The sequence below is a fragment of the Castanea sativa genome, chromosome 3 (genome assembly GCF_040712315.1).
Source record: "Castanea sativa cultivar Marrone di Chiusa Pesio chromosome 3, ASM4071231v1".
In the NCBI taxonomy this organism is placed as follows: domain Eukaryota; kingdom Viridiplantae; phylum Streptophyta; class Magnoliopsida; order Fagales; family Fagaceae; genus Castanea; species Castanea sativa.
Window position 1 is genome coordinate 49,545,917 of NC_134015.1, and position 72,089 is coordinate 49,618,005.

At 35.2% G+C, this 72,089-nt stretch overlaps 3 protein-coding genes and 2 long non-coding RNA genes across 6 annotated transcripts; 2 read left to right on the forward strand and 3 right to left on the reverse strand.

The window, feature by feature from the left end:
- Positions 1-2,850: 2,850 nt before the first annotated feature.
- LOC142627039 (uncharacterized) lies at positions 2,851-4,576 on the forward strand. Its single transcript, XM_075800819.1, has 3 exons — positions 2,851-3,320; positions 3,447-3,592; positions 4,128-4,576. Exons 1-3 carry the CDS (start codon positions 3,050-3,052, stop codon positions 4,236-4,238), a joined length of 528 nt encoding a protein of 175 aa, XP_075656934.1. The 5' UTR covers positions 2,851-3,049; the 3' UTR covers positions 4,239-4,576.
- Positions 4,447-11,488, reverse strand: LOC142627038 (protein PLASTID REDOX INSENSITIVE 2, chloroplastic-like). Its single transcript, XM_075800818.1, has 3 exons — positions 11,176-11,488; positions 10,751-10,849; positions 4,447-4,791 (listed from the first exon to the last, which is right to left on the reverse strand). Exons 1-3 carry the CDS (start codon positions 11,431-11,433, stop codon positions 4,585-4,587), a joined length of 564 nt encoding a protein of 187 aa, XP_075656933.1. The 5' UTR covers positions 11,434-11,488; the 3' UTR covers positions 4,447-4,584.
- A 3,657-nt stretch (positions 11,489-15,145) lies between these two features.
- LOC142627588 (uncharacterized) lies at positions 15,146-17,644 on the forward strand. 2 transcript variants are annotated; one of them, XR_012842886.1, is made up of 2 exons: positions 15,146-15,425; positions 17,156-17,644. It is a non-coding gene; the product is annotated as an uncharacterized LOC142627588 (long non-coding RNA). The 2 variants fall into 2 exon arrangements; XR_012842887.1 differs by lacking the exon at positions 15,146-15,425 and adding an exon at positions 15,437-16,799.
- Positions 17,645-18,146: 502 nt separating this feature from the next.
- On the reverse strand, positions 18,147-21,555 carry LOC142627355 (uncharacterized). Its single transcript, XR_012842814.1, has 2 exons — positions 21,301-21,555; positions 18,147-18,895 (listed from the first exon to the last, which is right to left on the reverse strand). It is a non-coding gene; the product is annotated as an uncharacterized LOC142627355 (long non-coding RNA).
- Positions 21,556-42,370: 20,815 nt separating this feature from the next.
- Positions 42,371-46,572, reverse strand: LOC142629764 (cyclin-D1-1). The gene is made up of 6 exons (XM_075803799.1): positions 45,987-46,572; positions 45,075-45,161; positions 44,243-44,341; positions 43,962-44,163; positions 43,665-43,795; positions 42,371-43,573 (listed from the first exon to the last, which is right to left on the reverse strand). Exons 1-6 carry the CDS (start codon positions 46,245-46,247, stop codon positions 43,355-43,357), a joined length of 999 nt encoding a protein of 332 aa, XP_075659914.1. The 5' UTR covers positions 46,248-46,572; the 3' UTR covers positions 42,371-43,354.
- Between the last annotated feature and the right edge of the window lie 25,517 nt (positions 46,573-72,089).

The following is a 72,089-nucleotide window of genomic DNA, read 5'->3' on the forward strand; positions in this document are numbered from 1 at the left end:
TCCTCTATTTCCTCTTGGATGTTTGACACTTTTTAAGTTTTAACATAATTAATCTATTAGTAGACAATAAGAACAGTTTGTATTCTGTATCATGGGGGAAGAATGTGGAGAAAGCAACTTTAAACTCATGTCCTTTACATCAAGAACAATAGCCCCACTAACAAGAGCACCTCAGACACCATTGTTTGCTAGGAAAGGTTTAATTAGAAATTAGAATGTTTAGCAGCCAAGGTACAGACATACAAGACCAAAATCTGTTGCCCCCATAAGCAGAACATAATAGACTTTGAATTCCATCGACTTCTATATTTAAAGCTGTCAGACTAATACAACAAGTGAGACCCTTATACCTCCCAATTATTTGTTTAAAATTAATCAAAGGTGGCCACACACCCATATTGCCATAAGAGGTTAAGCCGTTAAAGTACTTTTCCATATAATATCGAAGTGTGTAGTCCCCTACATGAGTCATGTTTGACCCATTATTAGTCCATTTTTTCATTAAATAAGTATCACTAGGATCCCCAACACATCACATGGCTTACATAGACTGACATTAAATCAGATATGTTAACCACAATTTAAATCTTAGGAAGAAAATTTTCAAACTTTGGGATTCTAATAAGTTTGGTAATTAAACCAGATTTTCAGGAGTAAAAAAATCTTCAGAAGCTTGTCATCTGTCTCTGAATTCTATCAGATCCTTCCTCATAACCCCAACAATGGTTTATTAAATAAATTTATCGTACATCTAATTTCTTGAACTTCACAAGCTTTGTGTTTCATGATCTGGGGCTCAAACCGACACTGTGACTGTGGAAGGTGAGTTTTTCAGTCAGAGTTTGCCACTTTGCCTTCAAAAATGCACCTAGAAGAATCAAAATTGGGCTGCTGGCTTTGATGATTTATTTGTGTTAGTGCTTAATAGTACTTATTTTTAATTACAAAGATGTTCCAATGATATTAGTCTATACATCACTTTCCGCAAACAAACACAAAGAAGAAGACTATGGGCCTGGCATTCAAAACAAAGTTCAGATCGTTATTGTTGCTTATACAATTGAAAAAGCTTTGCCATAGAAAAATCTTTAAATATTTGCTAAAGATGTCACTTTGAGTTTACTTAAATCACATATTGGACTTTGAACCTTTCCAAAAAAGTTGTGCATAATAGAGTTTAATATTCCGCACGTGGATAGTGGGTACTTTATTTGCCTAGCCACTAAGTACAGTAAGTAAAATATTTCAAATATAGAAAATGAATGATGAATGGGGTGAATACACAAACAAAAAAAAAAAAACAAAAAAAAAACATTGGCACATTCTCAAGGTTGAATCCTAAATCATTGGAGTTAAAGAGTTACATCAAGATACTTTACCCTGATATTTATCTCCTGTTAAAGAAGCAAAACAGTTTTTTCTTCTTTTTCTTAATTCTTGTAACCAAATGGAGTTTTTTTCTTTTAGTAAAAAAAAAAAACTACTAAAAATTTGTGATAAGTTCGATTTGATCCCTTAATTATGGTGTTGATTCAATTTTAGTCCTTTAAATATGAGATTATTTATTTTGGTTCCTTAAATATGACCTGTTCTCTTTGACCTTAAAAAATGGGGAGCCTTAGTGTCCTGCTAGTCATGTAAATAGCAAAGTAGATAGAGGGGACCAAATTATTCCCGTTTTGAAATTTTGGAAGCTAAAATTAAAATTGAATGTTTTAAATATGATTTCTCAAAGAAAAAAAAAAACGTTTTAAATATGAGAGAGCAAATCAAACAAACCAATGTTTGAAGAAGCAAAGAGGCAATTTAACCTCTTCCTTTTTTTTCTTCCTTGTACAAGTGTGGTGATAGGACATTCACCCAATTTTCTCTCATGGACAAAATATTGACAATGCCACCAAGGCTGCAAGGCTCTTAGAAATTTTCAATGGAGCATTTAAGACCATTGACCTGACCCTCGAGCCAATTCGGTTGCAGTCCAAATAATACTACTGCCCTTTACACACGAGATAGAAGTATTGTACTTTTGTGGGTTTTGAATCTTTTGATGGGTCATGTGTGTGTGAAAAGTTAAATTACCAAGAGAGAAAAAAAAGGGCCAACAATTTCGAGAGAATCCAAGTGCCAAAACTATGTGTTAAATGCGGATAAGGTGGAGCTGTGTGTCCTTGTCCACCCCAAAAAGAATCTCATTCACACGTACGCTTTGGTTTTGGTTTTAGCATTTTGTTTGGTTAGGCAATGCAAAAAAAATTATTTTAGTAACATTGTTAATGTTTAAGATTTTTTTTAAAGGAAAAAGTTGATGGGATACTCTAAGAGCATTGGTTTAAGAGTTATTTTAAAATTTTTTTTTTTTGTAAAAAAAGAAAAAATAATTTTTTTTTTTACAGTTTTTTTTTTCATTCAAGTGTGAAACTAGTATCAAGACTTTTCCAATATGGGCAATTAGCAAATGCTCCAAAGGCATCCTTTAACCGACCATTTTTTTTTAAAAGCCATCTTTTTTTTTTCATAGTCCAAACCCTGACCCCGTGGACACCGACGAGCAAGTACATCCAATTTATCACCTTCTTACATTTCTCCACGTGGCACTCACACCTGCATTGAAAGTGCCGGTGCCTAAAGATTGTCATTGTGAAGATATAGTACTCCAATGCATAGTTTGATACTTAATTACAATTATATTATTGAACAAAATGTTACTATATCATATATATTTGATTAGATACACATCTTACTAAACTCACTATTTGTTTAATGTGAGTGAACATGTTAATGTTATTATATCATGCCGTTTAATGTCAATTTGATATATATATATATATAAATTGACATGTGTAGTAGTATTAGTTAGTTGGGGACGGCCTGGTGAGTAAGACCTGTTTCTACATATCTGTTTAGAGGGGTGTGAGAGCTGTATAGATAGAGACTACTGCTTACTCCACCTCCTTCCTTCTCTTCTTCCTTATCTTTCTTCAATCAATCTTCATCTTTTTTTTGTTCTCTGTCTATAGTGAGGGAAAGAGAAAGAAAAAGTGAGTGAGAGATGGGGAATTGCCAAGCTATAGATGCTGCAGCTTTAGTTATACAACACCCAAATGGGAGGATAGATAGGCTGTATTGGCCAGTAAGTGCAAGTGAGGTGATGAAAATGAACCCTGGTCACTATGTTTCTTTGATCATCCCTTTGCCTGTTTCTGAGGAAGGGAATCAGGAGGAGGAGCAGAAGGCCGCCGTGAGGTTCACCCGGGTTAAGCTTCTAAGGTCTAATGATACTCTTACTCTTGGCCATGCTTATCGGCTTGTCACTACACAAGGTATGGTTTGTGTTTAGCTTGGTCAACTTAAATAGTTGGGGCTGTTTTGGTTAAGTGTGAGACTTGGTTTTGGAGAATCTGTATTTGTTTTGATTAAAAGTTGTTGATGTTTATTGCTGGTTGCAGAGGTTCTGAATGTGTTGCGGGCAAAGAAGTCTGCTAAAATGAAGAAGCAGCAGCCGGAAACAGCTGAGAAGTCACAGACAAGGCCAGAGAGACCAAATTTGGGTTGTGAGGAAGAAGGGAAGCCTGACAAGGAGAAGACATACCAGGTATCAATCATTAATCCATTATCATCCAAGTTTTATTGGCTGTGCCTCATTTTCAGGTAGTCTTAAATGATAGGGTTTTTAATACTGTGTCAATCTCTAATGGTGAATTTGCCGTATCCACTACTATTCAGCCTGAATTATTTGTGTTTATATGAGCCGTCAAAAAGCATGGAACATCTATGTTTCTTGTCAAAGCATACACACAATGACACAATCCAGTAATTGAAAGGATGAAGTACATCAAACATATTGTTATGTCATTCAATTATCAAAGAAATGATTTTAATAAAATAACAAATCAGTGACTAGGTTTCAATAATCTCCATTCTATATCTATTTCATGCTTAAAAATCTAATAAAAAGAAACATTATAGCAAAGAGAAAAGCAGAGATTGTGCTCATGTTTTTATCCACAATAGAGCAGCAACTGGATAAGAAGAGACATCACCTACAAAAAGTTTTCATCTTTCATTTGAAAAGTACATATCTTTCATTCATTGAGTACTTATCCTATAACCATGCCAAAAATTTTCAGGCGATGAGACATGAAAGACATAGAACAAGGACAACACCAATGAATCCTGCTGCAATAAGGTCAAAATCTTGGCGCCCCTCGTTACAGAGTATCTCTGAGGCTACGATATGATTTGTGCTTTCAACATTCAGCTGTAACATGCAGTTTGTTAATCCACTGCCACTTTCATTCCCAGATGTTCTAGATGGATGCACCTCTGAAGCGAGCAAAAAGATTCACTAAATTTATGGAGGTAGCAAAATTTCAAATACATCATCAACCATAGCCCCAAATTCAAACCATTTTTAAGTAATAAGACATCTGTATAGGCTACAAAAGGTGCAACAAATTTGACTTTGTATTGCAAGTAATATTTTGTGATGGATACAGATCTTGCCCCAACTTTCCTATGAGTTCGTGACAATTGATCAGGAATTTAATATAACGAGAAAATTTTAATTTTTTAGAAATATACAAATTATGAAGAGGAATCAATTAGTAGTTTTGAGTTCCAAACTTCCCAGTCCTGATCAACATAGTTTTGAGCCCATAACAAGGATGTTCTTGCAGCCAAAGGTGCTCCAGGTAATCTTTTCTCGTTGAGAGCAACCAACATATTTGTGAAAGGCTCCACCAATAATGTTCCGGGTCCTCCATATTCCTTGTGCAAAAATTCACCAAATATCTGGTTTGCAATTATCCAATAATTACATCAGCTAATGCACAAAAATAAAATCAAACTGAAATTGAATATTTCACTCTCAGCTTAAAGCATCACGCATACAGGTAGCATGTCAAAACATAGCCATAATAGGGCCAAACATTCACAAAAAGTTAGAACAATTTGATGGAATCTGTCTGGTAAATCAGTGCTATTTTGTGGTTAAGTCAGATATTTCTTTTGGGGGTCAATTATTGAACGATTTTCAAGTCCACTCAAAAGCCAGGCCTCCTAAAAGAAAAGAAAGGGAAGAAATTCTTACTTATTGAATCAGTACCATGAAAACTTTCCCAACTGAGATTTGGAGCATTTTGATTTAAGCAAGCTACAATGACTAGAAAATTTAGATTATGACTCAGATGCAGATGATTACCAGCATTCACCACTAGCCATAAGAGATAACATATAACATAAAATAGAATTCTGTGACTGGAACGAGACCCCGACGAAAGGAAGATACAAAATCTACTTTTTTCTCAATAGTGCATTTAACCAAATTGAAAGTAGAATAATATAAAATCTTAATCCACTATTTTTTTTGTCACTAACAAGATGCTAATTGAAAAATGCTTTCTCCCCATAAAGCAAGACAAAGTTGCAAACTATAAGCAATTAACGCATAAAACCTAATTTGCAAGTCTTGGTGCCCTTTCATAGGCCTTGCAAAGCATTCTTACCAGCATGTCCCAAATGCATTTACCAAATTCTAGAAGTGCCTGAAGCAAACTCCGCAATTTTATCAGCAACTGTGGCTGCTCCACCTATAAATGTCCTCCCTTTGAGGAAATACAAGTTATTTTGACATGCGAGCCCCATCACTGCCAATGCACCCGATATTACCTTCAGATTCTCCGTAATAATCTTGAAGCCATTGAATTCCGAAAAAACCCACTTAGATGAGACACTTCTTCAAGTCCAGTACATACTGAATTTTAGTCAAAGAACAAACTGTTTTCCATCATGCGATTTCAACTTGATTTCACCTATTCCCAAAAGCTCACAGGTTTGATCATTACCCATGTACATTAAACCACCCTCCAATTCATCAAGGTTGTAAAACCATTTCCTATTGGGACACATATGATATATACAAATCCATAACCTACTCGTTTGAATGTCAAACAAATGATAAAGCAATCAGTGCTTAATCAGAACCATCATCACTACCCTGTGATACATTTGCCTTGGAATCCTTTTGGTCCTTATTTTTCAATACAATACAATCTTTCTTCCTATTTCCCTTTGCCATGACAATAGGCACACTCATCCTTTCCAACTTTATCAGTGGCTCTTTTTTTTTTGAATTGAGATTTACCTCTTCTAACAGACTATGTCTCTATTGGCACGCTTATCTTTTTTACAATACTCATTATTAGTCAAAGCATCAAACACATCATCAAACTCAATCAAATCCTTTCCACACAACAGTGTAGTAATTAAATGATCATTGGTATCAAGTATTGAGTTTAATAAAAACAGAGCTTTATTATCAATATCATTGATCTCAACATCTAAAATTTTCAAACCTGCTAGTATTTAGTTATAATCATTCAAATGTTCATAAACTTCATACATTTTTTTTAAATTAAATATTTGATTAAATGCAAAAGGTATAACTCATGTACACTAGATGTACACAAAAGGGACACCAACATTAAGTACCGAAAGTATAGCTATCAGGCATCTTAGGCATATTGGCAAAAGATAATAGACTAGAAGCATTCATCCACTCAAATAATGATATGAGGAATAAAAGGTTCACAACAATAACAGATTTTGTCATTTTGAACAAACTTTCTAGCAATTCTGTCTCTCCTAATGTACCACATGTGACAATACAGGACCACTTTCCAAATTGCTATATTGCTGCATCTACCAAACCTGCCTTATCAACTTGTTAAAAGCTCCGCAACTCAAATAATGATATGAGGAATAAAAGGTTCACAACAATAACGTATTTTTTCATTTTGAACAAACTTTCTAGCATTTCTGTCTCTCCTAATGCACCACATGTGACAATACAGACCACTTTCCAAATTGCTATATTGCTGCATCTACCAAACCTGCCTTATCAACTTGTTAAAAGCTCCGCAACTCCTTTCAGCATAACCCAGTGAACTACAAAAAAAGAAAACCAGATTCCAAAGGTCCCAAGCTGCTGAATAACAAGGAAATGAAGGAGTAGGTGGCACGTAGTTTTTTCTGCCAACTTATACGTACAACACTAGTCTATAAAAATTAGTCACCACTTCTTGAGACTATTAACAGTTAGGATTTTTCCCAAAGTTGTTGTCCATAGAAAGAAGGCTACCTTGGTTGGGACTTTAGGCTTCCCTAGACTTTTCCAAGTAAAAGACTATCGGATTGAAGGATGTAGCATTTTGTAATAGGGTTTGACTTTGAAGAAATTCCTGGAAGATGGAGTCGAACACAGAGTATCTGCCCCATATGGCAGATTTCATCTCCCAATCCTGGATTGATCCAGCAAAAAATTAATGTTTTAATGACAAGCACTCCAAGAAAAAAATCAAATGATTGGTGACTGATGCTTTCTTATCATGTGCAATATGAAATAGTTATGGCAACCTCTCCTTCAACGGTTAGTCATACTAGAAATTTATGCAAGAACCATCACCCAACTTGTCCTTATGTACTTCCATAGGTTCACCCTATTTGAGCACCGACCACCCTATATCCATTAAGCCTCTCTCTCAATTGCGTACTTTTGAAGCCATTTCCCCCAATAATGCTTGATTGAACAAGACTAAATTCATGATAGCCAATCCTCCACTTTGAATAAGTACCCAAATTCCAATTAACCAAAGGAAACTTGAACTCATCTTCAATTCCACCCTTGTTGGAGTTGGCTCATATTTGTTTTTGGGCCCTAGCCCAAAGGCTGTATGGGTGCAGGAAAGCGGAGCAGATGGAAGCACATAAGACCATGAACTTTTCATTAGACTTGGTTTGCAGGTTGAGTATATGGTACAGTACAGTACAGTAAAATCAAGGGAATTTTAGGGATTTGCACCAGGTAGGGCTATGCTATATATAACAAGGTTGTAACCCTAATTTCTTAAATAGTAGATTGATAGCCATTTGCTCATGTGGATGTAGCCACACTACCAAACCACATAAAATCTTTGTGTTGATTTCTCTCTTCTTTAATCTTGCTTAAACCAATTTTTCACAACAACCCAATAAGAAACCCATTAGTAACTTCTTAATACAGAGAGCAACTCCCATGAGAATCGAAAATAGAGATAGGTAAAAGGTTGGTGGTGGATAAAGTGCTCTTAATTAGTGTAACTCTACCACTCTTGGAAAGATGCATTGTTTCCAATCAACCAGGCATTTCTCCATTTTCTTTTTTCCAAAAGGATTCTATAAAGACTTATCATTGAAAGAACAACCTAAGGGAAGGCCCAAGTATGCCAGCATTAGTGACGACACTTTACATGGAAAGATGTCAACTAGTGCCACTAGATTTGGCACATGACCTACCGAAACCAATTCTTATTTACCCAGGTTTATGTTTAATCCAGAAATAAGCCTGAAATCACACAAAAATGCCTTTCAAGTGCTATATCTTGTCTAGGTCAGCCCCACAGACAGTTAATGTATCAATTGCAAAAAGTATATGTGAAATCATGAGCATAGTATCAATTAAATTCCAATTATAAAGCCCGAAATATAATCCCCACCAACTTCCTTCTCCATCAACCTACTCAATGCCACCATAACAATTATAAATAACAACAGAGATAGCAAACCACCCAGTCTTAGGCCCCGAAAGCTGTGGAAGAACCCACTCAGGATACCAATTACTAAAATTGAGAAACAGATAATGGAAACGCATGAGAAAATCCACTTCCTCCACATAGTGCTAAAACCACATTGTTGATGATGAAATTCTAGTTAACATGTTCATACATAGAAATAAATTCATGATACTAGAAACAGAAGAATCTTTTCTTTATATATAACCAATTCTCTACACTCTTGGTCATGCATGTGTCCTCCAATTTTCTCCGTAGCTTCTTGGCCCTTGTCTCCCTCATAACAAAATGCTTTTGATCCTTGGTCACACACAATTGGATGGTGCCGCAAACCTGTCTGTTGATCTTCTCCTGATCTTTCTCTAGCATCTCTGTAGTTTTGTCTTTCAAAGCAATATCCAACTCTTTTTGGATAGCATCCATAACTTTGCATTGCCACATCTTGAAATTGTTCATTCCATCAAATTTCTCTACCTTAAAATTTTGGCAATAGAGACAGTAATCCTTATTGCCGAAGGTTTTGTATAGGACTCACCTAACATTTTTCTTCCCAATACTCAGATCCACAAACCAATCAGCAAAATCTTCAAAGAGAGCAAATCCAAACACCTAGACAGCGAAACTTAGCTTTGATACTAATTTTTTTTGCAAAAGAGCCTCTAGAAAGCACTCCCACACTAGATTGATGGGCTTATGAAAGATATCAAACACAAATAATAGAAACAAAGAAAAGAAGACACAACCACACACACGAGAAGAACAACAAGAATTTATGTGGTTCAGCCTTACATCTGCATCCATGGGCGGCAATAAGGAGGAAATTTCACTAACAAATATAGAGATTACAAAGGTAGTGTTGAAGCACTCTCACAAAATGCAAACCCCAAAGACACCCAAAGAGCTCTCTCTTACATATACAAAAATTATGGCTTTTCTATGAACATATAACTAAAAGCCGCTACACACTCCACCACTGGTTTTCTATCCGGATGCATCAATAAATAGAAGTGTAAAGTCCCTTAGGGTAAAGAAGAAGTGCCACACACATAATAGAATTGGAATACAAAACCTAAACAAAGTCAACTAGGCATTCTACGGAATTTAATCCGATATTGTGCAGGTACCGTGCTTATGGATCTGCTAATTTAAGCCATCAACTGACAGTCTTTCCCACTTCCTAGTTGTCAACATTATTGCTGTTCCAAAGTACACCAATGGCTTCTCCTATTTTCAAATAAATTTAGCTAGTTAACAGCACCTCTTTGCACATGCTTAGAATAGGAGTTTAAATGTGGCAAATGAATTTTTTTGAAAGCAAAAAAAGAAAAAGTTATAATAGAGGAGAAGCAAAATAAGAAACTTAGAGGCAATATGCCACCAGTAGCACTGTTTGGTAACTTGATATTCCCCAGCTCAGCTGAATAGATGATTTCACTAACAAGTGGTTTCATTCAAATTAATCAAGGTATATTTAAATTAGGTTCAGTGAGAATCATCCAAACTATTCCAAGTTACAAATATTGTCAATTCTAGAACCACATATCATGTTACAAATATTCTTTTTAGATTGGTTAGTTACACATACTTGTAGTTCTTAAATTCATGACCTCACCCTCCATCTTATGCTCACAAAGGGAAAAAATGTCATTTGAGCCAGAACTCATTGGCCGATTGAGGGTATTATCTTAACACTAGTGCATGATTCAATTTATGTTAGGATATCAGCTATAGGTGATGGTCAAGAGTCTTGCTTTTTAAGTACAATCATGAGTAAGGGATTTATGAATTATTATGTAAGTACACAAGTACATGTTCCCATCTTGGTCAACACCAGTAGACAAGCTTCTAAGAGAAATTCCTATAAGTTAATCAGTCAAGACAAAATCTTTTATTTACAACATCCTTGACTCAGACATTTTCTCGAGTAGTTAGTGCTCACGTAATACTTGATTCATGAGTGGCTAAATCAGCTGGCTAAAAACATGGTCCTACATAATATCAATGCAGCTGATTAATTTGGCACCAATTAATGACATTTATTTCTCCCAAAAAGAAAATTCCACAAAATGCTTAAAATAACCGACACCTACTAACAACATTCACCCGAACAAACATTTGGTGTACGTACGAAGTAAAAAAAATACCTCTGCACAAACATCTACAACCGCATCAAGTTCATCCCCGAATATGTCTTTATCCTTCAAAAGCTTCCTCAGAACCTCAGCCCTGAACTTTCGTATCTCCTACATAAGTAAATAAATATACAACACAATATAGAAATTACAAAAACATGCATATATATACACTCACAAGTCACAGACACAGACCCTGAATATATACTATAATACTACTACATATGCCCATTTTCACACTGAATTTCATAACTTACTTATGATCCACGAAAAGTGGCAGGTCTATGTAATTAGTAATGGATAGAAAGTGTCTATCAGTTACAGTCGCACAAATAAGCAAGTTGTGAAATTGGTAAGCCAAGAAAACTCACGTGCATATAGATAAACTCAATGTCACCGACATTGACACAGACCCTTAAAGATATATAAGTACTTACAGCTTCTGCAAATTCAGGAATGGGGTCAGGGTACACGTACTTCTGGGGAGATGAGGCTCTTAGAGAGGTTGTGAGGGAGATTCGGGAGATGGGCTTTGCTGAGAATGTGGAGGAAGAAGGGGTTGGGGAATGAAGGCGTAGGATAAGGCAGGGGGTGCGCGGGAAAAGAGGTTTTGAGGTTGAAGACAGTGGTTTTGGTTTGGCGGGAGAGAATAGATTGGTTTGTGTGAGAATGGAGGGATACAGTGCCATTGTCATTTGGTGCTGTTGAGAGGGAGTTAACGGATTTTAATAGTTATTATACCGCATAAATGGGCTTTTACTACTTACATTTTGATGTTTTTTTATTTTGTTCACTATATTTTTATTTCACCACTTTAAACTCTTAAATCAATTGATGCATGTTATTTTCGTCTTTTTCATCAGTCAACAAATAGAAATCTCTAAGTTGGCTAACGGAAGAATTAAAATAATATTAAAAATTCACTGTGACACTTGTCACCCTTGCCACATGGGTTTCCCGCCCCTTTATTTCACATGTGACCATCACTACCACCACCTATGGCGCACGTGAACCCCCAAAATCATCAATCCACCTTCTCTTTCTATGAACCCCCAAAATCATTCCACCTCTCTCTCGATCTATGATAGCCATCAAACCACCATAGCAAACTAACAAACCACCATCGCAAACAAACAAACCCAGAAATGCAAATACCTAAACCCATGTGCAAATAAACAACTAATTTGAGATCTTCTTGTGGTGAATCCATCACAGTTTCTAAAGCCAAAGCCAACCCCCATTTTCTTGGAATAGTAGAGAAAAGAAAAGCAGCGAGAATAACAGATAAAAGAAAAGCAGTGAGATCTCTATCTCTGTGAACTAAAACCAAACATACAGGTATTAGCTCTCTCTCTGTCTATGTCCTTATATATAGCTAGCTTTATATAATGCGTAGGGGGCCACAATTTTGCTTTGTATATTCATTGCTTGGTTTTTGACTTTATTTTGTTTGTTTAGTGACTTTTGACTGTTTGTTGGTCCCTATATAAGTATGTGTTTCTTTGTGGCTTCCAATATGATCCTTGTTTTCCTCTGTTGAAGATAATGGTTGATTCTGTGTGTGATGTATATTGTCAATATGTGTGGGAAAAGCATATTGGTGATACTGAATTAGTAGGCCAAAATGCTGAGTCATTATGAAAGTAAGTTTATGACACAACTAATGCCCCAACAAGCAGCACAGCAGCACATAACTTCCTGCAATTTCAAACTTCCAATCCACACATCCACACATTTAATGAAAGGTATTCATTTATTTCACAACAAAAAGAGTACAAAATAAGCAACAAGTGTGTCATTGCTAATAACTAATTCTACCAAAATTGAGCACACTGCCAACCTCCTATACATTAACACTACAACCCTACATAGACTACCAACCACAGCAACCCACACAAGTTATTTCCACCCCTACCTAACCAAACATAGAACTACAAATATCACCACTAACATTGCCACAACCACAACTAAAAACTTCTCTCTCTTCTTGCAGCCTGCAAGCTCGTCCTTAAGTGTGATAATTCTTTGTCTTTGCTGTGGGATAAGCACCTTACCACGATCACATATCTCATCATCACGCCATTAGAAGAACCCACACTTTCGCCCCACCTAAAACACAGATAATGCTCTAAAAAATGAAAAATGAAAATCCATAGACTATTGTAGCAACAAATCGAAACAACATACTAAAATTAACTAATACTCACTCAACAAATTTACTGAAATTGAAATACCCAGTAGTTTGGACAACCATAGAACCTTCTGCCAGGATTTTCTGCTGTCCATGACACAACTACAACAGGTTTTTGATTACAATAGCACCTCATTGGTGCTCTCCTCCTCACGCTGGAACTTGTTGAAGAGCTTGCTTCCATTGGGCTTTGAAGATTGTTTGTTTTGATCGTGGTTTGGAGAGATGAGGCTTAGTGCGGGTGGAGGTCCAAGCACAAATTTTGGGAGTTTAGGGTTTCTAGTACTGATTTGGGGGATTTAGGTGATAGTGATGGTCACGTGTGAAATAAAGGGGTGGGAAACCCATGTGGCAAGGGTGACAAGTGCCACAGTGGATTTTTAATATTATTTAAATTCCTCTGTTAGCCACCTCAGAGATTTCCATCTGTTGACTGATGCGGAAATGACAAAAACAACACGTGTTAATTGGTTTATGGACTAAAAGTGGTGAAATGAAAATGTAGGGACCAAAATGAAAAAATGTCGAAATGTAGAGACTAAAAGTGCATTTACTCTTTACTATTTTATAAACCATTTTTTATGAACAAAGTGTCTTTCCAAACTAGTTTGGAGATTAACTCTTCAAACTTCTTATATATCTCTTTTTTAGATGTGAATTTTGAAAATTAAACCATTGAATTTCATGTTCCTTATGTTTTTAACATGCATATCAAATTTTATTCAATTGGATGTTATTTACTATTCAATTGGATGTTATTTACTATTCAATTAGTAAACTTATTTTTTATACACTATATTAGATCACAAAAACTTAAAAATTTAACATTTGTTTGTTGATATAACAATTGATCTTTGATCTTCTTGAAATTTTGCAAGCATAAAGGATATAATAAGAACATGCAATCCAGCGGTTAAATTTTTAAAATTCACGTTCAATATAAAAATATATAAGAAGTTTGTAGGATTTCTCTTCAAACTAATTTGGAAAGAAATTTTGTTCTTTTTTTAAAGATAGTTTTAGTATATGTTGTAGGCTACTATCAGATCAAGACACTGTAAACAATTATCAAAGACTTTAATAATCGGTATCTCAAATCTTTTATTTAATTATAAGAATTTTTGCTAATTGAGCTAACTGCAATCCACTATAAACAAACCATAAAGACAATAATAGTGGTGTATAATATATGTTTACAAATTTGAAAATTGCATGATATTATGATTGGTATAGATGCCTATTAAAAAAAAAAGCAAATATCATTTGATAAATAAAAATACAAATATTCTTCCATAATTGTTTTTAGATGTTAATGTGGACCACACCACATCAACACTTTGTGTCTCTACTTCTCTCTCTCTCTCTCTCTCTCTCTCTCTCTCTCTCTCTCTCTCTCTCTCTCTCTCTCTCTCTCTCTCTATATATATATATATATATTTAAATGATAGTTTATAGAAATATAATAAAAATTATGATGTTGTACTTAAATAAGCTATTAGATACTTATATTATATAAAAAAAAATTTAGGACACTATTAAATAGTGTAAATAAAATTTTAATTGTGAAAATGAGAGAATTCTCTATTTGAAAAGGTATATGTTTTATAATTAAATTTCTTTTATAATACTGTTTTATAATGAAATGACAAGTATTATTAGAGAAATGATACATAGGTGAAAGTCATACATAACTAAAAATGTTTGAAAGGTAGCATGATTAATGCATTACTACTAATGTAACAATCCTCTATTAAAAGTGATAGTAGTGGGAAGCCATACTTACAATAATTTCAAAATTAAAAATAAAAAAAAACCAAAAAAAAGTTAAATTTTTTTTTTTAGAGATAATTACAACATACTGTTAACCCCGCAACTCGAACATTTTTCCCCATGAATTCCCAAGCACTTTGTACATGAGAATGTGTCAATTCAGCTACAAGGCCTTTGGCAGTTAAATGTTGGAAATAGAGAAGATGGTAACACGGTGAAAGTCATAAATAACTAATAAAGATGATGCACTACATGGCACAAGTAACTGTAATTAATTGTCTAAGTCTCAAGTATAAGCAGTGGGTCACATCTAGAAACAAAGGACACTAAGAGCCCGTTTGGTTTAGAGATAGCTCAGTTTTGATAACTCAGTTTTCAAAAATTATAACTCAAACCCAAAACTCATAACTCCCTACTCAAACCTCACCTTCACTCAAAAACTGCAAAACACCTGTTTGGACTCATAACTTAGTTAAATATCTCTACAACTTTTTGCCAAAACCATGGACTCCACACACTAACACTACCTAGTGTTGCCTACTGTTGCTACCCACGTCTCATTAACAAAAAAATCTTCTTCTGATTTACTTCTCCCACCGAGTCACCATGGGAGCCCATCTTCTTCTTTACTTCTCCCACTGAGTCACCGTGTTCTACCTCTCGCCTCTCGCCTCTCGCCTCCCACATCCATGCAGCCCACATCGACGCACGCCCACAACAAAGCAGGTATTTTTATCTGACGTTCTTTGCTCCATCTCTCTGTCTCCCCTGCTCTGTTTCGATCTAATTTGAGATAGCTCAGGACTTTGATTCAGTTCGTGTAAAATTTTACCCCCAACGAAAAAGGAAAAAGAAAGGATAGTTATATATTTTTTTTTTTGACATACCTAATTGGTTACTGAAGCTAAATTTTGAGCTTTTGTTTGTTGGCTTTTGCTTTTATCAAAAATATTTGCTTAGATTAGTTATGGGATTTTGTGTTTCTATATAACCTATTAAATCCAATTCTGGGTCTTTAAATTGAATTGAATTGAATTTCTGAAATTGACATTAACAAGTAGCAAAACCATGTATATGAGTGGATGTGTGGATTGCTGAATCTGGTAATTGTGTTTTGGAAATTCTTCTAGGGTCAGGGTGTACTGGTAGATCAAATGTGATTGGGTTGGACAATGGCATGGTTATGGCTATTGGGAGGTTTGGATTGCAATTTGGGTTTTCAAGGATTACATTTATTTTGTTCTTCTAGATTGTATAGACTTTAACATCTCTATTGTAAGTTGTGGCATCTTTTACAATGGATGGTTACATCCCTTTTCAAGTGGCTATGGGACATAGACTAACATAACTCTGAATAGAAGCAAGTAAGGATATGGCATAAAGTTTCGAACTCCAATTTCCAAGGACATTCTATCAAAAAACCATATAACAAATCAAGAAAAAAAAAATCAGGAAAACAAACTAATAATTTTTTACCTAATTCTATTTGGTTGCTGAAATTCCTATCAAACATAATATATTAAACTTGCATGGTTTTGTAAAATTCAGTTTTGAAGTTCTAAGTTTCCATTTTCTCTATATGCCTCACCCCATGTGAATTTTCCTCCTTACAACAAGTGGGGTAGGAATTTGGAACCTCCTTATAGCAATACCATTGAATTTGGAATCTCCTGACATTGTTTTGTTGTGTCATATTATTGCAATCTAGTATAAAGGTGTATTAGAATTTGATTTTTGGACAGAAAAGCTAGTAGAGGAAGACAACAGCTATTTCTATTTATGAAAAAGTTTTTAGCTAGAGAAAACATTATAATAATCGTATGGCTCTCTATTTATGTAAGTCCAATTTGATTGGAGAACCTATTACTGCGGATTTAGATTGCTTTATTCATGCTTGTATAGAATGTTTGTATAGAATCTTTCAAGTATTCTTGTATTGGTGATTGATATAGAGGCAGGTTCTTACCAATGTCAGAAACAAGTAATTATTACTCCAGTACCAGTGGACATCTGTGTGACCTAGACCATTGCACCCTTAGGACGTTCCTGAAACTTCATACTTTTGGTAGGAGGTTTTATGGCTATCGCTATTGGTCACTAGTAAGTACCACATCCAGAATTAGTAAACCATTGATTATGTGCATTAAGGGTCTGTTTGGATAGAACTTATTGTTGAAAACTGAAAACTGAAAATACTGTAGCAAAATAATTTTAAAATGTGTGAATAGTACCGCGGGACTCATTTTTAATGAAAAAGTGGCTGAAAAGTGAAATTTGTGGGTCCGTGAACAGTGCACGGATGCACTGTTCACGGAAGACAAGTCAACATCTGCGGCTGGAAAAAAAAAAAAAAGGCTTGAAACGCAAAACGCAGCCCCTTTTCAGTTGAATCCAAACACATTCTAAGTCACCAATTTGTTGAAATGCTATTTAAGTGCTTTATTTGATTGTACAAGGTGATGACCATGCATGTAAGTTCTTCAAATAATTGGATACCAACACTTGCACGCGTGGTGCAGCAATAACACCTATTGTGTTAGCAAAATTCCAATGATTGGAGCACGAGGTGGAAGTTGCTAATGAAGAGTTGAAGCAAGCACGTGCCATGGGAGAAGCTACAAAATGAAGGGCTGAAAGAGCCAAGGTTGTGCGCAAGATTTCTAAAGAGAAAGCAGAGAAGTTCAAGATAGCGTTAGTAATATCATGGGTGATGTTTGGAGTACTGCTTATTTTGTCTACTAGGTTTGGGGATGTTAGAAGTAGGCAAATGTGTTTGCCTGGATGAGTTGGTTGTGTGTAATAAGCCAGGCTTGTATTATTACATTGGAGATCATTTGTATTATAATGGTACAACTTCTTCTTTTTTTGTATTGTAAGTATAAAAATTTATGGTATGTATGACATTGTACTTCTATAATATGTTGAGAGTGTTCAACTTTATTCAAGATAGTCTTGAAAACTACGGGCATTTTAATTGTAATTATATTATTTGTGATACGCCAAAGTGGGTCCCTAAAAGTAAGTATTGAGGGGAATGTATTTTGATTTCCTTGGATGAATGACTAGTGGGAAATGAGTAATAGTATTCACTCTAAAACTGTGGCATATCAAATCCATAGTAGTCCATAATACTCATATTCTATATTCGTATTAACTCCAATCTTCTTAAGCAAAAATGGTGGAATATAAAATCCATAATATCAGCATATCACATACACAATATCACAACAATATATGACTGTCCACCTGTAAGCATGTCCACTTGTAATATCACAAGAATATATAATTGTCCACTTGTAACCATATCACACACACAATTATATGGCCGTTGATAAAAGGATTAATTGCAAAAAGGAAGTACACAATTGCATATAAGCATGTCCACCTGTACTTACTTACATTACCAATAGGTATTAGATATACCTATTTTTACATTGCCAAAAGGAATTGCATCAGAAATGTCAATGGGTTATTGATATTCAACCATAAAATGTAATCATGTTCACAGTTAATGTAAATTTACAAAAAAAATGCATCATAATATCCAAAAGAATGCATCATGTATCTAAGGGACTTCTAGTCACGGTACCTAACTTTATACAAAAGTCCCCGCAAAAAGTCATAGGCGGAGGTAATAACTCTATACAACAAGTCCAACAAAAAACGGTGAATCCGTATACATGCCCACCATCAACCTCGTCATTGCGTGTACTCCTCCCACATTCGGGCAATCACATCATCCCTAAAGTCACCCATTGCCCTCTTTTCCGCATCAGACATCTCCCTCACATGCCTCCTTTCAGCATTTGCACTCGACTCAGGAGAATTCCCATTGTTCCCAGCTTGTACATCATCTCTATTAACGTCAAGATTCTCCCATGAGTTAAACATTTCATCTCTACGATTATTGATGCATATAAAACTGTGTAACACACAACATGCAGAAACAACCAAACATTGACGAGATTGCTTATAATTCGCCATGCAACTCAAGATGGGAAAGCGAGCCTTAAGGACTCCAAAGCACCTTTCAATTACCATGCACAATGAAGAGTGTCTATAGTTAAACAACTCATTCCCCGATGCCGGTTGCCTATTGCTCCTCCTGAATTCCTGAGCATGATATCAAGTGGCCTTATGTGGTGGAAGAAATGGTGCACCAATGGGGTACCCCGAATCAACCACGTAATAGGACCCTACAAGAATAGCATATCTCAATTAGTAATAGGAACCTACATAAAGGAACATAAGACAAAAGAAGACAAAAGGAATAAAAAGCTACCACATAAAGTGTTCAGCTAAAATATTCCCAAAAGCTGCTACAAGTGCAAGGTATAGTGAATGCATGTTATATATATATACAAGAATTACTAAATGGCATTAACATTACATAGGTGCAGACCACATTAAAAAATTGGTGTAATCAGTACATACCCATCAAATTTAAATAATAAAAAAAAAAAACACTTTCTTTTTTTAATTTCAATCTTGACTAAAAACTATGAACTCAACACTATTATCCTCAGTCATGAGGAAGATGGTCCAACCACTAAAGCAACACTGTTATTCACGACAAATATTCCCATTGGAAACTAAAATTTAAGGATTTTGATCATTATCTGTGGGCCCCCTAAGTTTAGATTATATTTATGAACATTGCCTTTGAAGCAGAATTGTGTTTTTGAAACAGATTTCTGTGTGTTAAAAAAATAGAGATGAAGGGAAAAAAAAATAGAGAGAGAGTGTTAGACAAACAAGAAAAATAGTAGTTATAGGAAAATCTGATGCATATTTTGTATTTTAAATTGGCTTTATATTAGTTTTTCAGGTTCTAGGCAATTTTTATCTTAGGCTTACAAAAAGTCTTACCTCAATTACTTAGCTAAAAAATATGATATCTCTGGTTGAAGGGAGACACTATCCACTTATGATATGGTAAATGGGATTGTCTCATCCCACCCCAACCTGGTATGGCTCAAAAGCTGGCTCCACTTTCTTTGTCTTTGCCTAAGCCTATTATGCTTCTAAATCACTTGCTTAGAGCTCAAACTCTTCCCCGTTTGCTCATTTAGGGCATTCGTAATTGATAGCCAAGTTGGAGGCTTGGAGCCTTAAAAATACCATGTTCCATATTCCCCTTTTGTTGTTCATCCACCATAATGTCAATGAAGATTTTTTCAATGTGGGGAGGCCACATTTTGTCGTCAGCATTTTAAGATTCATGTGCCATCTAATACAAACATCCCAACACCATTGCGGAGATGTTAATATATATATATATAGTCCTATGAATTGGCCACTTCATTTCTATTGGAAGAGGAACCCAGACAGTATTTTACGGAAGTTTTCATTTCTTAATGTTTTTTTGATAAATGATTTTTCATTTCTACCTAATCAAACACGGGATATGCAAGGACAGATATATAAGTTGGACTGATTTGAATTTATTTTCCTGCCGATTTTCACATAGAGCAAGTAACTACATTGATGATATTACCTTTCTTTTGCAGTATCAAAATGTATTTGCTCCACTAATTAAGCTTGAGGCTGTCCGAGTAGAGTGCAAAAGAAGATAATATTTAGCTTAATGATGCCTTTATGATATTTAGCTATAGATTCGGAACTTTTATCCAATTGGGAATAAAGTCATTTGGATATGTGAATTCATTTTGCACATGCATTACGAGTAATACTAGCTTTAAGCTTAGCAAAGAGCTTGTTCAATTAAGTTTTGAATTGCAAAATATGAATTCAAGCGCTAAAGCATATCTGAATCCAACAACGAGCCAACAACTTAGTGAAAAAAGTTCAAAGATCAGCCATTTTGAAGGTTAGTGAATTTCGTTTCTTATTCCAATATTTATATGGTTAGTAAAGAAAGAAGTTAACATTACAAATCATAGTTTCTCAACATAGGTAATAGAACTCAGTATCATCAAATCATGTTCAACAAAAGCATATATGCCTTATACTTAAAATGTTTTGCTCTAAGTCTTGTGTTGAGTTATATCTATTCAACATACTCCTCCCTATGGAATCTATTCATATATACATAGAAATGTTGGTCAAGTGGAACTATGAAAAACCAAAAGCAATGGAGTAGCAATGAAATCTATGGAGTCTAACTGGAAGGCAGGGCTATAAGCCTTGTGTACATAATTAAGTCCTTCTGTTTCCACTGAACTATAGCCATGATATCTTATTTGTTGTAGATGATGAAAGAATCTCAAAAGACAGGAAAATAAATTAAACAAATGGTAGTTTGATATAAACAAATGGCAATTTCAATTCATTAATTAAACGCATGGGTCACATAAATTCAAGACTCAAAAGGTTTGTATTCTACTAATTTCTTACATGCAATTTCATACCACAAGAAAGAAAGTATGACCCACTTCAATAAAACACAAATAATGAAAAGAAAGACCCAGGTGCAGATCAATAAAACAGAAATTATAAAAAGAAAGAAAGATCAAAGATGAGTCCATGGAGTAAAACCCACTTCAACACACTCACCAATACCTGTGGGAAAAGATCAATAAAACAGAAATTATACCACAATGCCCAAATCATATAATGGAGATAGAGATATACACCGCACCTGGGAGAAGATCACAAAAATGACTTCAAATGGTTTTTGCAATGGACAGAGCTCTCACTCGCTATTCCAGTTCCGATTCAAATGTAGAGAAATTAGCTGGGTTTCATACTTCAGTTTAGATCGCTGAAGGCCGAGATTTGAGGGAGTAGATGACATGTGAGAGAAAACGGAGAGAGGGAAGTGAAAAAGAGAGAAAATTTTGGCTGAAATATTTTGAGGGAAATGAGAAATGGTCTTCGCCCAAATTTGCAACGATAATATCACATGGTTTCTGAACTGACATGACAACACACAATTTATAGGCCCCACAAAGTCCTTATATTTACGTTGGTGTCACTAAGTTTCCTATCTCAGTTTTTGAAAACACCATTTTGTTGTTTCCTGTTTCCGTCACTTTAACTCAAATTTTTGAGTTTTGAGTGATGAAAACAAGAGTTGAAAACCAAGCCATGCAAAAAAAAAAAAATTGTGGAACCCATATATTTTGAGAACTCAATTATGAAAATTGAGCAATATGATCTAAAAACCAACTCATCCAAACAGGCTCTAACTAATCACTCTTACTTTCTTTACTTCTATTATCTCTAGTTTAGGGTATTTTGTAATCCTTTTAGGTGTTGATGTAAGTAAGTAGTTTTGTTTCTATTTCAATTAATGTAGTTTTTTTTTTTTTTTTTAGAAGGTTCAATTTACGTAGTTGATTTATTATGTTTGAATGCGTTGATGATAATGATTCTATTTAGTTACTCCTTTGATACACATCGGGGAATTGGTTGTTATGTCGATTAAAAATTTGAAACTAAATGATAAAAGTTTTGTGAGTAGCTGGTAAAATATTTCTTTTATAGTGAATTGTGTTCTTAAGATACATCTATATCTATATCTATATATTACTAAAAGCTGAAACGTGATATTTATTGCTACTAACTCTTGTTATGACACCTCATCGCCACGTCATTTGCCACATAATTATTATTTATTCCTAATTTTTTTTACAAATATATATATATATATATATATATATATATATATAGATTATTGACTTTACATATTTATTGATGATGCCAAAAATATCACCAGTGAGTTGCAAGCACTTCTCAAACTAAAGCAACACCTGCAAAAAGAAAACAAAGGACCCAAAAGAGAGCACCGGAGTGGTGCCGGCCAAAAACCCTCCGAAGGTCAAGTTAGAATTTTGTTTCTTTAACCCTAGAATGCCAGAGTTAAGAATATTATGCCTACCTTCATATATAGGGTTTCTGGGGTATTTATATTGGGTAAAATTGCATTTCTTTTAGGATACAACTTCCTCCTCAAGATCCTTTCCATATAGGAGTCTTCTCAAACGTGTGTCGCAAGAAGTCCAAATATGTACGCTTGTGTGGGGATAAAGTAGAGGTTGATTTAAAACATATCAAATGATACTCGATCTAGAATCTTCGATTAATCCGTACATGACGGATGCTCAGTTAAACTTAACCGTCATAGTGGTGTTACCTACGGTGTCGATCCGTCTACCTTATATCCGTCCCTTCGAATTCTATGGGAATGCCCGTCTCCTATTTTTACCCCTTCAGTTGCCCCCTTCAGTCCTTGTATCCGTCTTTGAAACTTGACGGATTCATGGAATGATTAAAATCAACGTATTGAGAGGGGATGGTCTTAGTATACCATAACGGATGACACGTGGCCTGCATTTCTGACGAAGAACACGTGGTCCTTGTGGATTGGCTATTTCTCCAAAACGAGGCGTCGCTTCGTATCCCGCGCCCTTTGTTCTATAAAAAGCCAGACATTTCTCCCTTCATTTTTTCTTCTTATCAAAAATTTGTGAGCAGAGCGCAACCGTCACAGCTATCGTGCCTTCCAGTCGTTCAACAGATCCGTCCATCGTTCATCGTCAAAGACCATCTCGATCCGGTATGTATTCCAAATCTTTCTTCGTCTATCTTTTTAATTTCAATGTTTCACATATATGCGCTTTCTTTAGACCCGTCGGTGTCTTAGGTTGTACCGTCATAAATGTAGGTAATGTCTAGTGCGTCAAGTAATCAGTCGTTTGTCCGTGAGGGGGCGGGCTACGATGAAAAGTTTCCGTCAGGTCCAAGAGATCCTGACACTTCAAGTGAAGAGAGGAATCCGTCCAATACCTCTTCTTCCCTTGATGGTGGTTTGGAGACAGAGAGTTCAGAGTCGTCTAGTAGTAGCTTGGAGGGTGTGGATCCCCCCGTCCAGTCAGTAATAGGCTCAAATGGCCTTAGAGAGTTCGTCATGCTGCCTCTTTGGACGGTAAATGATTTTAGGTCGTCTATGACTGAATCTCAACTCAACACACTTAGGACCAAGTACCAAATACCAGAAAACATCCGTCTACGTCTTCCCGAAAAATCCGAAAAATGTTACTATAGGGGGGTAGACGGTGTTGGGATCTACGAGCAAGCTTTAAAGGCGGGGCTCAGATTTCCATTAAGTTCTCTTCACCATCATCTTCTCCAGTACCTCGGCCTATCCGTCACCCAAATCTCCCCAAACGCCTGGAGGGTGTTCATTGGGGTTGAAGTTTTGTATGGGGCAATGTCTAACGGTTCCCGAAGGTTGACGGTGGAAGAATTCTTCCATTGCTATCGTCCAACGGAGATTGTCAAGTCCAAAGGGATGTATAGTTTTGCGGCTAGAAGCCCATTATTGAGGCTTGTCAGTGATACTCCAGACTCAAACAGAGACTGGAAGAGTCGTTATTTCTTTTTGGAAGGGGACGAATGGATGTGTCGTCCAGGAGATAAAACTTACATGCCCATCGACACAACATGGGGCATAATGCCTCCGTCGGGTATGTATCCCTTTTGTTTTCATCCAGTCAATCTTCGAAGTTGGTTTATTTTTTAAGATCTAACCGTCTTTGATTGCAGCTCGGGACCGTCCACAAGTTAACTTGGAGCAGTGGAGTTTTCTGGAAAAATTTTTTAACAAGACAAAACTGCAAGAGAGGACTGGGGCTCAACTTGTCACACTTGATACTCTACACTGGTATTGTGACGGTCCTGATCCTTCACCTTCCGCCCGTCGTTACGATACAAGAGTTAGAAAACGTAAGTTCGTCGAAACTCTATCCGTCTTTATTATTATTTTGCCTGGCCTTTCTCATCCGTCTTTGATTTGCAGAGATGGATGCCGCCAAGAGGAGAGCCTTCATTAAACAACAGGCAGCGAAGAAGAAACAGGAGGGAGGTCAAACAAAGGGGACGGTCCCACCTGTACCATAAAAAAGAACTCAACATGAAAAAACGGACCGTCCTCCAAAGAAGCAAAAGACCACACCAGAGCCCGTCGTGGCATTGGGAGCCGAGAAGATACCCGTCAAGCATGGAAAGGGCAAAGGCTTGATGAAGGGTCCTGTCCTTACTGAGGAGAAACCACTCGTTCTCTTTCGGGAAGACTCCAGCTATGCCCTTGAAAAGGTATCGTCCATGTGGACAGCTGACGATTACGCGGACCTCGGCAACCACACAACGGAGGCAATGGGTGAAACGGGTCTTTTCACCCTTGCACAGGTAACTTTGAATCCTTCCACTAGTTTTGCTAAGTTCTTTTCCACCCGTCATTACCATAACACTGTATTTTACTTCCAGGCCATGTTGATGATGAAAGGCTTATTTGGCCGTTGTCTCAATCATGAGACAACCATGGACCGTCTGAGAAAGAAGAACCAGACGGTGGAGGATGAGCTACATGAGCTGAAGACCTACAAGATCAATGTGGACAGAAAGCTCAAATACTCGGAGCAAGTCAGAGGGGAGGTGGAAAAGGAGAATGAACATCTGCGCGAGATTTTGAAGGACAAAGAGAAGGAGTTGACGGAGACAAAGTCTAAATTCAATGACGCGAAAGAGATAGCCGTCCAGGAGTATCGTGACTCCGACCTCCTCCTGTCAGAGCTGGGAAGTTCTTTTGCTGACGGATTTGACGATGCCATCCGTCAGGTGAAGTCGTCGTACCCTGATTTGGACGTTTCCCATATTTCAATCGATGCTCAAGGGCAAACACTTGCACAATCCATCAGGTCAGAGAGTACCGATGAAGTGTTTGCCGTCACGGCTCCAGTTGATGAAGGTCAAGCCCATCCTCCAAGTCAGCCAGACGACGGTCAAATTGATAACTCGAAAAAGAATGCGTAGTACTTGTAAAAATTCTTTATAAAAAATTTTTGCCGTTGTAAACAAACTTGAACTGTCGTTTGTAATTTTAACTTATGGAATCTTTTATCGCATGTTTGCTTTGATTATTATCCGTCGCATGTTTATCTTATTTTGGTAACCCGTCTTTAGTAAAATGTTTTAGACGTCCGTCCTTTGTTTGGACTTTCAAATGTATTTTTGCTACCCGTGCACTTTGTGATGGTCCGTCTACTTTATGGAGTCGTGAAATTTTCATCCTTCAGATGATCCGTCCACCATGTGGACTTCGTAGAATTTCATCCTTGGGATGATCCGTCCACTTGTGGACCTAGATTTTTCACCCTTTGTGTGATCCGTCCACTTTGTGGACTTGTAGATTCTCATCTTTGGGATGATCCGTCCACTTTCTGGACTTGTAGATTTTTCACCCTTTGGGTGATCCGTCCACTTTCTGGACTCGTAGATTTTTCACCCTTTGGGTGATCCGTCCACTTTGTGGACTTCGTAGACTTTTTACCTTTTGGGTGATCCGTCCACTTTATGGACTCGTAGATTCTTTCATCCTTTGGGATGATCCGTCCACTTTGTGGACTTGTAGATTTTTCACCTTTTGGGTGATCCGTCCACTTTGTGGACTTCGTAGACTTTTCACCTTTTGGGTGATCCGTCCACTTTATGAACTCGTAGATTCTTTCATCCTTTGGGATGATCCGTCCACTTTGTGGACTTGTAGATTTTTCACCATTTGGGTGATCCGTCCACTTTGTGGACTCGTAGATTCTTTCATCCTTTGGGATGATCCGTCCACTTTGTGGACTTGTAGATTTTTCAACAGCATGCATTTCGTATTTTTTAAATAAAAATTCCTCTTATAAGTGTAACAAACCAAACTGTCAATGGAAAAGAAAACGAGTTCTGAAAAGTAAAAACTATGACTGTCTAAATTTAAATTGAAAATAAGGCAGTAGGTATATCATCTTGTGATTGCTGCACTACTGGTAGTACTTCTTCAGGTGCTCCGCGTTCCAGGGATGGCCCAACTTCCTTCCGTCTAATGTCTCCAAGTAGTACGTTCCTTTTCTGCGCCATGAGATGATTCTGTACGGGCCTTCCCAGTTAGGACCCAACTTTCCCAGGGATGCGTCCTTCGTAGCGCCAAGCACTTTGCGCAACACTAGATCTCCAACCTTGAAGTCCCGGTGCCGAACCTTGGAGTTGTAATGCTTTGCCATCATGTCTTGGTACCGCGCCAGTCTCTGGACTGCTGTTGCCCTGACTTCATCGACAAGATCAAGTTCTAGACGTAATGCTTGAATATTCTTGCTCTCGTCATAGCTTTCCACGCGGTAGCTCGTCAATCCCACTTCTGCCGGTATGAGGGCCTCAGTACCAAACGCCAATCAAAACGGTGTTTCTCCCGTTGGCGTTCTTGTCGTCGTTCTGTATGCCCATAGTACACTTGGTAGTTCGTCTGGCCATATGCCCTTTGCCCCCTCGAGCTGGGTCTTGATAATCTTTAACAAGGACCAGTTCGTGACTTCAACTTGTCCGTTGGCCTGTGGGTGGGCGGGTGACGAGTAGTGATTCTTGATTCCCAGCTGAGAACAAAAATTTCGGAATGCATCGTTGTCGAATTGCTTCCCATTGTCTGAAACGAGTACTCTCGGGATCCCATATCGGCAAATAATACTTCTCCATACAAAGTTGCGAATGTTTTTCTCCGTGATAGTGGCAAGGGCTTCTGCTTCCACCCACTTAGTGAAGTAGTCAATACCAACCACCAAGAACTTCAGTTGTCTCGCCGCTATTGGAAACGGACCCATGATGTCTAACCCCCATTGTGCGAACGGCCAACGGGCCGTTATGGGTGTGAGTTCCTCCGTTGGCTGTCTAATAAGATTGCCAAACCGTTGACACTTATCGCAGGCTCTAACGTACATATGGGCATCCTTCTGCATTGTCGGCCAGTAGTACCCTGCTCGGAGTAGCTTGTGTACCAGAGACCTGGATCCAGAGTGATTTCCACAAACTCCTTCATGGACTTCCCTCATCACGTAGTCTGCTTCATCTTGGCCAAGGCATCTCAGATATGGTCGGGAGAATCCTCTTTTGTAGAGGACGTCTTTAATCAGTATGAATCGGGCAGCCCTAACCTTCAATTTTCTTGCGTCTTCCTTCCTGTCTGGCAGCTTGCCGTCCTTGAGGTATGCCACAATTGGAACCGTCCAATCGTCTTTAGTGCTCAATTCCTGCACTTGAACGTTATCTAGCAGCGATGAATGTTGGACAAAGGACAATACCTGCTTTGGGACGATCATAGATTCGGCCGAAGCAGCCTTTGCGAGTCGATCCGCCTCTTGATTCTCTTCTTTTGGGATCTGAGCTATCGTGAATCTGAGGTCACTCGTTCGACACTTCACTTCCCCAAGGTACCTTCTCATTCATTCATTCCTACAATCATAGCTCCCGTTAACTTGGCTAGCTACGATTTGGGAGTCGGAGTAGATCACTGCCTTCCTGGCCCCAGCCGCTATTGCAAGCTCCAATCCTGCCATCAGGGCCTCATACTCCGCTTCGTTATTTGTAGTGGGGAACTCCAGACGGATGATGCATCCAATCTTATCTCCTTCCGGGGTATGGAGTACAACTCCGACTCCTCCTGCACGCTTATTGGAGGATCCGTCTATGTGAATTCTCCATGTGGGCGTCTCTTCTGCCCCCTGCTCCTCAGGTGTAGTAAACTCTGCGATGAAGTCTGCCAATATTTGTCCTTTCACAGCTGTTCGTGGCTGATATTGGATATCGTACTCACTCAACTCGATAGCCCATAAAGCCATCCGTCCGGCAGTTTCGGGATTGTTCATTGCTCTCCGCAAGGGCTGATTCGTCAGGACTATAATCGTATGTGCTTGAAAATAGGGCTTCAATTTTCGAGCTGCAATTACGAGTGCGAAGGCGAGTTTCTCCATCCGTGGGTATCTCTCCTCTGCACCTCTTAGCGCCCGGCTTACAAAGTACACGGGCTTTTGTATCTTTCCTTCCTCTCTGATGAGAGCTGCACTTACTGCTGCTGATGAGACGGCAAGGTACAAGAACAATTCATCTCCCGGCGTGGACGGACTAAGCAATGGCAGGGCAGAGAGATATGCTTTTAACTCTTCAAATGCCCTTTGGCATTCGTCCGTCCACTCGAAAGATCTCCTTAATGTTCTGAAGAAAGGTAGACACTTGTCCGTGGCTCTTGATACGAACCTATTTAGGGCTGCTATCTTCCCTGTCAGGCTTTGCACTTCCTTTACCGTCCTCGGAGGAGATAGATCCATAATCGCTTTCACTTTCTTTGGGTTGACTTCGATGCCCCGCTGGGACACCATGAATCCTAAGAATTTTCCAGCAGTAACTCCGAATGCGCATTTGCTTGGATTCAGCTTCATTCTATACGTCCGAAGAGTGTCGAATGTCTCCTGGAGGTCCCTCAGATGATCGGACACCTTTACGCTTTTCACCAACATATCATCCACATAAACCTGGACGTTTCTGCCAATTTGGTGTGCGAACATTTTGTTCATTAATCGTTGATACGTGGCTCCCGCGTTCTTGAGCCCGAACGGCATCACCTTGTAGCAAAAAAGCCCCTGGCTTGTCACAAATGATGTTTTCTCTTGATCACCTTTATCCAATTTGATTTGATTATACCCCGAGAAGGCGTCCATGAAGCTCATCAATTCATGTCTCGCTGTGGAGTCCACTAAGGTGTCAATGCGCGGGAGTGGGTAACTGTCTTTAGGGCATGCTCTGTTCAGATCCGTGAAGTCAACACACATTCTCCACTTCCCGTTTGATTTCTTGACCATCACCACGTTTGCCAGCCAATCTGGGTAGTACACCTCTCGTATGAAGTTCGCTTCCCGTAGCTTCTGCACTTCCTCTACTGCGACTCGATCCCTTTCGGGGGTGAACACGCGCTTCTTTTGTCAAACTGGAGAAAACGAAGGTGACACGTTCAATTTATGGACTATGACTGTCGGATCTATTCCCGACATGTCGTCATGGCTCCATGCAAACACGTCTTGGTTCTCTTTGAGGAACAGTAGGAGGGCATGTCGAACCGTTTGGTCGACCGAGGTTCCTATCCTGGTGGTCCGGTCGGGCCTCGAATCATCTAGTTGTACCTCTTCCAATTTCTCCACGAGTTCTGCCACTGTTCTCTGTTCTTCGATGTTCATTGCCTGTACATGGTCGTCCATCTCCATCATGGCCACGTAACATTCCCGTGTAGTTACCTGATTTTCGCGCAGTTCTCCAACTCCGTGTTTAGTGGGAAACTTGATCATCAGATGGTAGGTGGAGGTGATGGCCTTCCATGCGTTGAGAGTGGGTCGTCCGAGTATGGCATTATACGCTGAGGAGCAATCAACCACTAGAAAAGAAACATCCTTGATTAATTGTTGTGGGTAGTTTCCTACTGTCACCGCCAATGTGACGGATCCTAAAGGATGGACCCGGGTTCCCCCAAAGCCAACGAGGGGCGTGCATGCCGGGATCAGGCGCTCTTTTGCAATCCCCATTTGCTGGAATGCGGGGTAGTAGAGGATGTCCGCTGAGCTCCCGTTGTCCACTAGAACTCGGTGGACGTTGAAGTCTCCCACCTGTATACTAACCACAAGCGCGTCGTCATGGGGGTGGTGAAGGCGGCGGGCCTCTTCTTCAGAAAACTCGATACTGGAGCCGTTTCGTCGTATTCTTTCTAGTGAAGAGCCCATCGATTGGAAACTTTGAACCATCCGTAAATAGGTCTTTCTGGCCTTTTTAGATGACCCCGTTGAAGTACTGGCCCCTATTATCATCCGTATGTCTGCTACTGGTGGTCTGGGACGTTCGTTTTCCCGTCTAGGATTCTGTTCCTGGGGTTGATTCGTTCTCTCCTTCCTCACGAACCTCTGCAATCTTCCTTGTCTGATGAGGGCTTCGATCTGTTGCTTCAAGTCATAACAGTCCGTCGTATCATCGCCGTGGTCACGATGAAAACGACAATATCTATCTCGTGGCCTCTTGCTCGGATCTCCCTTCAACTTGCCTGGGAACGTCAAGGTTCCTTCATCTTTGATTTGCATTAACACCTGGTCAATTGGGGCTGTGAGGGGGTGAAACTTGTAAACCTCCCCAAAGGTGGTTTGGACCTCCGGTCTTCTCGTCGATCTCTGGTTTTTGCCATTTTTCGTCCATTATCTGGTTTCGTATCTTCCTGTCTTTCCCTTTTTGCTGGTTTATAGTCGTCTCTGGCCAGCAAGGCATCTTCCGCGTTCATGTACTTCGTCGCCCTGTAATATACATCGGACATAGTCTTTGGGTCATTCTTACATAGAGAAAACAAGAACTTACCCTCTTGTAACCCATTTGTGAATGCTGCCACAAGTATCTTGTCATCTGCCTCGTCTATCGAGAGGGATTCCTTGTTAAAGCGGCCTATATAAGACCTTAATGTCTCGCCTTCTCGTTGTTTAATTCCCAGTATACATGCAATAGACCTCTTGTGTCGATGACTTCCAATGAAGTGTGATACGAACTGTGCGCCTAGTTCCTTAAAAGTGCCGATGGAATTAGGCGTCAACCTACTGTACCAATCCCTCGCAGGCCCTTTCAAGGTGGTGAGAAAAGCCCTGCACATGATTTCATCTGGTACACCCTGAAGATGCATTAGGGTTCTGAAAGACTCCAGGTGATCCAACGGGTCTTTGGATCCGTCGTAGTTCTCCATATGGGGCATGCAAAATTTTGGAGGAACGGGGCATGAATTCACCAACGCTGTGAATGGTGAATCCGTTCTATGGACGAGGTCGTCCAAGTTGCTGGATACCCGTCCTCTAAGGGCGCTCATCATCACATTCATGCGCTCCCTCATCTCCTGCAGTTTGGCGGCTATGGGAGTCGGTACAGCGTCTAAGGCAGATAGTTGATTGGTTTCTTGTCGCTCGGGTCTAGTTGGAGCGTTACTGCCCTCAGGTCTTTCCGCGTTCCTTCCTTCCGGACTAGCGCCCTCCTGGTCTTCCTGTGGTGCACTCGGGTGCGCGGTCCTTTGCCGCAACTGTTCTTCCAAATCATGATTCTGCTTAGTGAGGCGCTCAACCGCCGCTGCGAGTGTTTGGACCTGCCTCTCTAGAGCGGTGGTGCGTGGTTCGTCGCCTTGATTGTTGTTCGTTGCCATCGATCGGATGAGTGCCATACAACTCTTTGTCTCAGGAATAGAGCGAGGCTAAAATAATCAGAAGACTTTCTTCTTCCTTTCCCACAGACGGCGCCAACTGATGATGCCGAAAATATCACCAGTGAGTTGCAAACACTTCTCAAACTAAAGCAACACCTGCAAAAAGAAAACAAAGGACCCAAAAGAGAGCACCGGTGTGGTGCCGGCCAAAAACCCTCCGAAGGTCAAGTTAGAATTTTGTTTCTTTAACCCTAGAATGCCAGAGTTAAGAATATTATGCGTACCTTCATATCTAGGGTTTCTGGGGTATTTATATTGGGTAGAATTGCATTTCTTTTATGATACAACTTCCTCCTCAAGATCCTTTCCATATAGGAGTCTTCTCAAACGTGTGTCACAAGAAGTCCAAATATGTACGCTTGTGTGGGGATAAAGTAGAGGTTGATTTAAAACATATCAAATGATACTCAATCTAGAATCTTCGATTAATCCGTACATGACGGATGCTCAGTTAAACTTAACCGTCATAGTGGTGTTACCTACGGTGTCGATCCGTCTACCTTATATCCGTCCCTTCGAATTCTATGGGAATGCCCGTCTCCTATTTTTACCCCTTCATTTATCTTTGTCAGTTTTAACATTTATATATATATATATATATATTTCTTTTTTATTTCCAGTTTTCCTATAATTTTTTTTACATTCACTTATTTTTTAAATATTTACACTTTCTTCAACCTTTCTTTTCCCCTTACCTTTCATCTCCCCACTACCCTCTACTTTAATATTGTTATTCATCTTTCCCTTCATTTTCCTTTATTTGTCTCTTCTTATCCCTTCTTTCTTACTATAAATTTGTCACTCTTTTCCATTCTTTGCATAGTTTTCTCTCACATAAAGGTTCTCTCTCTCTCTCTCTCAATGTGTGGTGGATTTTTATTTTTTATTGCATCTCCACTTTAAGTTGATAAATTTTTGTGTTTTTAAGAACTCTAATTTAGGTTGATACGATTTAATTTTGTGTTTTAGTGCTGGTGGTTTTTTATTTTTTATTGCATCTCCGCTTTAAGTTGATAAATTTTTGTGTTTTTAAGAACTCTAATTTAGGTTGATACGATTTAGTTTTGTGTTTTTTTATTTTATTTTATTTATTTATTTATTTATTATTATTATTTTACTTTTTAATTATTAAATTTTATCCGATTACATTATAAAAAATTAAAGATAGTAGATAAAAATAAAATAGTATTTCATTACATAGCATAATTTGGATAATTTAGTATGTATTGTTATATCTTTAAATTTTTCTTATTTTTTTCTTCTCTTCTATTTTACTCAATATTGAAATTCAACCACATCCTCCTTATCATTAAATTATTTATATTTTCTCTCTCTTTTTGTTTTAAAAAATAAAAAATGTAATAATTTACTTAAATTCAAATAAAAGAAAATTGTGCTCATCAAATTTTACTCATTTGTTTTAACATTTACACTTTTTCCAACCTTTCTCCTACTCTTTACCTTTTCATCTCCCCAAATATTCTACCTTGATATTACTCTTCCTCTTTCCTTTTATTTTCCTTTATTTTGTTTCTTTTTATTATCATCCTCTTAGTATAAATTTTTCATTCACTCTTTCATTTTTTACATAATTTTCTCTCACAAAAAAGTGGTTATTTCCCACTCTTTCTCCCTCAATTTTTTGGTGGATTTTTATTTTTATTACATCTCTATTTTAGCTTGATAAAGTTTTGTATTCTTTAAAACTCTATTTTGGTTGATGGGATTCAGTTTTGTGTTTAAAGTTTTTATTTTTATTTTTTTTATGACTTTGATTGTTAAATATTATCATATTGCATTATAAATAATTAAAAATAGTATATAAGAATGTACTATTATTATATTACATAGAATTATTTGGATAAGTTAGTGTTTATTGTTATGTATTTTTTTTATATATTTTTTTCTCATATCGTTTTATTTAACATTTAAATTCAGCCACATCCCCTGTATATATCATTAAATTATTTATATTTCCACTCCTTTTTTATTCTAAAAAATTTAAAATATAATATTTTGCCTAAATTAAATAAGTAAAATTGTCCACATTAAGTGGAGTAATGCTAAGGAAACACTCATTCTCACACCCAATGCATCAAAGAAGAATGAAATACAAAACAAATCAAGTTAGAAACACTAAATTAAAAAATAAAAAACTAATAATGCATATTTAATGTCATAGAATCATCATCAAATTTTGGAAAATGATAGGTTGCCAATGGAGAGAGAGAGAAAGAGAGAGAGAGAGAGATAGTATAGAAAAAAACCAATACAAAGTAATAAAGAGTAGATAAAGAAAAAAAAACCAAATGTCAATTAGTAATCGTTGATTGGAAAACAAAGAGTTTGTAAGGAGAAGTAAAAAATAAAATAGAGATTACCATGTAGAGAACATTAAAAACTTTACAGTGTAGTAACGTAAATCGTTAAGTTCACTTAAAAAATTAAATCAACAATAAAACATTAAATACAATCATAGTACTAAATTTAAATTTAAAACTAATCAAACTCTAACTATGGAAACCATATTAATCATAACTAAAAAAGAAATGTTCTCTGATAGTAGTAGAAATTGCATAAGAAATAAAGTTAGAAAATTTAAAAATCCATATTTTGACATTTCATTTAACCTTATTTATAATATATATATATATATATATATATATATATATATATATATATATATATATATATATAATTTTCATACACTATTACTTTCAAAAAGCTAATAAACAATGTTACTTCTCATTTATCGTCTTTGTTATGCAAATCATCAGTTTGTAAATATATAATAATGGTAAGAAACATTACAAATGAGATCACTAAAAAATATATATAAAATTAATTAGTCATTATCATTATGGAGTAGTAGTTTATAATTTTACGCATCCAAAAAAGTGGAATATATAGAATTTTCTTAAAGGTATGGGTAAAGATTCACTATATATATGTGTGTGTGAGTGTGTAAGGGTAAAAAAAGGTATAGTTTAGGTTTTTATTAACTTAAAAACTAATGAAAAACGAATGGTTAATAACTAAAATTATAGTATTAATAAAATATTTAATGAGACCATTCTAAAAAAATTAGCACGCGCAACGTGCGGATATGCGACTAGTTATTATAATAATGGTTTTCCCATTGAAGTGGTTCTTCATAAGTTTCTTACTTTATTATGAAATCTTATATTGTGTTTTTACTTTTTATTGCATTATTATTATTATTATTATTATTCCTTTAGATTTATATAAAAAAAATATTATTGTGGGGAATCCGAGGACAACACCTCTACTACCTCATGCCTAAGGAGTGTATGAGCCCAACAAGCAGGCCCTAGGCTAGGAAACTGGGTATAACTAGGGAGAGGGGTTGGGCAAGGGTCCTTAACAACCCAAGAAGATGTCTTAAACATGACATACCGAGATAAACGACAGCACCCATCACCTTCGAATTGAATACACTACACCAACTATATTAACTGCATTAATAGCTGGATGACACCTGAACATAGCCAAGATAGCTTATAGCTCACTCAGCACTTCCTCCAAAGGTGGGATAGGACAAGTATTTGAGAAAGATTAGCCACCCTTTAGGTGGAGGGTCAGCATGAAAGGACAACCGTTATAAAAGGAGGAGAGAACCCAATGAATAAGGACCAGAACCTAGAGATTAGAGAGAAATCACTTAAAATTGTAACCCTGAAGTGTAACAAGCTCCCTCGATTGACCAGTGAGACATTAATACAATCTTTTTACTTCCTCTTTTTTTTTTTTTTTTTGTTAGTTCTTGTTTCTTTCCAAAATTTTTTCTTTGATTTTAGCCCTTTTGACTAGAAACCCATGTGTTGGCCTGCTATACCTATCTCTATAAATTAATTATAGTGAGCTTGCTAAAGCCCAATCTTTTCCCTTTGGGCCTTTGCATTTGTTTTTGCCCAACACTTATTATTCCTTTAGATTTTTTTTTTTGAAACTATTGTTGCTCTAGATTTGGTATATGGTATTTGTGGTTAATATATCTGCTTGTATTTGGAATTCATACTAAACTTATTAAATTAATTACCAAAAATTGATTGGTATCTTAGTCTGATAATAAAGAGGACAATCATCAGAAGTGCAAGCCATAAGTTGAAACCCTATCCAATTTTTTTTGTTTTGTTTATTCTGTTGTATAAATTACTTTGGATCTACATAGATTTTTTTTTTTCAATTAGTATCATAGCAATTAAAACACAAATGGGTCTAAAATAAGATGTTTTCATACACAATAGAAGTTGTCATAAAATGAACCTCATCCAAACTTTGGTCCAAAAATGGCTCTCACAAAAACCTGAAAAGATCTCACTGTCCAGCAACTAATGGAAATTGCTGTGAAGCCCAAAACCATGATGGACCCAGTCTGACAATAAATTCATCAACCCTTTGCTAGGCCCAAAATGAATTGGGTCTGGGCTAAAAGTCCTCGATCAAAACCCAAAACCTCATTAAGATTGACAGATTGACTCTCGGTAATCATTTTTTACCCAACAAAGAAAATCATACTATTAAGTACAGTATTAATTACTGATTTTATGGTGCAATGGTACTTTTCTTGTTTAGCATTTCTCTCTCTCTTCCTTTCTATAAAACTAATAGTTTTTTAAAATTATTTTTATAAGTTACTATCTATACATAATTTACGCTTTTTAGCATTTTATAAATATTTTTACAAAAATACTGAGCATATTATGCACTCAAAATCATTTAATTACATATATATAATTCATGCCATATTGCATATCAAATTCTAACAAATTGACATATCATCGTATCCAAACCATATACATTGTATTTGTATTATGTACCCATACATATCAATACTTCACAAGTTTTTGTTTTTGTTTTTTTTGGGTTACAACAAGTGAAGGCAGAAAAATTTAAACCTTGATTTTCCTTATAAAAATAGACCAATAAATAACATTTAACTACAAGGTTCTTTGACAACTCATAGCTCTCAATTTTATTTTTATAAATTGCAATATATCACTCATCTATGAGTTGATGAGAGATATCAACTCATAGCTATCAAAGATCTCCACTCATTAACAAATTGCATATAGAAGTATATGGTTTGCAAATTGCAAGTGAGGGTAGTTGTATTTTATGGTGGGTCACTAAAAACTGTAGAGCCCATCAAGACAAGGTATAAATCCTATGGGTCTCTTTAAGCTGTGTGGTCCATTAAATTCCCAGAAATTTAGACATTCAGCCCACTTAAATACCAGAACTAAATCCATTTTCTACATATTCCGGAGAATCCAACCAAAAAAAAAAAAATCCCTGGAGAGAGAGAGAGAGAGAGAGAAATCCCAAAAGTATTTACATATATTGTTTGGTTTTGGCATATAAACTTCAGATAATTTATAGGGGACAGTCACTAAAAGCAAAGACTTAGTGAAATGAATCTGTCTTTACATAAATTTCAAAAGTTGTGTGTAAAGGGTGTCTGCTAAGCATTTTCTAAAGCTATGCGAACAGTGTGTGCATTTCTAAATTAAAATCCAAGGACACTCCTTTTGCTCAATACTTGCTAAAACTTTAAAGCGACCATATCTCTTTTACAACCTTGTAGAATAAGTAGGAAACAATGAACAATAAAAGAGCTTATCGGATTAATCATCTTTTACCAATTCGCTGACGTTGGTTTGTTGGTAGAACATGTCAATGCCCTTCACTAGTTTAGTGAGGAATCCACGAAACTTCCTTTTTTTTTTTTTTTTTTTTGAACAAATCAATCTCCATACACATATATTATGTAACAATAGCAATTTAATTAATCCAGAAAAAACTTACACACTCTCAGAGCAATGCTCCGAATTGAAGCTGACCCCTTTTGTGTGAGCTCGGGACATTGCTCAAAAAGTATAGCATTGCCCATCTGATCCAAAGTTGGTATGAGATTTGTAAGGATTAATAGAATTTATTTATTTATTTGGGAATTTCAAAATTTATGATGTATAGTATTTCTACACTTAAAATAAATAAATAAATGACCCTTTTAAAAAAACTAGGTTTATTATATAGGAAAGAATGATCTATTTAATGCATTTCTTCTTGTTGAAATTATTGCCGAGAAGTTGGATTTTTTTTTTCCATTGTGAGATATTGACGTGGAATGCAATACAATGAATTCTCTATTTCTATTTTTTCATTTATATAAAATATATCTGAATTGCATGTTTGAAGTTTAGGTAAAGAGATTCTAGATGTTTAACCAAAATGTTCTAGAATTTATATGAAACATAACAGGAACTAATTAAATTTATTTCTCTCTTACATCTCTCAGTACAAAGATATCTATTGATGAGACAAAGAAAGTGCTGAAAATTTGTCTGTTTTTCTTTTTCTTTTTTAATTTGATAGATTGACTCATAAAAGGCATAATTTCCTATTAATTAAAAACACGTACTCACTCCAGAACCTATCTTATCAAAGCATTTTTAACTGTACTTTCATAATCCAGTATTTTCTTTTTTTAAATGCAATTTGGGTAAAAGGCTTTCGGCTAAAACTTCTCTTTCCGCTTTGATTCAACTTTTGTTTTTTTGGTTAAAAATTGTTCCAACTTTTCTTTTGAGCTTTTACCTCCATTAAATGACACTGTAAAATTAGGTTCTTTTTTTTTTTTTCTTCTTCTTCTTTTTCCTTCTCCTTTTCTCTTTGTTTTTTAACCTGCTTTACTAGGTCTTTTGTTTTACTTTATTTTGTTTATTTATTTGGTTTTAATTCTTTTTAATTTTTTATTTTTATACAAGATAGAATTTTTACTGTAACATAATCTAAGTATATATGTGTATAAAATTCATTCCTGGAGACTTGAACTCCGGTTCTTATTCCCTACACCCCATAATCATGTATACTTGTGGAGTAACCATCGCACCAAAAATGCGCGGTAGTCTATTTGGTTATAATTTCTTATAACAGAAACAATGTTATTTTTTTTTATTGACAATTAAATTTAACTATATAGTTCATTAATTAATACAATCATTTGATTGAATTCAATTGAAAAATCTAAATTACAAAACTTAAGATTGTATCTAAATTTTTCTCACATTTTGTTAACTGTATTACGCCTTGACTATTACGGAGTGTCTTATGTGCAAATGAGCTTCCCAAATTTCCGGACATATGACCTATCAAATGCTTAGTGAATTAGGAAAAAAAACAAACAAATAAATATGTATAGGTTAGATGAATCAACTAGGGAAGTTGGGTTTCATATTTTTGATGATTAAAACGATGACTCTTTTGTCTCCACTCTTTAAAATGGAGGTCCATGCACTATCGCAAAGCAATAAAGAACACTATAACATACACGCTCCCTCGAGAGTTGCCACTCCCATCTTACCCTTTCAACTTCTTTTCATGGCATCCAAAGAGAGGAATGTGAGTTGGAAAAGCCAACATTCGGGCTCCCCTTGCAAACGTTTACCTTTATAGCCCCAACACTCAAAGGGAATATATATATATATATATATATATATATATATAAAATTCCTAGAATCATGTAGCACTAGCTAAATATATATATTACAACATGAAAATTTGATTACCAAATGTACTTATACATCAATGTTGAGTACTGTATCTATATTTAAGAGTGCAATGAAATGGATATTTGGATGTCATTATGTAAACAAAAGCATTCTTATTTGAGTTTTGTTGACTGGAAATCAACCGTGTTATACATGCATTGGCACAATAATATATATTGAAGAGACAAAGATATAAACTTTTTACGTATAAGGGAGTATATATGATCCAAATTTTCTTTTTCAGCTGCTTTTCCTTTTGCTTTTCTTTTAGCAATTTAAACTTTGACATGGCATGGGGACATTTGAGTACCCCATGGACTTAAGAGAGTGGCACTGTCTTGCATTCAGCATAAAATCACAAACCATATCTGAGAATTCAATATCATTCTAGCTTTTGAACCTTTAGTATAAGGGGCCAATGGACTTTTGCAGCAACCCCACGAGCATATGGTTTTACAACTAAAAATCATCTTTAAAAGCTGAATCTTAGGGGTCCTCTATCTTTGTCATTGGCATCTAAAGTGGAAAATTCCCACATGAAATTAAAAAAAATAAAATAAAATAAAATAAAATTGGGTAAAGAGCTATATTCTCCTTCTTACGCTCTTTATTCTTTAAACTCTGTCTTTTTATTGGGAGGGAAAAAGAATATTTGGCTTTTGGGTTTATACTTAGGATTCCTCACCTTTAAAAGTCAGGTCGTTTAGAGAAAAGAAGGTGAGTGGGAAAATTTTTTATTGTATGACAAGGGAAAGTATGAGTAGGGGCCATGAATTTCCAATATCGTCCCTTTCATGGGCTTAGATAGGGAAGCCGTATATGCCTTTTTGGTCATCTTATTGGTCTATAAAAATATGTTTAATGAGTTTTAACTAATAGCTGATAATTATTAATTAGCAGTCATTCTTTTTGTACACTGCTATAAGCCTATAATGGGCGAATTATAGTTACTAGATTAATCATCAGCTACACAAACTCTCATATGGTATAATTATTATTTGGCCTTCATGATTATAGGATAAAAAAGTGGGAACCAATTTCGGACAAAATCCAAATTCTCATATGTTCCATCTTTTCTTGTCCAATGAGATGGCAAAACGTCACCACCGACTCCCCAATTTGCAATATCAAATGCCAAATGTGTCAAAGTTACACTCAAGAGTTAGCCATATGTGTTTTCAGCATATCAAAGACATGAACATTTGTTACAATTAATGAACGTGCTCTACTAACTATTACAATAGGGGCCATGTCTTAAATTTATTTTTTCAATGAAATCAAAGTAACAATGATAAAATATGATCATGTTGTAGGTATATACGACTTAGCTACCCACTTTGCTTAATTATTGCTAGAGGCATATGTGAATTGGGAAATAGTATTGTTTTAGGGAAAAGATAAGGTGGGCTTATGGGTTGAATTTTCAGATCAATTTTTAAAAGGTAACCATGTCATTGCATTCCAAAAAATGTCTTATTGCCTGTCACATTTGTGTTCTTTAATTAAATCAATCTATTCATTACTATCAAGCTTTTGTCATATATAACAACCACGAGGTGGGCTATTCAGATTTATCAGTTGTTGATCACCAAACCAGATCCATGTTTTATTTTAATGGGTGACCTTTTTAATAGCTAAGAGATGTTGGTTTCTGATTGGAAGTGTTAAGTCCAAATCTTCATGGCTCCCACTTAGCTGCCCTATTGAGGAAATGCCACATCAAATTTTTTTATTAGAAGGAAATATTAAACTAATAGATTATTTATCATAAAAATTAAGAAAGTGGATTCCTACACGGTGGATTATGGGTTCCACATTGTTGGAAACGAGCTTAAAAGTTCTTTACAAAGTATATAAAGTGAGGTATGTGTTTATCATTATAGATCACCTACAAATATTTCTAAGCAGGCCTCAAATTATTGTGTACGAATTGTATCAATCAGGTGGTCCTAATTGTCTTTGATTCGATGGCATATATATCATTAATCATATTAAAGTAACCATCCAAGAGAAATTGGAGGAAAAAAATGTACCAACCAAACTAAAATTGTCACCAAATATCACGATGGTCCATTGAAGCAGTAGCATATATGTATAATAACTCTGATGTGCATGAATGTTATAGATACATATATATATACGATGATGTGATGGAGGATGCTTTGCCAATGGTGCTAGGCTATTTGTTGTCACGCTTGGAGGTGATAAGATTTGCATAACAAATGCCTGAAATGCATGGGGGGGGTACCTTTTTACGCGCCATATGATGGGCCATTGTGCTATGTTATTACATGCAAAAATAATATGCCTATGTCGGGGATCTGGGACTAAATGACAACTTCTGTGCTGGTCTTTTCCCATTTGTAGTTTAGGAACCCTAATTTAAAAGAGGCTTTTTCAAGCCCCCTTTGCTTTTCAAACAGAGAATCTATCACTACTGTACCCACTTTAAGCGCTTAATTATCGCCATATATACATACATTCGCTATAAGATTACCTGGCTTCGAGATGATATAAAGTTTTGTTTTCCTAATGCTTCTCTATTGTTTATCTATCTCATCATCAATAAAGTTGTATAGTTCACCTGATTAATACCTCTTAATATAACCACTGAAAAAAAAAAAAAGGAAAATTACTCTTTGACACCGCAGAAATTGGCCAAAAATCGTGTAGCTCAGCTGACTGATAATTCTTGTATAGTAGTCAAGAAAGAAAAAGAAAAAAAAAAACCTTTGACACTGTAGAGATATTTGAGGGTGCGAGGCAGAATTTTATTCTGACATCTGAAAGGGGAATAATAAGAACACAAAGAGCAATGAATAGTTCACGAGAGAGATTACCGACTAAGGAGTCATAATCACCGAATGAGCCGTCTTTATTGGTAGTAGGGTCATCGAGTCACTTCAACTTCACTGAGCTATGCCTAACAAAATTCCAGAGTGGTTCATAAAAAGTGATTTGATACAGTAATAAAAACAAATGGCAAAACTACAAAACTTTCCATTATCAATCACGTGCCATGCACAGTTAGACAGCGAGAGAGAGAGAGAGAGAGAGATCTACAAATTATTATATTGATGATGAATCAAATACAACACGCATGAAAGGCCCCAAAGACCTTTTGTATATATATTTTGTTAGGCCAAACTTAATTAACTTAGGCCATGAAGAAAGAGGTTTTTTTTCTCCTCTCCAAAGAAAAACAAATAAAAAATTTCACAAAAAAAAAAAGTATACACACGTGTAACCAATATACACGTATGAACACCCCTCATTCAGTAAGGTTAGCCCAAAAGCTCAAGGCCAAAAAAAAAAGAAAAAAGAAAAAAAAGGGACATTTCCCGCCAAAAAAGCACACATACACACGTGTGTGCTACACAACTAAGGCGTGTGCACACATACCACTCCAAAAGAAGGGAAAAAAAAAAGTCTACAAAATGGAGCCGATTGATTTCTTATTCATTCATTCATTTTCATCTCCTCCTTATCATGAAAAGACGCAGAAGTTGAAGCAATGATGGTAGATAGATGAGAAGCTTGACTTATAAACCCCATAAACACACCTCAAACTTTCAAACTTGAATCTCACATCTTTGCCAAACCCCCTCTGATCTTTTTCATCATCCCAAACCTATAAAATTTTGGCCCCCACCAAACCCTTCCTTTCATTCAATAATCAATGCTGCCTTTGAATTCAATCACCCACTTCTTTCACACTCCATGACTCCACTATTAAAACAACATTGTTTCTTCAACTTTCTTCACTTTCCCATTCACCAAAATACTTATTTATCTAACAATTGATTCCCCTCCTTCTCCCTTGGGAATCTGCAAAGCCATTAATAATGAATGGCCATCCGCACTAAGAACAAAAAATTAGTAAAATTTTCCAAACTCACCAAACCCTGATACATACATTATATATACTATAATCTACACCCATCACTCTAGTCAATTTTTTATCTCCAAAAAAAAGACCCTCCAAAAACTATTGAGGTTTCTTTGCTTTTTTTTTTTCCCACCTTTTTTTTTTTTTCCCATTACTCGGAGTTTCCCTTGTCATCATCTACCCATAAATAGCTGTTTAATTTTCTCCTTTTATTTGATGATGATGACGATGATGATGACGATGAATCACTAGACCTCATTCTAGCACAAATTGTAACTCGAAGCTGTGGCAACACTTTTGAGGGCTTCCTCCGAGTATTATTGTCAAGAACAAATTCTTGCATTAACTGGTAGCAACCAGTGATTTTATCCTGCAAAATCCAAAATAATATATTAATTAACATATACTTAGATTGTTTTATCTATAATATTCCTAAACCATAAATATTGTTACATGCTTACTTTGTGTAGTCCATCACACCATGATTCAGCATGTTCAGGATTAACAAGAGACAAATTTGGAATTTCACTAGCTGCACAAAGTATGGCTGCGGCAGCAATGCAAGATGGCCAATACTCGAGAAAGCTAGCCTCTGTGGACACGTGAAAAAAGAAAAAGTATTCTTTCAATTTTATTGTAAAAGAATGACCCTTTTTGTCCCCAAATTCCAATACGTTATTATTCTTTATTTCCATATACGAACGTATACGTACATGTGTGCATGCATGTACGTACCTAATAGTATCAGTATATATTACCTTGAATATTAGATAAAATGATTTCAGTCGCCCTTGAAACTAAAAACCCAGCATAAGTTCCTGCCGAATCAAGCTTGCATGCAAAGTAAGCAATGAAGCTGAATGGTGTTATGGATCGTAGTCTCCAATCCAAAACACTAAGCACAAGAAGCTCCATCCTTTGAATCGTTCTAGGTTCAAAAATGTGTTTGGCAACTTCCACCTATAATGCATTTTACATTAGTACTATGCTCAAATAATTGAACAAAATAATAGCTAGAGACACTAGTATATATATGTACCTGAAGATCCAATAGAGAAGGAACCAGAGGTTCCTCCATTTTAGCCGCTAAAGATAAGCAAGCTACAGATAACAGTTGCATTGGCCACCCATTTGTTTGCTAAAACAGTAACAACACTATTAGCAATCAAAAAACAAGAATAGCATAGCTTGTTCAATAGTATAAGTAACAGTTATAATTAATGGGTTTATTAAAGATTCCTGTGCATTGTGGAATCGAACTGTTCGATACTCCATTTTTATATACATAGTGGCACAAATGTCAATGTTCCCACGTGCACTGAATTGTGCGGGACAACAACAAAGAACACAAGCAAAGTTCATAAAAAAGGGCTTCATAAGTAGCAAACCGTACTTTATACTGTAGTTATTACAAAGTCAAGCGTAACAAATGATAAGGAATAAGTAATTTGTCGGACTTTAAAGTTTTAACCAAACAATTAATAGTAATCTTTTTTCTCCTTTGGGATGGGTTATTGGATCGAAATCTTAAACCCTTTGTTTTTTTTGGGTAAGTAATCATAAGCTTAACCTAGAAGACTGAAAAAGAGAGTACGTACACCTCTACTGTACAAAAACCACTATATATATATATATATATTTGGACATGTGGATATTGGATACCATAAAGTCTAAAAACGTTACTCACACTACTTCGTCCTCGTCACGTTTGAAAAGTCAAAAATAATTACTTTGTACCTTTGAAAAGTCATTAAAGAATAAAGCGTAATAACTACTAGTCATACCATGGTACTAAAAACTCGCGGCGATAAATATTAATTTTATTGAAATAGATTGTAAAATAATATTAATCCCTATTGACGAAAGTTTACCGGCAAACGGCGAGAATAAAGATATCGATCCAAGTAGTTGACGGCGAGGTACGCCGTCAATGGCTGGAATCCGTAATATGCTTGAACCTGCAAAAACGCAATACAAATATTCACTTGTTATTTTCATGTAACCTAATTTCTGCTGATTTTTAAATATATATATATATATATAAATATATATTCGAATAATAATATTGTCCATATTGTCCACATCTCTCATAAAGGATAGGAGTAATTTAATTCAAAAGCCTTATCTTTCATTTGTCTTTAAATAAAACAAGAATAATGATATTGCTAATGACTTTTAGGTGAATAAGCATTTATATGTTTCTAGAAAAACGTCTAGATTCAAATGCCTAATTAAAAATGTATAAAACATACAAACCATTATAATAAATAGAGATTGAATGTGACATTAAAAATAAAAAAGTAAATGTAAAAAGTTTTATAACTCAATAATGTGTGCTCTAAAAGTATACATTAACTGTGTTCCAATAATTATTATAGCATTTTTAATATCACGTTGAAAAAACATCTTAACTAATTTAACAATAATAATAATAGAGGAATCCATTTATTTCAACGACCTCATCGTCATAAATAGTGGTATATTGACCATTTAATTTCCCCGACCAAATAATTAAAAAAATCAAAACAAAACAAAAAGAAAGGAGGTTTTTTTTTTAATAATAATAATAATATTAGTTAGCAAACCCCGGCGTATGTTAACAAGACCGGAGACAGATGCTAAAATGCGCCAACATCGGACGGCGGCTCCGAGGTCTGAGGTGGTCGAATCAGATCTCAACGTAAAAACTACATAAACGGTCGGGTGGCAATACAGTAAAAAACGCAGAACTCGAAGTCCGATCATTTAATAAAAAAACGAAGAAGAAGAAGCAAAAACCAGACCTTGAGAATCCAAGAAACCGATTGTTCTCTAGCCGAAGCATCGAGGGACTGAGAGCGAAACCTAGCGAGGTAATCGAACCCAGGAACGAAGTTGCGCTCGTCCTCGATGAACTCAGCTATGGACTCTTCGCTGCAAGCCGAGGAGTCCAAGTCCGACGAGTACTCCGCCGGAGACGACTCACCGGACAAGATTCCGGACCCTTGCTCGCCGCAAAGCAGGTCATCGGATAAACAGTCGGAGGAGCACGATAGTATCGACATGATTGCCAATAATTGTTATTACCGCTAGTCTGCTGCAACTACCACAACTCACTCTCATTCGCTGCTGCTTCCCATGTTTAGCTACCCCCAAGACAACTCACCCAAGCTTGTCTTGTCTCCCCTCTCTGTGAGTGTGTGTGTCTCTGTCTGTGTGTCTCTGAGAGAGAGAACGAGTGAGAGAGAGAGAGAGAGAGAGAGAGAGAGTGAGTGTGTGGTTTTAGTTTTGGCGCTGGGTTTGGGGTTTGTGTTGAAACTTGAAAGGACTATCTGTTTCGTTGGATATATAAATGTGAGGTACATTGTAGTTGTTTTTCATTTTTCATTTTTTTTATTCGCTAAAGTTTTATATATAAATAGTGACCAAGGAAAAGGAAAAGACGAAGTGCGTGTGGGGATTTTTTTTTGAAGGGGTGCGTGTGGGGCTTTTGATTTTGATTTTTTTTTAATTATTATTACAATAGGTTATAGTAGATTCTCTGAATTGTGTTGGGGAAAAATGTTGTAATAATTGATATAATATATGTTTTTGGGTTACTTGCTAATGCTTAACACCTTTTTGGCTTTGGAAGATTGTTGTTTGGTCTTACGTTACAGTTTAGATCGATGTATCAATCTGAGGCTAGTGGGCTAGTCGAGGCTTTCACGAGCTTAACCGCTAGAAAGTCTTGGATAATTTTCTAGCCCAATCATGTAATGCCACGTGGAAAAAGGATGATGGCATATTGGTTGTTGGTTGCTCGGGTGGCCAACACATTAATACTTTGTAACTTCGTATGAGACCTTAGTCCCGTTTATTATATAATGGAGAAATATATAAATCAATATGAAGGTTGATAAACTTATAATAAAGAGCAATCACTAAGAAGTGGATATTGTTTATCTGGTAGAAATGAGAATCTTATGATGGAGTCTTCATCATCCTGTTACCTCTTTGAGAGGTTAGAAAATTAAGTTTGCTAAAAACAAGGATCTTTAAGTTGAGGTGAGATGAGTTGAGACCAGTTGTCATTCTTAATAAGGTAGTTTCAACGTTAATGCGAGAAAGGTCAAGAAAGAAAGGACAAAAATAAGAGGGTATTTTCTGTGATGCTAATAATACATGTATATAAAAGATTAAATTATAATAATTTACCGTTGATAAGATAAAACAAGCCAATCTCATCCATATCTCATTCCTTTTGTGAGGCAAAAATAAGAAAATATGGGTCGAGTAAAAACCAGGTGAAACATTTAGTATTCATAATTACGAATCAAAGTATTTGTATGAAAAAAAACACACTAACTTACACACATTCTAGATAATTAGTTGAAAAAAAGTTCAGGTACCAATTTCTTGGAATTCTAATTATAGTGACAATTGCAAGAAAAGTATATAAAAAAAAAAAATTCAGGTACCAATTTCTTGGAATTCTAATTATAATGACAATTGCAAGAAAAGTATATAAATATAATGTCACATGGTTAATTGTTTGAATCTGGCTTATCTAGTTATCTTCCAACTTTTCAAAACTATTGCCATTTTTCTTTCTATTGGGAAAAGGAAAGTACACCAGGTAGCCGTCTCTTTCCCGCTAAATTTGGTGGTCTTTATATGCTTTTGATAGCTATATATATAGTATATGCCACCTCTGTCTTTTTCTCATGGACCTGACTGCTTAGCAAAAGCCGAGTTATTTGGACTGGATTTACATTGTGTGTATACTGTATATTAAGATTATTTAAGCCTTGAGTATTAAGCCGTACACGTGTATATGGATGAATCTCAAATGTCATGTTGGTAGGGCACCTCTTTCGCCTTGGAACTAGCCCCATCCACTATTACATATTGAAAATCTTGAACCAGTTGATAGCGTGAGAATGATGGCATGTCTTTTGGCTATTTTAAAAAATAATAATAATAATCCAGCCCCATCAAGAGGACACCTACAATAATGATGTTAAAAATCGTTTGTTTGGCATCATTATTTGCTCAATTTAATGAAAGATTATTTAGTGACATTAACAAAATAGAATCATGAAATGTGCACGAACTTGAGTAAGAGGCAATAGATTCTAATTAACTCAATTGATGAAGTTTATTGTAGTCGAATAAGAGATTTAAGAGTTTGATCTCCGCATGCATAAAAAATCAATCAGTGTTTTGATTTAATGATAAAGAACAATTATTGAGAGTTGACACTTCACTTACAAAACATCTGACGAGATATGACGAGGTGGTACACCATATATAGACATATAGTGGCTCTGGTTTGGGCAAAATGATTCTATCTAGGCTCCTAGCATGTTGATAATTGATAAATAATTTAGATGCTAGATGAAAATTGTCAGACTTTGAATTCATTTCTTTCAAGACCCAAAAGGAAAAATAGGAAAGGAACCATAAAAAAATAAAAACACAAAAACAAAAAAAAATACAGTAATGGAAGTGACAAGGCATCAAAGAAACAGCTGGAGCTCTGCAAAAAAATTGCAACCAATATCTACCATTCAAGTTGAATTTTCTTCCTACCCATGGTTGGCCAAAGAGGACACTCACGTGTTATGGGTATGCCCAGTAATAAAGGCAGTGTGGAGAAGAAGTCGCTGTACACATTATAACTTCACGGGTGTTCATCATAGTATGATTGACTTTCTACAGGAATTAGGGCTTGAGATTTTTTTGTAACATTATTTATAGTTGGTTTCTGTTGAATAACAATTAGGGTTGCAATAGTATAACTATTTTATTGATTAGATTGTCCAAAGGGCTGAGAATAATGCTACCCAATTCATAGAGATTCACTCAATTTGTTGTCTTGTAGGCCTCTCTCATAATTTGATTTGGATGCCCCCTAGCTTGTATTGTGTAATGTACTGCTCAAGTGAGTGCACTTTTTAGAAAGAAAAAAAAATTATTTTAGTGTGTATGTTTAGGAATTGTTTAAAAAATATTTGTTGTCTCAACTTTTTAACAAATAATCTAGTTTTTTTTTTTTTTTGAAAAAAAAAAAGGATTTTAGCTTTTTGTAACACATTTAATATAGATGTTACTAAAAACTATATCTTTTGGTAAACATAACTATGTAAATAAGCAATTTTGAAACCGGCACATATCTAAAACGCTATAAAACTTTCATCCGTTACATTTTTTTATTTATTTGAATTTTCACTGACATTTTTATTTAGAATGAAAAATAAAGGGAAAGAATTTCCTCCAATTAAATGCTCAAATTCTCTCCCAATTATAATCTGATGTGTGGTGTGGCATGTGACACATAATCTATTTTAAATTTCATGAGATGTTTTCCTTTCTAAGTGGGAACATACTAATTATTAGCTGTTTTTGTTGTTGACATTTTGGTAACAAATAGTAAATCTGGTTGGAGATTAATTTATGTACCAGAAGACATTTGATATGGGAGATGAACAGAATATGGGAGTGTTAATTAGAATCATTCACTCCCCCATCCACAATATTTCAATCATAAATTCATTATTGACTCTTAAAGTTTTGGTCTTTGTTTGGTTTTAAATTTTTTTTTGTGCAATTTTTTTTTTCGTATTTATGTGTGATGGAACTTGCCGGCTATTAAAGAAATTAACTAGACTCCATCACAGTCTCAGATTTCTATTGAAATTGACACCAATTGTTGCTACAGGGCAGGCATTATTGTTCAAGAATATATAGACGAAGCCAAAACTAAACCATGCATTTCGCTAAACCGTACCAACAAGATTGGTGAAGTATTTTTCTTATTGACAGAACAAATTTGTCAAAATCCTTCTAGGTTCATGTGCCTGATTTGTTGAATTTTCAATGCCAGGTAATAATGTCGGCAACTACATTCCTAATCTAATAAACCCTCAAATTATAAGGAAAAAAAATTCTATCAATTCTATATCTCTATTACAAAAATTTATAAACTGATGGGATGATAAAATGTGATTCTTACCGATCAACAACAATAATAGATAAGTTTTAGAATTACATTTCCAAAAGTTTAAAAATTATTTTCAATATGTTTAGAATTTTGATAATAAAATATGATTGATGTCACTATAATAACATAGTAAATTTTTTAATCAATTATGTTAAATTTAGACCTCTAAAAAACACAATTTGTTAAACCAAATTTAATAGCCAAATTGTTACTTAAGTCAATTGAGCAGATCTAGGTTAATAATAATAAATCATATCATACAAAGCAGAAGATTAAAAAACACAACAATATGATGATGTCGGAAAACCAATGAAATCGTCTAGTTTCAGTGTAAAAAAGTTGGGGAGGGTTTAACCTAAACAATCCACAAGGCAACAATTCACTAATAGAATTAAAGTTTTTGCAATAGACTTAACCCTAAATTTACTTTACCTCTAGTAGTATTTACTCACGTGATATGTTGCATGTAAACACTCTAGTTTGTGACTCTGAGAACTACACTTAAAGGTTTAGATCATCAACTATGATGACTAGTGATGACAACAACTTCTCCAACACCGGATCATCAGTTTCTTCAAAGAATATTACTAATAAAAGATTTTAGATAACTTTGGGTACAAAAACCCTAGATCTACAATAGGAGGCACAAGAAGCACTCTTCTCTATCTAAAAACCACATTTAGGGTTAGCTTATAATGTCCTCTAAATACTGCAACAAGCAGATCATGATTTGAGTTTCAAACGGACAAGTTTGGGCTAATTAGCTGAACTTAAAATTCTACAGGACTGCATCCTGATTGGTCGAACCAGAGTTTCGATTGATCAAACATAGCATGTTTCTAATTCCTGAACATACAGCTTCCTTTTTCTTGTGTTTTGACTTATAATACCTTGAGTATTATCTAATATACCCTATATACTCTAAAATCTATATCTACATAAGTTTGTATTCATGATCTGTCAATTGTTCTAAACTTTTAGAACCTAATAAATTATTTATAATTAGTGATATATTGTAAGAATTATGTAATAAATTCATAATATCATAGCATTAATCTAATATTTATGTTGTGTATTTAAAGTTGATACATCAATTTATAAAATTTATATAATAACATATTTTACTAATATCCATAGTATCACTCAATTAAAATAGTTGCACGCATTCAATGGGACTTAATCAATCTTCTTTAGGTGTACTTATAATATTTCTCTCAATATTAGCTCTCTAATCACCTTGAGATTTGGTCACCTTGTCGTCCACCCATGGAACAAAATATAATTGGTATTCATGGCATGCATGTCCCTACTGCATACATTAATCACATACCCTAGATACTAAATTTCATTGTTTCTTCTACAAATTAAATGACTGATTTCAGTCAGTTTGGATTTTTCCCTTTGGGCTTAGAGCTTGGTCCTACACTATGGCCAATCAACAAATGTTTGTACATTCAGTAAATTATGAAAAAAAGAGGATGGTCATCAAGTTGATTTGTACTAAAACCTTTGCAAATTTAAATTTTAAACCACTGCATTAATGATAATAGGGTTGAATTTAAGAGAAGAATGGGTCACATCAATTGCCACATGATTTAAGGTAAATTCTGCCAATCGTTTTTTCAAAGAGTACGCAATAGAGATAATGGTAAAAATTCGTGACATAAAGAGCAAAAGTTTGGTTTCGATTGTAAAGTTATTAATATTTTGTGAATTGATGAAAGTACCCTCACCCATAAACTTCCTAACTTTTGGTGGAGCCTGGACTTGCTTTAACATATTGAATAATTTGAACCCCATAAAAGATGTGCATAGTTAATGAAATGATGAACAAAAGTTATCAATCTCATTCTCATCTCTCTCTCTCTCTCTCTCTCTCTCTCTCTCTCTCTCTCATGACTATTATTCAACATTTTGAAGTTTGAACTCCTAAAAGTTGCTTATAGTTTATGTGAAATGAAAAATAAAGGCTCCGGGTTCTGTATAAAAACCAATTAGAGGTTAAATTATATATCACGTTGATCATGATGAGTTTAAAAGTTTAAAACTACTACTTTAAACCAAACTAGCTTCCTAACATAGGAGGTGGATAAGTTTAGTGCTTTAATCAATAATTTTTAATTTTAACATTAATTAGTTGACTAACTCAAAAAAAAAAAAAAAAAAAAACCACGTTTTACGGTCCAGCTGAGGCAACGGAATATTGTAACCCTCACAAGTCACAACTGATCACAAAAATGAATCTCATCATTCTCATGTACTTAACTCCCCGATTAATAGTAAGAGCTAATTAAGGATTGTAATTTTTGAGAGAAAGTTAGATTAGGTGGCCCTTCATCAAAGGCATTCAAAGCTGATGGGGTTAAATATCCTTTATTCTGTATAAAAATAATATATATATATATATATATATATATATATATATTATAAATCTACTGATTTACAAATATTTATAAAAGTATGAAGGTAGACCAATTTTTAAAATTTCTTGAATTAATGAAGTGATTTGTATCTTATTATTTGCATCTGTCACCTTGAGTAGATAGCATTTTGCATAATTAAAAAAAGTTCTTATACATGTTAGCTTTCAATTTATAATATTCAGTACTCAATTATCTTTCATATGCTTAATATAATAAATTATCTAAATTGAAAAAAATAAAAATCACCATTATGTATAAAATAAAAACATATTGGCATGACCCCATCATTGCTTGATGAGGCACAATCTACTATAGTTTCTCCTTTCATTGTTACATGCAACTATCAATCCAACTTAATGCCACATAAAAATATTGGAAATTTTTTTATAAATATTGTAAAAATAAACAATAAATTTATTATGTAATGTGTAATTAGTGGACCATTACTTCCCCTTCTACGTCACTTGAATATAAGCTATTAAGAGCACTTGTAGCAGTGGAGCTAAATAGCTATATAGCTATTTTAACTCCATCAAAACACCCAAAAAAAGCATACAGTAGTGAAGCTAAATCTATATTTTTTTATCATTGCTACAGTGCACATCTATAGATAGATGTGCACTATTCATGAGAGCTAAAATTTAATTTTTTTATATTTTGTGTTCACATTACCTTTTTATTGTGGTGAGATGTATTATTTTATTGTGGTAGATATATTATTTTATTGTGATGTTTATATTATTTTATTGTGTTGAAAGTTAAAATAGATCCACTGCTGCAGTATGTGTGTAGGTAAAATAGATAAAGTAACTTTTAGTAGAGCTAAATTGCTAAATTTTTAGCTTCACTGCTGTGGATGCTCTAACCACCTTTGAAATATACACTATTGCATGCTTTTTTTCCATGTTTGAGATAAAGAAATCCCTTTTATAAATTCGAAAAAATCTTTTATATCATTCACATATATAGTGGATAATGAGTAACATTAGAAGCAAACTGCAAGAGGTGGTTGGGGGTGTTCCTCAACCACAAATCATCATTCCTTGACTCCTCGACATCCAACATATAATGGACGCAACAGGGGTATCATTCATTTTTCTTTTCTTTTTTTTTTTTTTTGTTTTTTTCCTAACTTTGATGTCCCTCGAGTGGAGCCTCAAAATATTGGTTAAAAGACTTGAATCTAGAACCTCATTTATCTACTAACTGCATTATATATGTGCTTTTCGTGTGCAACGAGACTCTTTCTTTATTTTTGAGTTTAGTGTCATAATTTTTTATTCATTCAACCCTTGTCATGTCATAAATTTTAGAGGCTCGCCAATCAAAGAATTTCTAATGGCTAAAAATTAGCAATTTAGGATGGATATTTGAGGCCAAAAACTTGTAAGGAAATAAAAATTGAAGCAAATAATTATAGAGACTCAAACAATGACAATATATAAACAAACTTGTTTGTGTTTGGTTAACTAGAAATATTAGTTGAGAAAAAGAGGAATCCTTTGTTCTGTCTTTTTTTTTTTTTTTTTTTTGTGAGTTTTGTTGACCAATATGCCTTCAATTGATTTGCAAACGCTATGTTGAGCATCTCTCCTACAAAGTTTTGGTCTTCTGTTGATTTCTTTTTCTCTATCAATATTTTAGGAAGGGATATTTTGCATAAGGTTCCTTTTTTTTTTTCCCCCCCAGTCTTTTTGAATGTTGTGAGTTAAGGTTGTATTAATCATTTAAACGTGTGTTAGTGAGAGGTGTGCATCCAGGAAACCGCGCACTGGTTCAATTTGAATTGAATCTGTGTAGTAGAAGCTTAATTATACAAGTTTAACAATTTGTTTTAAATTTAAAAATGTATGGCCAAGATTTTTGAAGTTTATCCATTTTTTGAGATTATAAAATAAATCAAAGAACCACTAAATCAACCGTTCATATTCGCTAATGCCGTGTTGGGTAGGATATTGCTTCATCTTCTGTGTTGCTGCTCTATATTTCCACATCAAGACTCAATAGACCAGTTCTTAAAGCTAGTACCTTTATAGCATATCATAAAAAAGAATATATTCCTATTGCAATTTTGTTTGTGTATGACTACTGTATGTATTGCAAAAAAAATGACGTCATGATTATTGGAAAAAAAAAAAAAACTTAGCAATATAACAAAACTCATCATACACAACGTAAGCCTATGTAGTATGTATGATCAAAATATATGTGTCCTAATCAAGAAGGTGCATTGCCACACAACTTGGGGATGAGAAATGGGGATACGTTAGACTTATTTAGATATGTGGGGGAGCTTTATTTATACAATCTCTTTCCCATACCATTGGACAAGGTCCCAGAAGCCTAGCTGGGTCTATCCCATTTAGTTTTTTGATCATTGATTACCTATAAATACAAAGTGGGAACATCATTTTCAGCACTATTTTTCCCTTTTCTCTATATCTATAGTTATTTCAGCCTTGTATTATTTGCCTCTCACATAGACAAGAGTCACAAGACTAGTAGGGGTTGGCATGACATTTTTTTCTTTCTTGATCATCTTTTTCTCTTCCCCCCAATTGCTTGATAAAGTTAAGAAGAAATTCGAATTTATGAAAAGACCCAATTGATGGTGAGATTTATATGACCAAATTGAGTGTTATTTAAGGACCTTTGGATTCGGGTATATGTTCCTATCCAAGGCTTAGACTCTCCAAAAAAATTATAGGACCCATTAGGCCCTTTTGGACTTTGGCCGGTGAAGGTGGATTAAGATGGATTTTATTTGGACATTTTTTGTCTAACCTCATTGAATTTTTGTTTGAATGTTAGGTCACGTACTTCTTTTTTTCACCTTTTTATTTAATATTTTACTGCATATAATGATTATTTTAGTGTCAACAATTATATGATGCTACAATGAGTATTAAGTTATTCACTATCAAACCCACATTATGTGTTTTTTCTTCACTATGCTTCAAAGTTGGGCAGTCTAGTTGGTTAAATTAATCACTAGCATAACGCGCCAATAATTATGAGTTTGTAATCACTTTCAAAGTGGCCAGAACTTGTAGATTTTGGCTAAAGTATAAATCTTTTTTTATGCCACACCCGTCTTAATCCACTGACAAACTAAGTTTAATTATAACTTTACTAATCAACCTTGTCTATTACAATTTATCAGCGTGTTCTTAATGTACATCATGATCCTGCTTAGGCAAATAAATTGATCAATCCAACTTAATGCATCTAATTAGAAACGTTATAACTATATCTGAAAGCTCAAATATAAAAACATAGTTGTAAATTATAACTTTACAATATGAAGCATCATGGAAATAGACAGTGATCTTTTTAGCATCAATGGTATGGTTCGGATAAACAATATCAATCATTCATTGTTCAAAACTATATGGGTTTTGAGAAACACTTTTTTCATCCAAAACGGCAAAACTTCTGTCTGAGAGTTGTCTAAAATTAATAAAGCAATGAAAATTTTGCTACAAAACTTATCCATGTCGTCTTCAATCTTTTCATTCTTTTTTCTTTTCTTTGGAATCCTTCATAATTCATATTGGCAGGCACCATTTGTTTATAATTGAGCAATTGGCTGACCCCATACCTTAGCTAAAATTTTCAACCAATATAAAAATATATGGATATCGAAGATCCAGAATTTCCGCTCATTATAAAGTGACAAACCGGCTTGTCCATCATCACAACTCTTTCTCAAATATATAAGAAATTAAAAGATAGTTCATAAATGTTATTGGTTGTTAAAATCTATTGATATTGTATACAATAATACATATATAAAATGAAGGAGAAAAAAAAAACTACCGAAAATTAATCTGAATAAAGACCACGCAGAACCAGTGGAGTAAATTGACTTGCAGGCATATTTATGAGAACAACGTACTAACCTACCATACAGAAACCAAGCAGCCTCACAAAGTCTTGAAGTCTCAACCTCCCCTTTTGACTACTCCTAATGTCAATCAACTGGTAATTCAAATTCTAGAACATGATGGACATCTCTACTAACCTCATGCCAATGTCTGAAGAACCATATAACCCCCAGGCCCCAGTCCAGATTGACTTTGCATTTGTGCTCACACTTCTCTTTCTTAGTCTATCTTTTGTTTAATGGATTTTGTTAATGAGTAGTCTAAGGACACAAGTTAAGATTTTTTTTTTCTTATTCAAGACTCGAGAGTATTTATTAGATCGAGAAATATCAGTTTAGACAATAGAAAAGAAATATGAGAGATATTCTTCGATTTAGACCAGCGTCTCTTCATTATTAGTTTGAGTGACTCTATTACAATGGAACACAATTTTGATACATTTAATAATTTATTAGATGATGTTTTTGATATCTTTCAAAAATTAAAGCCAGACTTGTATACAGATATCCTGAAAAGAAAAACACAAGCAATCTTCACAAATTAAACTGTATATTACAACTTACAATTGATTTTTTTTTTTTTTTTGTTTAACATGATCATTCTTTTAATCAGTGTTCCTCAGTCCCCTACTGTTGTCTATGATACTCAAAAAAGTAAGCCTGACGTTTGTATCATGTTCATATCAAATCAAGAAAAGATGGGAAGATATGCAACATCAGGGAGGACACTCCATGCCACAAAGTTACCTAGTCAGCAGGGAAGAGACTGGGCATGAATTGCTGGAAAGTGTTTGCTAGGTGTCTAATCTGTGGGGAAGTATATGCCACCAGCAACCTCTCTTAACTTTTTGCCAGACGGAACTTCTACACGTATAAGACTTGGAGAATAATCACACAACTATTTCAAGGTTATCTGAATCTAAAAAAAAGGGGGGTTATCTTTAACATTTTCCCCTTAATTAGAAGCTTAGAACCAAAATACTGTGAATTTGATGTACAAAAGAGCAGCTACTGAATAGTGATTACCAATTAGTCATAAAAATTAAGCCCAAGTGATGCAAGTTCTCTTCTATTTACCTCGATAGAAACAACTGAAATTGGGTCCATTGATCACATTGATCGATGAGCCAAGCATATGTCCAAATGAACTGACTTGTGTAAACTGTGAGCAATCTGGACAAGATTGAGTCCAACAATTACATTTCAAATGGGTAACAACCAGTGTACTTTTTGTGCCGTATTCACAATCATGAATGAATGATTGAAGTGGTTTTCTCAACATAATCAATGATCATCACTTTTATAACTGATGATATTATTATTAACCATGCTGGTTTTATGGGCTGAATGGAATTTCCCCAGTTTCAAAACTGGGACTGTAGGCCCAGATAAATTTTGGACTCTGTTTCTCACATGGTTTGGGTCCCATCCTGCTCTGGCCCCAGCCCAAGCCCTTTAATTGCCTCATTGATTAGCTCTGAGGTATTGTCTGTTTGGTTGGACTTTGGAGTCCTTGGACTGATTTTAGGAAGCATGGAAATGGAGGAAAGAAAATCATTTGAGAGAAATTTGCTTTTCATCTGTTTGGTATAAAAGAGAAGGGAAAGAAAGGAAATGGGTGTGATAAGATGTTTACCAACCAGTCCATAGGTTTCGAACTTTTGATCTCCCCAACTATGGGAGAATTCAGAAAGAATATTGGGTAGATAAGGTAGAATTACTATTTTAACCTCAGCTTGCACAATTCTTCACATTATGTTTTGAGATATAATATGTCGGCAACATTTTCACAACACTAAACAACAAATCATAAGTGGTCAGTTGTTACTTGCTATTATTGGTGGGCAAAAAAAATATTTTAGTGGTGGGTTCAAATTAAAACTAGTAATAACTTATCACTTAAAATTTGTTATGAAAATGTTATGGACGTAGCAATTTCTTGTTTTTTCTTCTTCTTTATTTTATATTTTTATTAGATAATAGACTCTTTATGTTAGAGATATATTAACTCATTAGTATAAGCCCAAGTCTAATTGTACTTTGTGTACAAGCCAAGTCTCCTACTTTTACTAGAAGTCTATTAGTCTAGGGTTTAGTCTACTATATATACACATGTTATAGTTCATTGTAATATAGGATTTGTACTACACTTTAATTTATTATTGATGTAACCCTTTAGGGTTTCTTCCGTGGATGTAAGCCATTAGGCTGAACCACGTAACCCTCGTGTATTATTGTGTTCTATACTTTATGTTTTCGCTTCCGCATCTATACTAGCATATTCAACATGGTGTATCAATGCTAATATTTAACATGGTATCAGAGCCACCTTTCTATGGCCATGGTTTTCTGTCCTTACGGTGTATTAAGAGCAATCTTTATCTTCCTCGGTGTTTCTTCGCTGCGTTCATCTTCTTTGTTTTTCCACTGCTACTGTCAAAACTCTTCGATATAATCATGTCACCGTTAGAAGTCACATCAATACTGCAAGACCATTATCTTCTTTGGTGTATCAATGCTAATATTTAACACTTCACATGCATTTCATGTGTTTAGAAGTTTTTCTTTTATTATTAATAGAAAGATATAACATTTTTAAATTGTAAACCTAAGTAATTATATTTTAAATATAAAATGTGTAAGTGTAAGGGTTGGTAATACTCTTCCACAATATCTGCAATTTGAGAATCAAAAGAGCATTATTCGTTCCCTGCATTCCTGAGGCCTAAGAAGCGATTCCTCTTATATTGATGGGAAGCTTTATTATGGAAGTACCAGGTGATGCTATCCCCTGACTAAGAACAATGCTCTAGAACGTTGCTGCCACATCAAGTTCTCCTTATCTAGCAGCCATTAACCTCAACTTTTAAAAGCCGAATTGTTTCTTAGTACCCACCAAGTTTTTTTTTGGGTTAGAAAATCATGTTTGGATTTTTTTTTTTATGGTTTTTTTTTTTTCCTGGTTTGGCTTCTTTTATTAGTAAAATGCTAAGAGCATTAATTTAGCGTTAGCTTCAATGAGTTTTTTCTATTTTGACCCCAAATACTCCACTTTTGTTACTTTAACTAATCTACTCTTCACATCTTACTGCATTAAACTCAATATTCTATCACTATTCAATTTAAATATTATTATTTCTCTCTCCAAATTAATATATATTTTTTCACCTTCTTCCCCGCTTCAACACCATGCATCATAACTATTTCTTTGCATCAGACTCATTTCTTCCTAAACCATCACAACCCTACTCTGGTAATTGTACCCAAAAAAAAAAAAAAAAATCACAGGTCACAGTCATATCTCATACCCAAATCAAACAATCATATTTCAACATCAACAACCAAATAAAAAAAAAAAGAAACAGAGATCAACCCAACCACAAATCAACCAAACCCAATTCAACCAAAAAAAACCCACACAAACCCACGACGGTGACCATGACAGTGATACAACACTAGTGCAACCCACAATGAAAACACACGCTTGACCAAGTCTCAACCTAGCCACCACCTCCACCCCAGATCATGATCTAATTAGCTTGAATACTCTAAACCCATTGCCAAATTAACCAACCCACGCTTAGACAGCCAATGACGATGGTGAAATCAATCAACTCAAGATAGTTTTGCTTGCTTTAATTGCAATTGAGCTTGAGAGAGAGTGAAACCCACCTATTCATGAGAGAGAGAGAGAGAATAAAAAATGAATTAATTTGGTATAGCGAGTTACACTGTGCTTGCTCCAAGCAACGAGCCACTGTTCAAAAACTAATTTGGTTTTTTAGCTTTGACAAGGTTGATGCATGAGTGTTTTGAAGAAAATTCACTATATTTTGGCAAAGTAGAATCATTGTTGAGCCTGCTGCAAATGCTCTAAGGTGTAATTTCTTAATGTTAATTAAATTGTTTTAAACATTAAATTATAAGCCAAATGTGCACACCGTTTTTCGCTTAGACATTTTCAGTTAATGAGTTAATGGTATGACCAAATTGATTGCAAATTGAAAATAGTAGGAACCAAATTGGTTGCTACCAAAATATATAAACCAAATTAAACGTGACTAAAAAAGGAAAGATATATATCTGTTAGCATTTTTTTTTACAAGTAATTGCTATAATACCCACCTGTGGTTTGGCCAATTTTAACTAAGACTATCGGTAGTTTAAAAGTTATCACTTAACCTACTTAAGGTACACTACGTTAGACAGTCATAATTTACCTTTGCCCTTTCCTTTACAAAATCACCCTTACTATATAAGCCAAATTAGAATCCCGATTAGAACAACCTCTCTCTCTCTCTCTCTCTCTCTCTCTCTCTCTCTCTCTTTATATATATATATATATATATATATATATATATACACATATATATATATATATATAGACACACACACACACACAAACTTGAATCCTTAAAATCCCTAAACCCACCCAAATCCATTATCTATTTCTCTAGTTCAATTGACAATGAAAATCGGTGTGCTCTACTTCATCCCTTCTAGATGCATATTTCTATCTCAAAGGTCACTTTTTGTTAGTGGTTGAGTATGAAAAAGAAGAGTTTGTTAGGTTTTCTTTCATGCTTTGCCAACATGTCCTGTTGAAGTGGGCCCGTGTGTGTGGCTTGAATTGCCACAAGCCCAAGTCAATTACAAGTAAACCAAATACAACTTGTAATAGGAATCTCATTAGCCGACTTAGCATATGTACCTATATATATGTGATTAGGTGCGGCAAAGTTGATTGAAAAATTAGAGAATTCCTAAAAACCTAGCAGCAGCCATGTAAGAAGAAGAATAATTTTTTCTTGTCTTGTGGGTGAGAGAGAGTTAGGGTGTATTGGGATTTGGGTTTCTAGAGAGTGTTATTGTGCACTATTGTATCTCCCTATTTTTTGTAGTAAAATTTCTTCGTCGTCACCATGGAGGTAGGCAGTTTGTCGAACCACATAAATTCTTGTGTTCTTTATGTGTGCTTATTATTTAATTTCTGCTTATTTATTGTTATTGATTTGAGTCCTGGAGTGCTATCTGCACAACAAGTGGTATCAGAGCCAGGTTAGGATTCAATCCTTTTGAATACAGTGAAGATGTCAAGCACAAAGTATGATGTAGAGAAGTTTTGTGGTAAGAGAAATTTTTCTCTTTGGCAAAGGCGGATGAAAGATCTCCTAATTCAATAAGGAGTTCACAAGGCCTTGCTTGGGAAGGAGAAGAAACTAGAAATAATGAAGGATGCAGAATGGGTAGCTAGCACTATACGTCTCAACCTAGGTGATGATGTCATTCACAACATCCTAGAAGCAAAGACCGCAAAGGGAGGTTTGGGAAAACTAGAAGGTCTTTATATGAGAAAGAATATGATGAATAAGTTGTACGTGATGAAGCAACTGTATAGTTTACATATGAAGGAGGGTTCAGATCTGTTGGAGCATCTTAACACGTTTAACATGTTAAACACCCAACTGTCAAGTTTTGGGGTGAATTTTGAGGACGAAGATAAATCATTACTCTTATTAGCATCACTTCCTACTTTTTTTGATTATCTAGTGACTACGTTGATGTACGGGAAAGAGACTATAGTACTTGAGGAGGTGACTAGTGCTCTCTTGTCAGACATAAAGATGAAGCAAGATGGTGATGATTCTCAAGCTGATGGACTTATTGTAAAGTCTAAGTCAAGCAATAGGGGTAGAAGCAAGTCAAGCAATAGGGGTAGAAGCAGGTCAAGAGGACGGAACTCCAACAGGAGTAGATCACAGTCTAAATTACATGCAAAGAAAGATGTAGAGTGCTTTTATTGTCGCAAGAAAGGGCACTACAAGAATCAGTGTAAAGAGTTGAAAGAGCATTTAGAGGAGAAGAAGAATGGAAAGAAGCCCCCAGAATCAGCTAGTGTTGCTGAAGAAACATCAGATGACAGTGAAGTTGGTGCAGATTTACTTTTAGTTTTATCAGGTAACAATGTTTTATTGGAATCTTGGGTTTTATATTCAGCATGCTCATATCATATGACTCCAAAGAAAGATTGGTTTGACACGTATAAGCCTTACAACGGTGGTATGGTCCAAATGGGTAATGATGCTACATGCCCAGTTATTGGAATTGGTACCGTGAAGATCAAGATGTTTGATGGAGTTGTGAGAGCTCTTAGTAATGTCAGACATGTTCCAGATCTTAGAAAGAATTTAATTTCTTTAGAAGTATTGGATGATTTGGGCTATTCATACTCATCAAAGGGTGGAATCATGTAGATTACCAAAGGTGCTTTGATGGTGATGAAGGGACAGAAAGTAAGCACGCTTTACAGATTGATTGGGAACACAGTTGTAGGAAGAGTTGCAGTCACCACTCCGGTGGAATCCAACACTAATGACACAAAATTATGGCATATGTGACTTGGCCATATTGGTGAATGTGGTATGTTAGAGTTGCACAAAAGAAATTTATTGAAGGGGGTGAAGACATGCAAGCTAGACTTCTGCAAGTATTGTGTGCATGGGAAGCAGTATAGAGTCAGTTTCAAGACAATCTCTCATACAAGTAAGGGTGTTCTTGACTACATTCATTCAAATGTTCGGGGTCTAGTATCAGTTTCTTCTCATAACGGTGCTTAGTATTTCGCCAGTTTTATTGATGATTACTCTAGAAAGGTATAGATTTATTTTATGAAGCATAAGTCTGATGTATTTGGCATATTTAAAAAGTGGAAAGCACAAGTTGAGAATTAGACTGGTAGGAACATAAAATACCTTAGAACAGATAATGGACTAGAGTATAGAGATAAAGAATTCATAAGATTTTGTGAATTAGAAGGCATTACTCGTCACTTCACAGTTAAAGGAACTCCACAGCAGAATGGAGTTGCAAAGAGAATGAACAGAACCTTAGCAGAAAGAGCCAGATGCATGAGGTGTTCTGGGTAGAGACAGTTAACACAATAAGCTTCATTATTAATATAACTCTATCATCAGCCATTGATTTCAAGATTCTAGAAGAGGTTTGGTCAGGTAGACCAGTTGATTATTCGAGTCTAAAAATCTTTGGTTGTCCAGCTTATGTGCATGTGTAGAGTGGAGAGCGTTCTAAATTGGATTCGAAGTCAAGAAAATGCATATTTCTTGGTTTTGAAAAAGGTGTTAAAGGCTACAGGCTTTGAGATCCAATCTCAAAGAAAACGGTGACTAGCAAAAATGTCATATTTGATTAAGCCTTTATGTTGAAACAGAATGAAGCAGAGACATGTGATGATAGCCCACATGAGAAATTAACTATTGAGGTGGAGTTTGACGAGAATAGTTCACCTAGTGATAAGGGTGATGCTAAGATTGATCCACAGCAGCAACAAGAAGAGTCTTATTCAATTGCTAAAGGTAGAGAGAAGCGGGTTCACAAAGTAACACAAAAATATAGCTTTGAAGACATGGTTAGTTTTGCTCTCGTAACCAGCGGTGGAGATCCATTCACTTTCAAGGAGGCTACAAATAGGAAAGACAATGATAAATGGCTTGTAGGAATGTCAGAAGAGATGGAGTCACTACAGAAGAATAAGACTTGAGAATCAGTGGAATTGCCCAAGGGAAAGAAGGCTATTGGTTTCAAGTGGATATTTTGCAAGAAAAAAGCATTGTCAGAAAAGGAAGGTGAAAAATTTAAGGCACGGTTAGTGGCTAAGGGTTACTCACAGAGAGAAGGAATTGATTATAATGAGATTTTTTCACCAGTTGTGAAGCACAGCTTAATTCGAGTAATCTTAGGATTTATGACAATGCATGACATGAAGTTAGAGCAGCTAGATGTGAAGACCACATTTCTCCATGGAGATTTAGAAGAAGAGATTTACATGCAACAGCCCGAAGGCTTCAAAGAACTTGGCGAGGAAGATTATGTTTGTCTATTGAAGAGATCATTATATGGCTTGAAGCAGTCTCCCGGGTAATGGTACAAACGGTTTGATTTATTCATGGTCACACATGGGTACATCCATTGTGAGTATGACTATTGTATTTATTTTAGAGTACTTGCTAGTGGCTCTTATATATTTCTTGCTTTATATGCTGATGACATGTTAGTAGCTGCAAAGAGTAATCAAGAAATTATGAAGTTGAAGTCTTTGTTGAGTAGTGAATTTGACATGAAGGATCTTGGAGCTGCCAAGAAGATCCTTGGGATAGAAATTCACCGAGATAGAGGGGCTGGTAAATTATGGTTATCTCAGATGGATATCTTAAGAAGGTGTTAGAGAGGTTTAGTATGCTTGATGCAAAACCTGTTAATACACCACTTTTTGCCCATTTTAAATTGTCTTCACAGTTGTGTTCAAGTTAAGATAAGGAGTCAGAGTATATGTCTAAAGTGCCATATGCGAATGCAGTTAGGTGTCTTATGTATTTGATGGTGTGCACTAGGCCTGATATTTCTCATGCAGTCAGTGTGGTCAGTAGGTATATGGCAGATCCAGGCAAAGAGCATTGGAATGCAGTAAAGTGGATCTTTAGATAGCTTATAGGCACTCGTGATTTCGGTATCCTATTTGATCAGAAAGCTAGTATAGAAGCTGTGGGTTATGTGGATTCCGACTATGTAGGGGACCTTGATTCTAGAAAGTCCATGATAGGCTATGTGTTTAGGTTTGCTGGTGGCCTAATTTGCTGGAAGTCTACACTACAAGATGTAGTTGCTTTATCCACTACAGAAGTAGAATATATGGCGATGACAGAGGTAGGAAAAGAAGCCTTTTGGCTTAGTGGACTGGTTAATGAGCTTGGTTTCAAGTATGATAGCATGGTGCAACATTGTGATAGTCAGAGTGCAATTCATTTGGTGAAGAATCAGGTATATCATGCAAGAACAAAACATATTGCTGTGCGGTATCACAAGATCAGAGAATGGGTTTCGTCTGATGATATTTCTTTGTCGAAGATTCTCACTAGTGAGAATGTCTCTGATATGTTAACAAAGTCAGTTCCAACAGACAAGTTCAAGCATGCTTGGACTTGATTGGTGTTTGCAGCTTGTGAGCCCTTAAGGGCTAAGGTGGAGGCGATGGAGGAGTTTGCTTATGTAGCTTGATCAATTCTAGCCAAGGTGGAGATTTGATGAAGTGGGCCTATGTGTGTGGCTTGAATTGCCACAAGCCCAAGTCAATTACAAGTAAACTGAATACAACTTGTAATAGGAATCTCATTAGCCGACTTAGCATATGTACCTATATATATGTGATTAGGTGCGGCAAAGTTGATTGAAAAATTAGAGAATTCCTAAAAACCTAGCAGCAGCCGCATAAGAAGAAGAATAGTGTTTTCTTGTCTTGTGCGTGAGAGAAAGTTAGGGTGTATTGGGATTTGGGTTTCTAGAGAGTGTTATCGTGCACTATTGTATCTCCCTATTTTTTATAGTGAAATTTCTCCATCATCGCTGTGGAAGTAGGCAGTTTGCCAAACCACGTAAATTCCTGTGTTCTTTGTGTGTGCTTGTTATTTAATTTCCGCTTATTTACTGTTATTGATTTGAGTCCTAAAGTGCTATCTGCACAACATGTTCGATGGTGATAAGAGTTTAGGGATGGGTTTTTATGGGTTGTGAGGACATCCAACTTTCTTTTAGTTGAAGAAGAGTAATGACACCAATCGGTTTTTATTGTAGGTGGGGATTGAACTTCAAATCTCTTATTTAATCGTCAGAGACTTTACTAGTTGAGTTAATTGAAACCCACAAATATGGTGCAACTATGTTTTGCATTTTAAGTCTAAAATTGAAAGGGTTCACCAAGATTAATTGCATGCGGTGATGGGAAGCTATCTAATTCCTCGCTAGTTTGGTCTTGATTCTTGACTGCACTTATAATATGTCTCTCTTTTTTGGTTTAAGTCTCCTTAGAGTGGTGTGGTGTGAGGAAAACTTGAATTTGGTATAGAAGAAGGGTTTAAGAAAAATATTTCACCAACACACTATGATTGCAGCATGGAAAAGAAAATAGGATTTGAGATGAAATAGTAAAAAAAAAAAAAGAGTAAATTATAAGTTTGGTTCCTAACCTTTACGCTAAATGTCAATTTGGTCCATAGCATTTCGAATGTGTCAATTTAGTCCCTAACATTTTAGTATTGTGCCAAAATAGTCCTTACCATTAAGTGATAAATGGAAAACGTTAACTTGGCTAACAGCCAAAATAAAAAAGATAATTTTTATGCCACATCAGATAATACTGCCACATAAAATAAAATGAAAACTTAAAAAAAAAAAAGTTTATGATAAAATTGGATCTCAAAAGTCAAAATCTCAAACAACCTGAATAGCTTCAGTGAGTACCAGCCTCTTCATACCTCGATGGACACAAAGGTACAAGCCAATGAACCAAAGTGGGAAATTGCTACTTCGAATAATTTCTTATTGCAAAAGTACACCTCAAAGATTAATTGGGGGACAAAGTTTAGCTACAAAGTTGGTTGTAACCTTATACTACAACCTTACTCAATATCTTTTTATTGGAGGTGAATTTTGACAAATCCACCATTGTATTACATCTTCTTCTTATATCTTCCATGCTTTCAAAATTTCAAGAAAATTAAAGATCAAAAACTATGTCATCAATAAAATTTTAAAATTACAAGTTTTTGTAATTTAAAATTTTGCATAAAATATAAACTTATAGATCATAAAGTAAATATTATCTGATTGACACAAAATTTGACATATGTATGAAGAGCATAAAGAACATGCAATTCAACGGTTATATTTTCAAAATATGTAGTAATGTTTATTTTATTGAGTGAGTTTGTAACCTTAAGTTACAATTAATTTTGTAACTAAACTTTATCCTTAATTGGACATCTATTTTTCTAAAATTTCTGATGTGTTGATGAGTTAGGTATTGATTTCTTTAGGTGGCCACGCAATGGAATTTTTGGACATTGCAAGGCTACTCTTTAGGATTCGGTTAGATAATTTGGGGTCTAGATTAATATGTTTATATGATGAAATTCCCTGCCGTGGTTAGCTGGTTTTTTTTTCTTTGCTAGACTAGGGTAGAGTGGCTTTCATCATGGGTCGATTGTTGGTGTCAGTAAAAAACCTATTATGCTGTAAATATCGTTGGTCTTTTGTTTTGCTTGGGATAATAGTTTGATTGTGATTATCTTGGCTGGATAATTTTTGAGTTCTTATTCAATTTTGACATATGGGTTCAACGTTTACATTTCTGAAATGAGGACATGGCACAAAAATATAGAATTTGGAAACCGGAATCCTTGGTGGCGGTAGTATGAAGCTGTTGTGGGTGTTTGGGATTTTGAGATCCAATTTTATTCTAAACTGGTTTTTTTCTTTTTAATTATTGTTTATTCCATGTGGGTCATATGATGTGGCATAAAATAATTTTTTATTCTAACTGTTAATCACGTCAATATTTTTCATTTATCGCTTAACGGTAGAGACTGTTTTGACACAATATCAAAAAGTTAGGGACTAAATTGGTACATTTAAAATGTTTGTGACCAAATTGACATTTAGAGTAAAGGTTAGGAACCAAACTTGTAATTTATCCTAAAAAAAGGAGGGGGATTTTTATGTGGATGTAAAAGAGGGTATTAGATACTTATTACTAATAGTAGCCAAACCCTTCATTTTGCACATTACAATTACAAGAAAAATATACTATTTGATAAATTAAAGAAAATAGATTAATCAGCCTTTATATATCGATTCTCGTGGGCTTGGATATATCTCTTCCTTGACTTTGACTAGATGAGGTTTGAATCTTGGATGTCATGAACATACTAGGAGGTGTCAACCAGTTCAATTTTAAGATATATTCGTTATTTTCTTAAAAATGAAGATTTTCAATGATTCAACATTATGCCTATAGAAGAGCCATTAAAATTCACATCTTTCCAAGTGAAAGTATCTATTTTCACTGAACTTTTTCTTTGTAGAATACCACCAAACACTAGTTGGTTATTGAACTCAACATCCATATGCAATCCTTTCTTTGAATGGTTCCATAACAATATTGAGGTATCTCATCAAAGATTGTATTACGGTTGGTTATCCAAATTCTTTCCTTAGTACTCTTGCTCCACATTTCTTCAAGCTACAGTCTTAACTAATTTCATTTAGCTCCTCTCAATGTGAAATCTTTTAAATTCCCGTAAGGTCTAGAAACTGTTCCACCCCACGAGTGGTGACATGGGAAAAAAATGGAGAATATGGCTATGTTGTGCATAGGATTTAGAGAATTTGTGTATCTAGGGTTTAGAATTGTTGAAAATGGAATCATGGGTTGTGGTAAGAATTAGAAGGTGGTTTGATGGGATTCAGATCCTCTAGAGTTCTTAGGGTACTCTACCAGTAGAGTTCATTAAATCCTAACCACTCTTTAATGATTTAATGGTTTAGATTTTGCCATGTCAGCATTTCATTAATAATATTCTTGAAATAATAAAATAATGTTGTAAACAAAACAATTAAGATGATTGTTAATGAAATGCTGACATGGCAAAATCTAGACCATTAAATCATTAAAGAGTGGTTAGGATTTAATGAACTCTACTTAGTAGAGTACCCTAGGAACTCTAGAGGATCTGAATCCGGTTTGATGAGTTGTTTTATGGCTATTTGGTATAAGAAATTATGGGGGATTTTAGGGTTTTGTTAGGTAAAAATTAAGGGCATGATTTTTTGTGTTTGAGAAAGAAGGAAAAAAGAATTGTATCCAACACATAGCTCTCACTTTTGCAGGTCTAAGAGTGGTCATGATAAGCAAATTTTCCTCCAATTTATTGGAAGTTGATATTTGGAATTGAACTTGTAGCTTGTTGTTTTTGGTGGAAAACACTTCCTATTGTACCAAGGTTCAACCTCTTGAGGAAGAAAGAAGAGAGAATTTTATGTCGTTTAATGACTATATGAACAATACCACATGAAAGCAATGAAGAAAAAAAGGAAAGGAACTTCATTCCTCGATATAACTAAATGGGTACTTTGGAGAACGAGGTCTTGCGTTTGAGATCATCTAAATGTGTGTATAACTTATTATTTTAAAAATTAATAACTAATGAAAAAAAATGTAATAACTAAATAATCAACTAAACTACCAGAATACCCTTAATTTGTGGGGACTCTAAAATTTACAATTTTGCCAATGATTTTTAAATCAATCATAACATTCCATCTCCATGTTATTTTACTTGTCCTTTTCTTGGATCATCTGCCCACACTTCCTATTGCACCAAGTTTCAACCTCTTGAGGAAGAAAGAAGAGAGAATTTTATGTCGTTTAATGACTATATGAACAATACCACATGAAAGCAATGAAGAAAAAAAAAAAGGAAAGGAACCTCATTCCTCAATATGACTAAACTAGTACTTTAGAGAGCGAGGTCTTGCGTTTAAGATCATCTAAATGTGTGTATAACTTATTATTTTTAACAAATTAATAACTAATGAAAAAAAAATGTAATAACTAAATAACCAACTAAATTACCAGAATACCCTTAATTTGTGGGGATTGTAAAAATTACAATTTTGCCCATGATTTTAAAATCAATCATAACATTCCATCTCCATGTTATTTTACATTTCCTTTTCTTGGATCATCTGCTCTTCTTTTCATCTTGTCTGAGAAAATATTTAAGATGCTCTCTCTCTCTCTCTCTCTCTCTCTCTCCACATTTTTACTCCACTTTTTTCGTAAAATTTGGATGATTCTGATATGGATGCATTTGGATGCTTGTCTTTTGCATGACAATGAAATAATTCATTTACTTCACCTAGCAATGGAAGGACTACTTAATCCACTATATGTTAGCAAATGGGCCTGTTATTAGTACTTATCAACCATCCTATTTAGGATATGAGAAAATAACAATTGCACTCTGTTTGTATTAGCGATAATATTTTTTAGAAAATGAGTCATTTTTCAAAAGACATTTTTTTTTATAAAACTATATCATTTTCCTATGTTTGGTAACAACCTTAAATAAGTTGAAAATGAGTCTCTTAACTTCCTTTATTTAGCTTGCTGTCAGAGAGAATTGTTTTCCAAAAAAAAATTAGAGAAAAGAAATCTCTAAAAATAAGTCATAATTTTTATGTTAACTAAAGATTGTTTTCCGTTGACTTATTTTTTTCGATGTTACCAAATATTAGAAAATACGGAAAACTATCTTTACACAAGGTACAAAGCATTGGTGTCTACATTAAGAAAATATGGATATTTTACCTTAAAAGTAATGAAAGATGAAATGGGAATTCCAAACACACTCCTCACCAATTTGAACTAGAGTATTGGTGTAAGATCATGTAGACACCTTATTTCGTTCCTCTCATTTTGTTTGTGTTAAATTTGTTTTTCATTTTACTTTTTATTCTTGTTTCCAATCATTCTCCACCTATTTTATTAAATTCTCGATTTCAAAATATACAAAAAATTTCATTTCACTTACTATCCAAAACTCTCATTTTTATTTAAGCTATTAGTGTTTTTATTTTAAGTTTAACCTCTCAAATTATTTTTTTCACTCTTTCATCTTAGTGGTTTAAAAAGAAAGAAGAATTAAATAAATAAATAAATGAATAAATAAAGGAGAAAAACAGAAAAGTTTATGAGGTGTACATTGTGCTACAATGTACCTCAAAATGCCAAATCAAACAAAAGAAGGGCATGCTCTATTTGCACTGTGCCATCAGGTTTCATACAAACAAAACGGCTAGTGCAATAGGTTTTTCAAGGGTTTAGTACAAACAAAACGGCCAGTGCAATAGGTTTTTCAAAAAAAAAGGGTGTGTACTAGAGAGGAAAAACATGGAAGCCCCATTTCCGGATGATTTCACAACTAAGGTTGCGTTTGACATTGGCTTAAAAACCCATTATTTTTACTATTTAGCTTATTTTTATTTTTATTTAGCTTATATTTGTTACTATTTATGGCTCCATTGCACTTTTTATTACTATTCATGGGTCCTATTGTACTATTTCAGCTAACTTTTAGTTTCATCTACAGTATTTTTAGGAAAAAAGTTTTCAATTTCAGCTAAATAAACTGTTCTCAAATGGACTCTAAGACTCACTCCTAAAATCATTTTCACTACAGTTTCTTTGCCTTTTTTGTTATTTCAATTGCTTGATCTTATTGTTAGTTTATCTTGTTACGTGATTTAGTCTCTAGCTGTCATGCCTTAAAATTTATCACTTGTTTGAGTTGATATAATAAATTGGGTTAATAATATTGTGTCTATTGAATAATTAATTAAACACTAGCTAAGAGCAATTGCATCCGTGTGTACAAATCAGAAAAAGCAATGAGTTTTACACATATTTACTCAAAAACTGCCCATATCAGTGGGTTTGTAACACTGTATATATACAACATACACGATTACTGTAGCTTTATATTCGATTTCTTTAATCTTTTTTTCTCTCTCATCTCCCATCCTTGTACCTCTCTTCTCCTACTCTCTTGATCTCTTCAATGTCCAAAAAAAAGAAAAGAAAAAGAACAAGAACAAGAAAGAAGACAAAGAAGGAAGATCACCGCAACCAACCAACTGCCCCACCATCACCACCACCTAAAACAAAACCAAACAGAAAACCCAAGGAAAACCCCATTCGGAA

Coding starts and splice junctions, on each gene's coding strand:
- LOC142627039 (XM_075800819.1), top strand. CDS start 3,050: ATGGGGAATTGCCAAGCTATAGATGCTGCAGCTTTAGTTATACAACAC. Junction 3,321..3,446: donor TCGGCTTGTCACTACACAAG/GTATGGTTTGTG, acceptor TGCTGGTTGCAG/AGGTTCTGAATGTGTTGCGG. Junction 3,593..4,127: donor ACAAGGAGAAGACATACCAG/GTATCAATCATT, acceptor AAAAATTTTCAG/GCGATGAGACATGAAAGACA.
- LOC142627038 (XM_075800818.1), bottom strand. CDS start 11,433: ATGACAATGGCACTGTATCCCTCCATTCTCACACAAACCAATCTATTC. Junction 10,850..11,175: donor TTCCTGAATTTGCAGAAGCT/GTAAGTACTTAT, acceptor TTACTTATGTAG/GAGATACGAAAGTTCAGGGC. Junction 4,792..10,750: donor TTGTAGATGTTTGTGCAGAG/GTATTTTTTTTA, acceptor ATTGCAAACCAG/ATATTTGGTGAATTTTTGCA.
- LOC142629764 (XM_075803799.1), bottom strand. CDS start 46,247: ATGTCGATACTATCGTGCTCCTCCGACTGTTTATCCGATGACCTGCTT. Junction 45,162..45,986: donor CGGTTTCTTGGATTCTCAAG/GTCTGGTTTTTG, acceptor GCGTTTTTGCAG/GTTCAAGCATATTACGGATT. Junction 44,342..45,074: donor TTTATTCTCGCCGTTTGCCG/GTAAACTTTCGT, acceptor TTACTGTTTTAG/CAAACAAATGGGTGGCCAAT.